Here is a 62,500-nt window from a genome sequence, read left to right as displayed (position 1 = left end):
GTCGCACATTTTCCACTTTACACGTTTTTTACCCCTTTCTGCACATCGTATCCAGAAAATAAAGGTTTTCTGAAATGCTCTCAGATGTTTGACATTTTAACGTAGAATAAAATCTATCCAACGAGTTGAAAAAAACGTTTAAATCGCTTCTCTCCTGAGCCGGTTCCATGATATTATGCATTAGAAGATGCAATTCAACATTTGACCAGTAGGGGAATCAGTAATGTTATCTCTACGGGCGCAACTCTTGCGAAATGTCTTAAAAACATGTAACCGGATGAGGAGTCGAATTAAATACTTTTTTCAACTCGTTGGATAGCTTTTATTGTGCGCTAGAACTTAAAACATCTGAGAGCATTTCAGAAAAGCTTTACTTTTTGGATACGATGTGCAGAAAGGGGTAAGAAACGTGTAAAGTGGAAAATGTGCGACAATGTCCTGCTAAAACGGCACCGACAAACGAGGAACCTCATCTCTGAGCTATACAGCGGTGGGAGAGGTTGCGTAGGGGCTAGTATGAGCCAAGAATTTCCATATCGGTGCATCCCTAATTGTCACGTGCACGTATTTCTACGGGCCAGGGGGGGCGGAGCCTATCAGTAGGGAGTGTCGGTCGGGAGGAGTATGGGACAAAGGCGCTCGACATCCTCCCGTTGGGGGCTCCTCACGTGGAAATGTGTGGGGAGGAGATAATTGGCGTAATGACTAACTTGGGGAGAAAAAGGGGTAAAAAAAAAAACGGTGAAAATAGTACATCTACAAGCTCACAGGATCGGCTATATTCACTCCTTTTGTGCGACCGAAGTAGGGCATTAATTTACGAAAACAAAAAAAACGATTGAAACATAGAGATACAAGTTTTTTCTACCCGACAACAACCATATCCATTCCCTCCTGTGGCTGCTTGTTATTTGTGTTCCTGCTCCGTGATGTATTTTCTGGGAGTGCAGAATCGATGCTATGCATTAACCCATTAAGACCGGGAACACATCCATGTCATTTTAAGATGTCTTTGACTATTAAAAAAAAAAATAGCAGATATACAAGCTCATAGCGTGGCACTCGAGCTTGTAGATCTGCTATTTTTGAATAGCCAAAGACATCTTAAAGTGACACACAGATGCGTTCCCGGTCTCAATAGGTTAAGCTGTGTTGATGTATACGTTTTTTCTGGACGTATCGGATTTACAAAGTTAGCTCAGCGCCGTCTGAGCAATTATCCTCACAGCCTGTGATGGATAGATTATATATGGTGGAAAACCTTGTATGTCTACAGCTGATACTTTTCAGGTTCTTGTGAGAGAGAGAGAGAGAGCGATATGGACTATTTACGTGTGTGTTCATACAAGTGTCATGAGCAACCTCGGAAAACCGACACAATTTTGTGGAGTGTCGACCCACACACACGTATAACATATGTGTGTGTGGGGGAATCGATATTATGTATTTACACACACATGCACACACATGCGCGTGCACGCACACACACACACACACACACACACACACACACACACACACACACACACACACACACACACACACACAAACAAACACGGATATAAATCTGTGTGGGTGGGAATTGATGTTATGTATTTACACGCACGCACACGCGCGCGCACACACACACACACACACACACACACACACACACACACACACACACACACACACACACACACACACACACACACACACACACACACACACACACACACACACACACACACACACACACACACGTGTACAGCATGCTCACTCAGTGTGTGTGTTATTCATGTTTAGCCTGCATGGCGACTGGTCGATGGCAGTGTTGCCATGTCTGCTTGTTATAAGTAGACTGAAAGAACGAGCCCAATCGATGGTCTTGAAGGGCGGAGCCAAACCCAGGCGCTGGATTCCAGCGCCTGGGTTTGGAGCACTCTGATCGGTTAGGAGATAACAAGGTCCTAAGACCAGCGTTCCTGCAAGGTTCTCCCAGGCTTTTTTTCTTTTGAAACAAAAAAAAGGCATGGGTTTCCGAGGCTAGTTATAAGTGACTCTGGGCTTCACTTGTAAATATGGGTAGTTGCTGTTTTTCCCTTTTTTTTTTAGCTTGTTTTTAAAGTGTAGTTAAGGACCCCCCAAATTCATATGTATCTGTCCACGGACCCCCCCCCCCCGCCCTCATTTGAAAATAGTTTGTGCCAGGGGACCCCCCCTACCAGATTTGAGTTTGTGTTCTATTTTTTCACGATCTCTTTGAAAATAGCAGATCTACAAGCTCACAACTCGAGGGAGGGAGGGGTGTATAGTGGGTTGTGAGGGGGTGTGTTGGGGGGGGGGGGGGGTACAGAGGTCACTACAGAGGTTGTGGTATTGAGCTGTGTTTCCGTTTTAACGCTAATTGTTTGATTACACCCCCAGGACCTCTGTCTGCATGCAAGGTGTGTGTGTGTGTGTGTGTGTGTGTGTGTGCATATATATATATGTGTGTGTGTGTGTGTGTGTGTGTGTGTGTGTGTGTGTGTAGTGCAGATGAAACGTGCCGAGAGAGAGCAGATGAAAAGGTTAGGAGAAAGCTAGAAGGGAGAGAGAAAAGGAGAGGAGAGGGGGATAAGTGAGGGCTTCAGTTACGGATGGGAGGATGAAATGGAGGAGAGGTGAGGAGGTGTGGAGTCATCCTATATACGCTTTGTGTGTGTGTTCATACAAGTGGCACGAGCAGCCTCGGAAAACTGAAAAACACACACATACACACACACACACACACACACACACACGTATAACGTGTGTGTGTGTGTGTGGGAATCGATTTTATGTATTTACATGCACGTGCACAGACACACACACACACACACACACACACACACACACACACACACACACACACACACACACACACACACACACACACACAGACACACACGTATAACATATGTGTGTGTTGGTGGGAATCGATATTGTGTATTTACACACACACACACACACACACACACACACACACACACACACACACACACACACACACACACACACGTGTCAGCATGCACTGAGCGTGTGTGTAATTGGTAATTCATGTTTAGCCTGCATGGCGACCGGTTGATGGCAGTGTTGCCATGTCTGCTTGTTATAAGTGACTTTGGCATTGTGACACGTTGTGAGCTTGTAGATCTGCTACATTCAAAAGACTTTTACACATTTTAGACGGGAAATTCTGCATAACTAGTACTCTTACTTTTGGTACTTTAAGTATATGTCGACGCCAATACTTTTGTAATTTTACTCAAGTACAATTTGATTACCTGACTTCAATTTGTAACAGAGTAGTTCTGCATTGCAGTATTGATACTTTTACTTAAAGGACGACTTCACCGCTTTTCAACCTATCTTCATATAATTGGTCCTCACTAATACTCATGATAAAATAGTACCATTTTTGTCTACTCGGTCTGTGTCTCAGACGAGGGCTGTGGACAGTTCAGAGTCCCGTCTACCAGTGACATCATCAATGGGGAATCCAAGCTAATAGAAACTGCAGGCTTTCTATTCCTGGAAAGTTGCAATGCAATAAAAGAAGCCATTGTTCTCGTGTTAATAAAAATCTAAATAAAAAATGTGAAATCTTGTTGGAAAAAAAAATCATGCCTAACGATGATGTCACTGGTAGACAGGTTTCTGGACTGTCCACAGCCCTCCTATGAGACACAGGCCGAGTAGAAAAAAATGGTACCATTTTATCATGAGTATTAGTGAGGACCAATTATATGAAGATAAGTTGAAAAGCGGTGAAGTCGTCCTTTAAGTAAACAATTTGAGTGCTTTTTCCACCTCTCTCTCTCTCTCTCTCTCTCTCTCTCTCTCTCTCTCTCTCTCTCTCTCTCTCTCTCTCTCTCTGTCTAACTCTCTCTCTCGTTCACTCTCATCTCAGCATCCCATATTCAGTCAGATTATTTTTTGAATCCATCAGAAACCTGGTAGCTGTCTCAGCAGTAGAGTGCATGTGTGCGTGTACATGTGTGTGTATATGTGTGTGCACGTGTGTGTGTGTGTGTGTGTGTGTGTGTGTGTGTGTGTGTGTGTGTGTGTGTGTGTGTGTGTGTGTGTGTGTGTGTGTGTGTGTGTGTGTGTGTGTGCGTGTGTGTCATTCAGACACATCATAGATGCAGTGTCACAGTACTCCTCATAGCAGCTGTCATGTCACAGTGTCTCCAGTCCTCCCCTGTCACTCCACTGTCACAGCTAATCTCCTACACTGTAGTAGATTAGCTGTGACATCTGCCAATTCACTGTTTTTGAGCTACTTTCAACACGGTGTCCCTATTTCGGGCGTGTTATTATAGGTGGAAAGTTTCACACAGTTTCAAAAAAAGTTGCCAATCTGCAAACTCACAACAACCTACAGTAACGCATTAAAACCAGGGATGCATCTGTCAACTTAGATTTTAGATCTGCCATACAGCGTCATGACGTTGAGAAAGAGAGAGCGTCGAGCGAGAGACCGCTGTTACTGGTCGAGCGAGCATGGGTTTCAGCTAGAGAGAAACCGTCACTTTGGAATGGAGCGCTCGAGGATAAATTGTCATTTTGTATCTTCATTGTACAGAGAGAGAGAGAGGCAGAAAAATACTTATATCCATAAATGACTTCATCTATAACTACTACATTACCCAAAATGCATTTGGTGTCAGGTCACCTGACATGCCTGTCAGATAGAGCAAAATTAGGCTTTCTCTGTTTCTCTAATTACAATCACAGGCTGCGGCGATGCGTTTTTTTCTCTCAATCGAACCCAGTTCGATGTGTGCGTCTTTTCGCATGCGGTAAAAACTGATTGACTAATCGCACCCTGTCTGCAAAGGCCTTTAGTGTGTGAATCCGTGTGGGTTATTTTTAGACCTTTGTCGTCCCGTTGTTTTATGACTTCTAACACCCAGTTAGTGCCCTGCATTTACCTGACACGAACACACATGCACACACACACACACGATGTTCATTGCTCTACACCGTGTGTGTGTGTGTGTGTGTGTGTGTGTGTGTGTGTGTGTGTGTGTGTGTGTGTGTGTGTGTGTGTGTGTGTGTGTGTGTGTGTGTGTGTGTGTGTGTGTGTGTGTGTGTGTGTGTGTGTGTGTGTGTGTGTGTGTGTGTGTGTGTGATATGGAAGTAACATAACTGGCAAACACAGCAAGCCGGAAATGCTTTGTGCATAGAACAGCCATTCCATCTCTGTCGGGCAGAAACCTCATATCTCCACGTTCTAAAGTTGCGTTTTTTGTCGTAAATGAACGCCCTACTTGGTCATACCACAGCGTCACACAAAAGCATCAAAAGTAGCAGACCTACAAGCTCTAAACGCGGCGCGAAGCGACGCGTTTAGAGCTTGTAGGTCTGCTGCTTTTGATGCTTTTGAATTTGAATCCTGAAAAGTAACGGTTTTGGACTCATGAGGTTTCCATCTCTGACAGAGACGATTTGATGCTGCAATATGCCTGCTAATGTGCTTTCCTGTGTGTGTGTGTGTGTGTGTGTGTGTGTGTGTGTGTGTGTGTGTGTGTGTGTGTGTGTGTGTGTGTGTGTGTGTGTGTGTGTGTGTGTGTGTGTGTGTGTGTGTGTGTGTGTGTGTGTCACGCACGCACGCACACACACACGGATGTGCACATTGTTCACACATTTGTTTAGCGTGGGTGTTACTGTATAGCCGCTGTCTGTGCAATGCAAGCGTAATTGCGCGCCTCTGTTTTTGTTACAGCATGTTTGCTTGTGTGTGTGTGTGCGTGCGTGCAAATAAAAATGGCAAAATAAATGGCATTCAGAACATCCACCGGCCTATAATGACGATGTCCTTGCGAGTATAGTAATACAAAGGCGCGCGTGTGTGTGTGTGTGTGTGTGTGTGTGTTTTTTTTATTTATTTAACCTTTATTTCACCAGAGAAATCACATTGAGACTAGTGTCTCTTTTACAAGTGTGCCCTGGCCAAGAGAAGAGGCAAATAAAATGTTACACAGCTCTGCCAGTAACGACAATACAGGACATAACAAAACAAAGACAAACATGACATCCGTAATACCAAAGACCTACTACCAATAGCACCAATACAGACTATTTAAAATACTAATAACAACAATACATCATAAAACTAATAAACTAATATAAGACTAAGATCACAGCAATTGCTACTTGTCAAAGCAGGAGCAATGGTTGGAGAATGTGCCCATGGCAATCCTCTTAAAAGACACTAGAGGGATCAATGAAGCCAATTTTAATCTGGTCTGTAGATCGTTCCATGACCAAGGCCCAAAAAACGCAAGTTTTTTTTTCCCTGCCTCAGATTTAGTAGTGGGTACGACATAGCGCATCCAGGCATTCGATCTGAGGTTAAGCGAATATGTGTGTGTGTGTGTGTGTGTGTGTGTGTGTGTGTGTGTGTGTGTGTGTGTGTGTGTGTGTGTGTGTGTGTGTGTGTGTGTGTGTGTGTGTGTGTGTGTGTGTGTGTGTGTGTGTGTGTGTGTGTGTGTGTGCGTGTGTGTGTGTGGGCGTTTGCGTGCTGTGGAGTTTAACCTTGAGCTCAGCGGTAGCAGCAGGTTCAGAGACAGATGAACAGCAGGTACAGTCAGCCTCTCTCGTGTGTCAACAGCTCACACACACACACACACACACACACACACACACACACACACACACAATCTTACACACAATCTTTTTTTTTTGCATTACGTCAACATAAGAACATTCATTTTTTATTGCCTTTTTCAACCATGAGCCGAAAGAAATAGAAGATCTACAAGCTCAGAGACACAATATAGAGCTTTTGACAACAACACAATATCACTTCCTGTACCCTACTTTTACATTGTGAATGTCCGCACTGCTTGTTTGTACTTACATGTCCCTAGGGATACTTTATGAACATTTAGTCGACGATGAAATCCAAGCACGTTGCAGAGTCAAATACATAGTGGCTTTGTATTGATCAGAGACTGGAAAGTGCAACAGTCATCAAGACCGCTCATTAGATGTGAAATACCTCCATCAGCAAAGACTTCAAGACCAGCAAACATTACATTCTATGCATCACAGATGTGAGGAAAGCTTTGTATCTAACAGACTCCTGATGTCTTTGGCCTTATTCCTGTGCCCTGGGGTTCAGTAGTAGACAAAGTACTCAACTCCAGTAAAGATACTCCTGGTCAAATATAAGTGAAAGTTGCTCTGTCATTTTTTTTTACTGGAGTACGTTTCTGTCTGTCTGTCTGTCTGTCTCTCTCTCGCGCTCTCGCTCTCTCTCTCTCTGCAATATTTAAGGGTGTACACCGGCTGCACAGGGGCGAGGGAAGAGCTACATTACAGTTCTCTCTCTCTCTCTCTCTCTCTCTCTCTCTCTCTCTCTCTCTCTCTCTCTCTCTCTCTCTCTCTCTCTCTCTCTCTCTCTCTCTCTCTCTCTCTCTCTCTCTCTCTCTCTCTCTCTCTCTCTCTCTCTCGGCATCACTCCTTCAAGCGCCAAGTATTGAACATGTACTGAAGCATAATTGCATTCAAGACTACACACACACACACACTGTATATCGCACATATCGTTTTCATGTCAAGGACCCGCATCTGACCCCTAACTGTAAATGTGTTGTGCCAGGGGACCCCTTTACAAGATTTGTGTTGTTAAAAGATCGTTTGAGATTCTCTGAAATTAGCCCAAGTTGTGAGCTTGTAGATCGGCAGATTTTCAATTATCCCCTGACCCCACTTTGAGCACTGCTGTTATAAGGAAGTCGTTCTCAACCTGTGTATCGGGACCCCCTTGTTAGAGGGGACTGGAATATTTCTGTTGCAGAGGTTATCTGCTATCACCTATAACCAATGGTGTAAAGTAACTAAGTACATTTACTCAAGTACTGTACTTAAGTACAATAAATCTCACAATGCGTTGCATCGCACCGCATTTTGAGATTGTAGATCTGCTATTTTCAAAAGATTTTCAAAAGAACTTGGGTCATTCTGCATTCTGCAAGTCAATTTTGAATTCCAGACTTTTATTTGTAACTTCTACATTGCAGTATTGATACTTTTACTTAAAGACGGGGTGCCGTGATTTTCAGTGATTTTTCGATGATAATGAGGGGGAGGGTATATTTTTACTATGTCACTAAAGCGCTGTTTTTCCATTGGCACGTTTGACCCTCAAGGTTTCAGCCTCCTGGTAGAAACTCAAAATAGTCAGAGAAGACATAAAACACCATAAAAACACCGCCTTAGGGGGCTTAATGAAGTTCTGTCAACCTCATAGACACATGAAAAACAGAAAAATAGCAAAACCATGGCACCACCTCTTTAAGTATAAAATGTGAGCACTTTTTCCACCACTGTCTGGTATCACCTAATAACACTCTCTCTCTCTCTCTCTCTCTCTCTCTGTGTGTCTCTCTCTCCAGCGGAGCCTCTACCCCTCATGGACCTGTGTAGGCGCGCCGCCCGCGTGGCGTTGGGTCGGGAGCGCCTCCAGGAGATCCAGCGTCTGCCTCTGCCCCAGTCCCTCAAGAACTACCTGCAGTACCAATGACCCTGATGGCCTGCACCGGACACCATGCAACCACACTGCTGGAGACAAGTACGCACATCTTTTTTTGACTTAATTAGGCTACTTTAACCCTTTAAGACCTGGAACGCATCTGTGTCACTTTTTTTGATTTGAGCTAAAAAAGCATTATTTTACACTTTGGCTATTCAAAAATAGCAGATATACAAGCTCATAGCGCGGCACCGAGTGCCGCGCTATGAGCTTGTGGATCTGCTATTTTTGAAAAATCGTGAAAATGTGTGCAAATCTTTGAATGTATATATTATTTTAAAGCGCACATTTTTAACTCAAATCTTTGCTTCTCGGGGTCCCTGGAACAACACATTTTGAGATGGGGGTCCGCGGCCAAATACATATCATATTAGGGGTCCTTGACATGAAAAAGTTTGAGCACCGCTGATACAGAAACATACGTTTCTCAGAATACTGTTGGGATTTAGAAGACATTACATTTTGTAGAATCGGCTTCAGGTCTTAATGGGTTGAAACTACCTGCAGTACCAATGACGCTGACGTCCCCACCAGCCACCATGCAACCACACTGCTAGAACAAGTATGCAGACTTTTAAGTGGTGTTGTCAATTACTTCTACGAGCTCTTGTTTTATTCGACCCTGTTTAGTCGATACAGTTATTTGTCCTAGCTCTTGCTCGTTTGACTTTCCTATTTGTCTCATCTGTTTATGAAAGTAGGTAGCTGATATATTGCACTCTTACCTTAGCGCTAGGTATGCTCTTAGTTGCTTGTTTGTTTTAGAAGAGAATGCACTTAAGACTTCTGGTGAATAGTAGTTTCCTTCCCTACCTATGTTGAATGTAAGTCGCTTTGGATAAAAGCGTCTGCTAAATCAGTGGTTCTCAACCTGGGGGTCGCGACCCCCAGGGGGGTCGCCAAATAATTTGGGGGGGTCGCCAGATTTTTTGGGTGAATTTGAAAAAAAAAAAAAAAAAAAGTTTTTTTTTTTTTTTTTTTTTACAAAACATTTTTTTACGTTATCATTAATTCATGTTTTATCAGTTAATTTACTCAATGTACCCACTTTTTGCAAAAATGTTTTGATAATAAACAATTATCAAATAACCTATTATAATTAAATAACCTTCGCGCGCGCGAACGGGACCGCTCGCACGCGCGAACGGGACCGCACGCGTGCATGCAGGGGTCGCGGGAAATAATATCATTATTTTGGGGGTCACGGCCTGAAAAGGTTGAGAACCCCTGTGCTAAATGACTGTAATGTAATGTAATGTGTCAGACGCTTCTATGTCTGACTTTGCGTGTTTGCGTGCGCTACCTTTCCGCCTTATCCTTTTTGCCTAAACTCTTTAGGCCTTTTTTACTATTTAGAAACATTGTGAAAATAGCCGATTTACATCAACACGTTGTGAGCTTGTAGGTCGGCTATTTGAACAATTTTTAAAAGTTTTTCAAAATAGTAAAACATGCCTAAAAAGTTTAGGCGTAAGGGGTAAGGTCCCTTACCTCTTAGGCCCTTAAGTCTGTCTGTACCAGCCACCACTCAAGTATGCAGAGTTTTTACTTAAAATGTTTACCTAATATAATATTTCACTGTGAGATAGTAGAGTAGAAGTATAAAGCGTCCAAAAAAATGTACGTACTATGTAAGTAAAAGCACCTCAAAACTGTACTCAAGTACAACAGTTGGTAAATGTATTTACTTGGTTTACTTCTCCACCTTTACAGATGCACCTGGGACCAGGCGGACCCACCGAGAGCGACCGGCGAATGAAAGGTTTCGAGGAATGCAGAGGGAGGGGGGAGGTCAGCCAATGGGAAGCCGGCGTCTTTTTTTGGGGGCGTGGAGATGGCGGCACGCCAACCGACGCACCACTGGCTAAAAAAAAGGAAAGGAACGCCGGACACGAAAACGGTGGATGAAAATAAACTGAACCCTTTGGTCCATGTTTTCAAAACGCAGGCTATTAAAGGCATACTTGAGTTTTTGTTTTTTAGAGGGGTTGCTTTTTGGTGACCCATTTTCAGACTTTTTTGTGGATAAATTATTGAAAACGGCGACAGTGTTACTGTAAAGCTCACTCGACCCGAGAGAGAGAGGGCCAGTCTTCTCTTAATGGAGTGCTTCCATCAGAGGGAGAGTGAGTGGTAGTATTAGAAGACTAACGACCCCACCTGCTGATGGGAAAGAGAACTGCTGCGAGAAAAAGCACACCAGACGCCTTTTTTGTGTTTGCTTGAGAGGGGGTTCAAAATGGACCCTTTTGGGTCAGTAACTCTGAGAGCGTACAAATGGAACCATATGGACCCATAAGGGTCCATATGGTTCCATTTGTACTCTCTCAGAGTTACGGGGGGGGGGGGGGGGTCTTCGAAATTAAAGGACGACTTCACCCATTTCCCACCTATCTTCATATAATTGGTCCTCACTAGTGGTCATCATAATAGCATTTTCGTCTACTCTGTCTGTGTGTCAGAAGGAGGGCTGTGGACAAGTTCAGAAACCCTGCCTACCAGTGACATCATCGATGGGGTATCCAAGCTAATAGAAACTGCTGCAGGCTTTCTTTTCCTGGAAAGTTTGCATGCCGTAATAGAGCCAGTTGGTGTAAAGTAACTAAGTACATTTACTCAAGTACTGTACTTAAGTGCAACTTTTGCTTTACTGGAGTATTTCCAATTGCCTCTACTTTTATTTCTACTCCACTACGTCTCAGAGGCAAATATTGTACTTTTGCTCCACTACAATTATTTGAAAACTTTAGTTACTAGTTACTTTGCTGATATAAATTATTACATTTTAAAACACACATTAACCACTTTAGCCCTATTTTATACCTAGGCTATTTGACAATAGCCGATCTACAAGCTCAGAATGTGTCGCATCACGATGTGTTGTGAGCTTGTAGATCTGCAATTTTCAAACATTTTAGTACTTTTACTTTTGGTACTTTACGTGCATTTCGATACCAATACTTTTGTACTTTTTACTTGTAACAGAGTGCTTCTACATTGCTGTATTGATACTTTTACTTAAGTAAAATTTGGAGTACTTTTCCCACCACTGAATAGAACACATTTTTCTAGCATTAATAAAAGAAAAATAGGTTTGAAATGACCAAACCTACCAATGATGTCACTGGTAGGCGGGTGTCTGAACTGTCCACTCACAGCCCTCCTCTGAGACACAGACCGAGTAGACCTAAAATGATACCATATTATCATGAGTGTTTAAGTGAGTACCAAATTACACAAAGATAGGTTGAAGATGGTCGAAGTTAAAAAAAAGGTTTGAGAGCTACTGCGGTGGAGGTAAGAGGTGGTCCGAGGAGTAGCATTAGAAGACCAACACCCACCCACCCCCTGCTGGCGGGAAAAGAGAACTGCTGGGAGAAAAGCACACCGATCCTTATACCCGGGGAGGCCTTTGTGACATAAATAACCATATCACTGCTAAAGGACACACTATTCTCTGTACTCCATATGTCTCCTCTGGTGCAGGCGGCTTAAGCCTGTTTCCAAGACACTTTTTTTTGTAATGCTAATAATGTTGAATGAGCCCATGTTTCCATGTTTAACCAAATGGCAGATATACAATTCACAATTTACAATGTAGGCATTTAGCAGATGTAGCAGAGTATTCATTAACATGTGTTGTAAGGGGGACGATGTCAAACACACAATATGGTGTTGCCACCCAACCAAAAGCTCACCCCGCATACGCCAGTGGCACAACGTCTTCAAAAATCACTTTATATGCAAAAGTATTATACTTTCCAAAACAAATTACAAGTTAAACCTCCAGCTGCATGCCACAGTCAAGTCCCTGTTTTTTTTATGTACGTTTTCTAGTTAGGAAATGAACAGGATATACAGTACATGTAACACATAATTCAATACCATAATAATTATAGTTGGGGGTGTACACTGACAGTACACAGGATGATGTATGCATGTTGGTGTCAATTAGGAAGCAACGGTTCAGTTAACCTTTGTTTTTGGGGTCACGGTTCCGGTTCGGTTTACAGTTTATGAATATAAAATAAATATTTCCAAAATTCCAAAACGTTATTATATTCAGACACATTGCAGTATGCCGATTCTATTGTCAGCCTTTCATTATGTTCAAGGTGGGGAAAACAAACCTTACTGTATATCACAGTCTTCACCATGCGAGGGGGAGGTACCGTCGCTAAGACAAAAACACAATTTCACGGCAATAAAGCGCCGGTTGTTTTAATGTGTGTATAAGGATTTTAATCACTTGAACCCAAGCATCCATATTCTAGGAATGCAACGCTACAAACATTGCATTTCTAGTGTCAGTCACATAACCTACTAGACTATGCCCAACTGTACATACCAACATGTACAGTATGCAGCGTTATAAGCGAGTCCGCTCATCGATGTTGTGTTCTGCTTCGTGTGCGGTGTGAGCTATCGGTGGCGTAAACACGCTAATAATGCTAACGTTAGCTAATGCTGTTTTGGGGGTTCGGGACTTGGAGTCTGTCTTGCTGTAGCAACAATACTGTACCTCTCTGGAAAGACCACACCATCACAACAATGTTTCTACAGTGTCTAGGAATATTATTAATGTCATAATGGCAGATATGTTCAGAATAAAGAAACAAAGTCAATGCAAAGGCGCGACTTGGCGCGATGCTGTATGGAGCGGTGCGACCGGGGCAGGGTGAACGGAGCGACTAGAAAGATATTTTATCTTTCAGTGGGAACGCACCTTCACGTTTACACTTAGGGTGTCGTGCTGAAAATAGCTTGATCACACTGAGTCACGCTGTGATCTTGCACATCTGCTATTTTCCACTCATAAGTCCAGCCTACGGTATGGAGCACTGTTTTAGGCCAGTGGTTCTCAACCTTTTTCCGGATCAGGGCTGGCTGCCCCGTGTTAAGTGGTCAGATGGGTGGGCTGCGTTCGTTCTCAGAGCATAGTTTGTTTTAATGAGCAATCAAATCGCTTGATCAATCAATCAATTGATTGTGTTCTGGCTTGGATCAATAGAACTAACATAGTAAAGTTCCTATGTTTAAAGGTTTTACAGAAACAAGAGAGTCCATGACATTATTATTTTTTATGTTTTTTCTTATTTATTAAAGCCTCACTATGTAACTTTTTTTAATGGATACAATGTAATTTCATCCAATCTGTATGGTAGAGTACAATAATACAATGATCTGACACAAATTTTGACCTGACGGTCAAGATTCAATTTATCCCCTGAGCAAGCAGGCCGGCTCTATTAGCTCAATGGTAAAAATGTCAGCAGCACTTGCGCAGGAAACCGGGTTCAAATCTGGGGTAGAAGAGGAAAGTTACATAGTGTAGTGCAGCTTTAATTTGACGTTATCATTAAAATCTTAGTGTTTTGCCAATTATTTGGGGGCCCACTTGCAATACCCTCACGGCCCACGAGGGGGCCCCGGCCCACAGGTTGAGAACCACTGTTACAGACACACACACACACACACACACACACACACACACACACACACACACACACACACACACACACACACACACACACACACACACACACACACACACACACACACCACCTATCTATTCCGTTTAAAATGCTTGAGTCACCTTTGTTTTCATTTGTATACTTTATTATTTTATTGTGTGCCGTCTGATACAGACGGTGATGATGACGAGGACGATGTTACCAAGATGAAGAAATGTGTTTCTTGTTTACCCACTTAAACCCTTAAAGCATCCTTATTGCGGGGAAAGCTTTGGCAGAAAACAGCCGATCGACGAGCTCACAACACGTCGCAGTGCGACGCGTTGTGAGCTTGTCGATCGGCTGTTTTCAGCCAAAGCTTTCCCCACAATAACGGAAAAACCATAGGGGGGTTTAAGTGGTCAATCTGGTTTGTTTATGTTTATTTTATATTGATGAAGGTTACATTCAGGTAAAGTTATACTGAGGTGATGATGATGATTGTGACGATCATGATTATGATGATGGGAGATATGACTTTTTTGTAGGGGGAAAAATTGAGAGAAAATGCTGCTTTTGTTTTTATTATTATTATTATTATTATTATTATTATTATTATTATGTTGATATATATTTGTGTTGAGACGAGGAGAGATTCAGAGTTGAATGTACAGACAGACAGACAGACAGACAGACAGACAGACAGACACCTGTCAGCAAGGCCTGAAATGTGAATTAAAAAAGTTAAGTTAATTAAAAAAAACGTGTTGAGATGTATTTATTGCCTCCATTATGTGACTCTCTCCCTCTCCATCACTTTCTGCTGTCATTTTTTGTCTCACTTGCATTTCGTCCCTCGGTCTGCCTGTCACTTGCTGTCCCCAGCCAAATGAGGGACAGTTGAGATACATTTTATTTTATGTCTATTCAAAAATGTGTTGATCTACGATATCTATCAATACAATTACTATTGATTATTGTTGTTTAGTTACTTTTAAGATTTTGATTATTATTACAAAACAAAAACATACCGTAACCACTTCAGCCCTACAGTATACATTTGGACCATTTGAAAATAGCCGATCTACAAGCTCGCATTGTGAGCTTGTAGATCTGCTATTTTCAAAAGATATTTATACATTTGAATTCATGGATTCATGGAAAAATGCACAAGACCATTAATCCACGCATTTGCATTGACAAACCATTGGCAGATTGCGCCCTAGAGGTAAAATAAAAGTGTGAAAAAAAGTGCGCGTTGTGAGCTTAGATCAACTATTTTCAAATAGCCTAGGTATAAAATAGGGCTAAAGTGGTTAATGTATGTTTCATAATAATGTAATAATTTATATCTGCAAAGTAACTATAGTAACTAAAGTTTTCAAATAATTGCAGTGGAGTAAAATACAATATTTGCCTCTGAGATGTAGTGGAGTAGAAGTAAAAGTATAGACAATTCTAAATACTTCAGTATAGTAAAAAAAAATACCTCAAAATTGTGACTTAAGTACAGTACTTGAGTAAATGTACTTAGTTACTTTACACCACTGATGGTCAGGGACGTGAGAAGGAGAATTATTGGGGAGGCGTCATTGGCTTGAATGACACCTGGAAGCAGTGGTTCAGGAGGTAAGAGTGGCCTCTTGGGAAACGGCGGGTTCCTAGTTTAATCCCCGGCTCCTCCTGGGTTATAGTGTCAAAGTGTCCTTGAGCAAGACACTGAACCCCTAACTGCTCCTGTACTGTATTGACATTAATTAAATGTAAGGCAGCATGTTAGAAAAGGGGGAAAGAAAGAAAAGAAGCCAAAAGGATAATCACAAAAAAAAGCCATAAACAGTCAAACATCTAGACAAACAACAGTACGTTATGGTACACAATATGCAGTTCCAACTATACTCATGATTATGATTCATGATGATCTCGTGTGTGTGTGTGTGTGTGTGTGTGTGTGTGTGTGTGTGTGTGTGTGTGCGTGTGCGTGTGCGTGTGCGCGTGCGCGTGCGCGTGCGCGTGCGTGTGTGTAAAGTGGTTAAGAGAAAGGTGCTTGTAGTTGTACCATTGTATTTACCAGCAGAGGGTGGCAGAGATCTGTTTTCCCTTGTCTCAGTCAATTTCATCTTGGATCAATCACCCTCCTGTTAGTTTGATGTCTTTTAACCATTCACCAGACTTACATGTATTTGTGAAAGAAGAGAGAACATTAGATCACAATTTCCTACACAGTAAATGGGCCAACGAACTGGCTTATTAATCCAATAACATAAGAACATAAAAAACTAGAAAACAATTGTCTGTATAAACATGACACACCACAGGCATGCGTTTTCATGCGCTTAATTTGACCATAAATATATCATTTTCAAACTGTTGTTTGTCATGATACATTCACACAGACTAAATAATATGTTGCACAACGATGAAGCAACACAAAATGTATTCGGAAAAAGGTTTCAAAAAATATATAATAATAATAATTGGCTCCCCACTGAGTTTGTTAATTAATTCCCTACTTCGTCCTACAAGAGTAGAGTGACATGCAAAAGAAGCAAAAATAGCCAATCTACAAGCTCACAAGGTGTCCCATCGTGACGCATTGTGCGCAATGATACCAATAAAAGAAAAACCTGCTCAACACTGTCCCGTTTAGACAGGTACTCAGTTATTGTTTGAGTGTTTTTATTGGCTTGGTGTTGGCCTGTTAAGTTTGACTCATTTCTTATGACTATATTATTGATATGCTTGTATGTTTTTTAAACCTGCTGAAGCACTTTGTGACTGTTACGGTCTGTGAAAGGCAGTGGTGTAAAGTAACTAAGTACATTTACTCAAGTACTGTACTTAAGTACAATGTTGAGGTATTTTTACTTTACTGGAGTATTCCCACATTTCAGTACTTTTACTTTTACTCCATTACATCTCAGAGGCAAATATTGTGCTTTTACTCCACTACAACTATTTGAAAACTTTAGTTACTAGTTACTTTGCAGATATACATTATTACATTATAAAACATACATTAACCACTTCAGCCCTATATACATTTCAGCCATTTGATAATAGCCGATCTACAAGCTCACAATGCGTCGCGATGCGACGCATTGTGAGCTTGTAGATCGGCTATTATCAAAGGATTTTTATACATTTGAAAACTTGTGAAAAATTACACATTCTACATAGTGAGTAGCCTACTTTCTACTTTTGATACTTTAATTATTTTGATACCAATACGTTTGTAATTTTACCCCAATCAATTTTGAATTCCGGACTTTTACTTGTAACAGAGTATTTCTACATTGCGGCGTTGATACTTTTACTCAAGTCAAATATGTGAGTACTTTTCCCACCACTGGTGAAAGGTGCTCTATAAACTTGACACAAAGGCTGTTCAGGGGTCTGCCATGACAATAGTCACACCAGGGGCCACTAGTGATGTGCCGATACCACATTTCTTCAATTCGATACCGATATTTTTGTGGCCGGAAACGGAACCGGAAATCCCATTAAACCGGAAACGGAAGTACCGGAAACGGAAACGGCAATGACCGTAAACCGGAAACGGGAGCACAAAAACGGAACCAGAAATGTTCGTAAACCGGAAACGTAAGTATATTAAAAAGTATCGATATTGTTTTTTAAGTATCGATACTCAAGCGATACTCAGACAATCGATCGATATATCGATACCAGTATCGATACGCACATCACTAGGGGCCACGTCAGGGTCCCCTGGGGGCCTCAGGCACACGATTGCTCCAATCCTCACTAAACTAGGTACAAATGCTGTTCAAGGGTCTGCCATGACAATTTTCACACCAAGAAACCTAAATTGCACACATATGGGGCACGACATCAGTGTTACAGCAGCGTCTAACATTTCAGATGGCCATAACTCGGTGACCGTTGCTCTGATCAGCGCAATATAGGACTGGAAAAAATTAGCAAATCAAATGTACTTACTTAACTTCTTGTTTTGTTGTTCTTATATTTGTGTATATTATTCTTTAAATTAAAGCCCTACTAAGTCATCATACTACAGTGTCAAACAAAAGTAGCAAGAATAGCAGATCCACAAGCTCACAACGCGTCGCAAAGTGACACGTTGTGAGCTTGTAGATCGCCTATTCTCGCTATTTCAAAGCAAACTTTTTAAAGTGAAATCTGAGTATCTGTTATAAATATTGAACCAATGACAAGTATTAACAAGAGCTTGTGACTAAATAATAACTACATGGATCCATTGGAACACAGGTTTTTTTAATTTATTTATATTCCATGAAAAGTAATGGTTTTGGACATTTGAGTTTTCTACCTGACAGCTACAATATATCATTGCTGTTGGATGGAAACCTTGTATTTCAAAAAAGATTCCTTTGATATCTATACATTTTAAAACAGTGAAAATGGCCAATCTACAAGCTTGTAGATCTGCTATTTTCCCTTTTTTATTTGTGTGACACTCGTGGAGTTTGGCGTTGAAACACACAAACTAATTGAAACATGGAGATACAAGGTTTCTGCCTGGCATCATTAAATAGCATAACAGTGTCCCAGTCCACTTGAAACAATGACAACAATAAAGAATGTAATACAGAAGGTTAAAGTACAGTCATCATTAAACACAATACACATACTGTCATACACATCCTTTAATTTTAAAAAGGTCAATCATTTGTAATGTTTACTCAGATATTTGTTTAATTTAACATAAAAAAAAAAGAAAATCAATGTCCTTTTTGGATCCCAAAGTCTGATTTACTTGAGGTCGCACAACTCAGCAGTGTGTCCAATACCCCAAATCTCAAATCCAGCATAGAGGGGTTGGGTGAATGTGGTGTGGACTCTGTGGAGGAGAGTCATGGTGTCAGAGACTCTGTAGAAGGACAGAGTACCTGCACTGTGATCCAGATACACTCCTACTCTGGAGGACACAGGACCTGGGATCTCGGTTTTAATGCCTCTGTGTGTAAAAACATAACATCCTGGCTGACACCATAAAGACCAAGATTTATTATTGTCCCCGAAAGTATCATTATTATAACCTTTATATGAGACTGCTATCCTAACATACTCTCCCCTCCGCTCTACTTCCCAGTAACAGCGTCCAGTCAGACCCGTTCTACTCAGAACCTGAAATTGTACAATGGGATGAGGATATAATCGTTCTCTGTCCATCAATGTTACTTTTCTGTTCCCTTTAGACAGAGACAGGTGTTGATGTGCTGTGTTTGGATCCAGTGTGATTCGACATGAATATTGTAAGAACTCAGCTCTGGTCTTGGGTTCTGCTGGTGACAGTAAAACATCCACTCTATTCGTTGTCTCTGAGACATTTGTCCCTTCCTCTTTAAGAATGTCCTCTAGTTTGTCCCTCATCTTTGACACAGCCACGGTCACATCTTCAAAGTATCTCAGAGGACGGACATTGCTGCTGACTGGGTGTGTAGATTCACTGATCCTTGAGAGGGAGGTGTAACTATGTAGAAAATGGATGTGATCCTCTGTGTGTGAGATCTGCTCCAGCTCAGCATGTCTCCTCCTCAGTTCAGTAACCTCCTGCTCCACACGCTTCCTCAGTTCTTCAGCACGACTCACTTCACGTTTCTGCTGGTCTCTGATCAGCTCCACTGCTCTATCGGCAGATTGATTGATGGACTTCACCTCCTGGTGAAGCACCTTCACGTCTTTCTCTCTCTCCTGGATTCTCTGCTTTATGTTTTGCTGACTCGTATCAAGCTTTTTCTGTCTCTCAGTCCTTTCTGCTGCAGCTGAGACCATATTGTGACCTTTGTGTTCTTCCATGGAGCACAGAGAACAGATACACTGCTGATCAGTACGACAGAAAAGCTTCCTCACCTCGTCGTGACGAGAGCAGATGTTCTCCTGAAGCTCGCTGCTCTCCTGAAGCTCGCTGCAGGCTTTGACCAGCTTGTGTTTCTTAAAGGCAGGATATTGATAGTGAGGCTGGAGGTGAGTGTCACAGTAAGAGACCAGACACTGAAGACAAGTCTTCACAGCTTTCAGTTTTCTCCCAGTGCAGGAATCACAGGCCACATCTCCAGGTCCAGCATAGCAGTGATCAGGAGGAACATCTTGGAGTCCTGTCTTCTTCAGTATATCCATCATGTCAGCCAACATGGTGTTTTTCTTCAGAACAGGTCTTGGGATGAACGTGTGTCTGCACTGTGGACAGCTGAATGTCCCTCTTTGATCATCCTGACTCCAGTATCCCTCAATACACCTACTGCAGTAGTTGTGTCCACAGGGTACAGTCACTGGATCCTTCAGTAGATCCAGACAGATAGAACAGCAGAACTGATCCTGATCCAGTTGAACTGCTTGTTTCGCCATGTTACAGCCGACTGTCTGATGAACAGATAGACTTTAGTTTGGTTTCTCATTCCCAGAAATCACATGACGTGGGGGAGGTTCTTATTGGTGTGTGTGTGTGTGTGTGTGTGTGTGTGTGTGTGTGTGTGTGTGTGTGTGTGTGTGTGTGTGTGTGTGTGTGTGTGTGTGTGTGTGTGTGTGTGTGTGTGTGTGTGTGTTTAAAGAGGCAGACTCTAGTTCACTGTGATTCATCGGTAGAACTATTCACCCTGTTAAAACATGACTCAGCAGTTTTCCTCTTGTGTTGAATTAGCCGTGAAAACCTGTGAGACAAGAGACTCTCATTCTCTCTCTGTCACTACCTCTCTGTCTGTCTCTGTGTGTGTGTGTGTGTGTGTGTGTGTGTGTGTGTGTGTGTGTGTGTGTGTGTGTGTGTGTGTGTGTGTGTGTGTCTCTCTCTCTCTCTCTCTCTCTCTCTCTCTCTCCCTCTCCCCCTCCCCCTCCCTCTCCCTCTCCCCCTCCCCCTCCCTCTCCCTCTCCCTCTCCTCTCTCTCTCTCTCTCTCTCTCTCTCTCTCTCTCTCTCTCTCTCTCTCTCTCACTTAAAAGCTTGCTCACTTGAAGTCTGTGAGAGCTTAGGGACTTCCCCGCTGTCAGATCATGACGTCAGTGAGGGTTCTGGCAGAGCCCAGTATGCTCTCTTTCTGTAAGTCACAACACATCTCACTAAGACACGTTGTCTACTTCAAACTCCATTGTAACCATGTTAGACTCATTGAAAACACACAACCTTGGTTCAGGTGACTGATATTGTCCTTCCAATGTTTGAGGGGGCCATGTTTTTTCAATTCCTTTTTTCATTTATTTTCTCTCTATCTGTGAGAGAGAGACCCCCCAAAAGAATCATATTTGAACTGGGGACCCCCCACCCTTACAAGCACTTTGAATTGTAGGCATTACATTTAGTTTGACTCCGTTCCACAGTGAAAATAGCCGATCTGCAAGCTCAGTTATTTTCACAATGTTTGCCTCTTTCTTACGTAATATTTGACAATTTGGCCAATTTGGTATTAAAAAGGTCTTAGAAGTCATTAAATTGTCACTTTGCATAATGTGCAGATACCCTGCATACACTTATACTGTATGTTGGTTTGTTTACTGTTAATGTTGCACATTAAGCTAATCATCCTAATTTGGGGAGTCCCTGGGAGTCACGAACCGCAAGTTTGGGAAGGACTGGAATGACCTGCTTGCTCTTTATATATATATATATATATATATATATATATATATATATATATATATATATATATATATATATATATAGTTACCACTTATTCTCTCCACATATACTGTAGAATAATAATCTGTAAACACATGTGTATTGTTTCACTTTAACCACATTAAGCCTGATATATTTAATTGTATGACGAATAGTGAAAACAGCTAGTGACTACTTTAGTTTTGAACATTTTAAAGGTATAACATGTAACTTTGCCGTGTGTTTACCATAACAAAACAATAAATATGTTTTAACCATGCTCTATAGCAGCAGTGATCAGTTACTGGAGTACTGTGGTGGCATTTACCAGCAGAAACACACTGGAGTAGTGTGGTGGAGTTTACCAGCAGAAACACACTGGAGTAGTGTGGTGGCATTTACCAGCAGAAACACACTGGAGTAGTGTGGTGGAGTTTACCAGCAGAAACACACTGGAGTAGTGTGGTGGAGTGTACCTGCAGAAACACACTGGAGTAGTGTGGTGGAGTTTACCAGCAGAAACACACTGGAGTAGTGTGGTGGAGTTTACCTGCAGAAACACACTGGAGTAGTGTGGTGGAGTTTACCTGCAGAAACACACTTTAGTTTAGTTTAGTTTAGTTTATTTCAGTCAGTCAATTTGTGGTAACATTACAGTAATAGGTAAAAATAAAATAAATATTGTCAAGAAAAAGATACCCACATTTCTGACCAAAAAGGTATAGGCTAAAGCATTGCTTATTACGCCTACCCTTTTACAAAACAAAGGAAAAATTAAAGTCAAAATGGAGAGACTTTCCTGTTTACCTGAAGAAACACACTGGAGTAGTGTGATGGAGTTTACCTGCAGAAACACACTGAAGTAGTGTGGTGGTGTTTACCTGCAGAAACACACTGTAGTAGTGTGGTGGTGTTTACCTGCAGAAACACACTGGAGTAGTGTGGTGGTGTTTACCTGCAGAAACACACTGGAGTAGTGTGGTGGTGTTTACCTGCAGAAACACACTGGAGTAGTGTGGTGGTGTTTACCTGCAAAAACACACTGGAGTAGTGTGGTGGTGTTTACCTGCAGAAACACACTGGAGTAGTGTGGTGGTGTTTACCTGCAGAAACACACTGGAGTAGTGTGGTGGAGTTTACCTGCAGAAACACACTGGAGTAGTGTGGTGGTGTTTACCTGCAGAAACACACTGGAGTAGTGTGGTGGTGTTTACCTGCAGAAACACACTGGAGTAGTGTGGTGGAGTTTACCTGCAGAAACACACTGGAGTAGTGTGGTGGTGTTTACCTGCAGAAACACACTGGAGTAGTGTGGTGGTGTTTACCTGCAGAAACACACTGGAGTAGTGTGGTGGAGTTTACCTGCAGAAACACACTGGAGTAGTGTGGTGGTGTTTACCTGCAGAAACACACTGGAGTAGTGTGGTGGAGTTTGCCTGCAGAAACACACTGGAGTAGTGTGGTGGTGTTTACATGCAGAAACACACTGGAGTAGTGTGGTGGTGTTTACCTGCAGAAACACACTGGAGTAGTGTGGTGGTGTTTACCTGCAGAAACACACTGGAGTAGTGTGGTGGTGTTTACATGCAGAAACACACTGGAGTAGTGTGGTGGTGTTTACATGCAGAAACACACTGGAGTAGTGTGGTGGAGTTTACATGCAGAACAACACTGCCCTCTGGCTGTATTTGAGTGTTTTCACTGTTTGTTTTTAGTAGAGCAAAAGGGGAGAGAGACAGGAAATGCAGAGAGAGAAGGGAAATGACATACCGGGCCATAACTTGTGCATCGCCTTACCCCTTATGCATAAACTTTTAGGCATATTTTACGATTTTGAAAAACATTTAAAAATAGTAAAAATTGCCGATCTCACAACGTGTTGATGTAGATTGGCTATTTTCACTATTTAAATAGTTTTTTTCAAAATAGAAAAAAATACCTAAAGAGTTTAGGCACAAGGGGTAAGGCCCACAGTGCCGCCCCACTGGGAATCGAACCAGGGACTCGCTGATCAGTGATCACACACAGCTCTTTGCAGCAATGTGTGTCAGGTCCCCCAAATGTTGAACATAAAAATGTATTGTAGATAGCATGTTATGTAGACAGATGCCAGGTTCATTTGTTGATCATCCTATAGCGTGGTTTAAATGTACAGATTATTGTTTTGTTTTTTACATTATACTGTTTAGACTGATGATAGGTTCTTGGTTTACCTATGATCCCAGATTACTATTTCTATGCATTTGATGTATTACCTCGTGTTTACCTTGTTTACTGTTAATCACTCTGGATTAAGAGCGTCTGCTAAATGCCTCAATTGTAGATTGTAATTTGTTGATGTGAAATTTCACCAAGAATATTTTTGTTTTTTTATACAGAAAGTATAAGTGATGGAAGAAAGACAGGTTGTGGATAAATGATGCATTTATATAGCACTTTTATCCAAAGCGCTTTACATAGATTGTGCATTACATTCACCCATTCACACACACACACACACACACACACACACACACACACACACACACACACACACACACACACACACACACACACACACACACACACACACACTGATGGAGGAGGAAACCATGCAAGGCACTAACCTGCTCATCGGGAGCAATCAGGGGTTCAGCGTCTTGCTCGGGGACACTTTGACATTAACTCTAGGGGACCCCGGGATCGAATTGGGATCGAATTGGGAACCTCACGGTTTCTATCCGGCCGCTCTACCCCTGAGCCACTGCCGCCACTGAATGCTGTTGAAGTTGTAATATGGATGTATTCTATTAGGCCCATAATAACATGGCTTGGTACTGCTTAATAGATATTACATGCAGTCACTTTTATGAAGCTGTTGTCATTATTTGTCCCTATATCTGCTATGGGGTGATTGTTCACATCCATTGTTAGAGCCATATTTACGTTTTCTGTTGTTTTACTTTTTTGATGACGTCACTGCGTCTGCGGGGCGCGGTCAAGGCCAAGGCCAAGGGTTGTCATGGTATTTAACACGTTCTGTAATCAAGCGCAGGTGTTGCTTGTGGCAGAGGCACACAGTTTTATACTGTGCTCTTGAGAGCCATGTTTGAGAGGACTGTTTGGCGTATATTTCCTTGCATTTAAGTTACATTTATGCTTTGTATGCTGACAGTGACGGAGAATAAATTACCCCCTTTGTTAAACTCAACAGTACGGTTTGGAATTCAGTTTCTTACAGAGCGCATGTCTGAACTTAATACCTGACCACAGGCATCCATGTAGTGGCTAAAAAGTATAGGACTTTCTGACGCTACATTTAGGTATAAAACTGCCTCAGTTCGGGGTGATTTGTTTATTGGGAGCAAATCACATCAGCAAGGCTCGTTAGGAACGCGCACGGACAGGCCGTGCCGTGTGTGTTTGTGTGGACGGAGGCGACCAGCGACGGAGCCACGGCGGAGACGGGGACCCACGGAGGACGATCAGCGGACAGCGGGCCATCAGCGGGCGGTCAGCTGCGCCGTACTGTGAGGGATCGCCACCCGGAGCTACAGGAGCGAACCGGGGACATCCGACAGACGACACCGCACGCCAGCAACAGCCAGCCCAGCGGTGAGCGCGACTGGACCGGACCGCACGTCGGGTGCGCACCATCTCCGACCTACACCACCTTCTCGTACGCTGACGGACGTCAGTGATTTGGTTAGTGGTAGCCTACGATTAGCGGCGCAGCGCCGATAAGACAATAAAACAATGGCCATTGTAAACATGTGTGCACACTAACATAAACAAATCCAATGCATTGGTAACAAGCGCCTTAAAAAGACTTTTGCGCGTTAAGGCGTATTGTTTGGACTAGACTGTATTGCGGGTGGAGCACGGAGCATTGACTTTATTTATTTATTATGGAGAAAGAGGAGGCGCAAACTTGCGCTCATGAAGAGGTGGAACTTGACGTTGGTGGGGATGGGGCTTTGGGAAAACGCATGGTAAAAATGACACCTAAAGCATTGTTGGAGAAAATTGATGGTTTGGAGAAGGAGCGAAAGGCTAAACTGAATAAACTTTTGAAAATTAAGGAAGACATCATTGCCTTGTTTAAGGAGCAAAATGCAAATGAGGCAAATGGTACATTTCGCACATCATTTATGGGGTTATATGGTGAAGCCAAAAAGGTTCAAGGTACTTTAATGGGTTTGCTGCCTGAGGCTGAAGCAAAGAAACACCAAACATGGTATAATGCAAAAATGTTGAATTTTGATGGGTTTATCGAGGCGGTGAATGAAGGCAGGTTTACATGCAAGGTACAAGGTTCCCCTGGTGATTTTGATGATGATGATGATGGTGATTTTGATGATGATGATGATGACAATGGTGAGGTTGACAATGAGGGTTTTGTTGCCGCCGGCAAAGGTAAAAATGCAAATGAGTGTTTTGTTGCCACCAATGATGGTGGAAATGTTGATGAGGTTACTATTGAGCCCCATGACAGCATTTCAAATGTTACGTCCAAAGTTTATTCAAAACACCATAAATCCACCGCTTCAAGGTCGAGCCAAAGATCATCCACCTCATCTGCACGCATAAAAGCGGAGACGGAAAGGGCCGCACTAGTGGCTCGTGCTGCTGCGTTAAAGGAGGTGCATGCAGTGGAGGAAGAGACTGAGGCTCTGAGGAGGAAAAAGGAGCAGCTGGAGCTAAACGCTCAAATAGCAGCCTCCGATGCTAAAATAACAGTCTTCCGGGAGGCCAGTAGCAGTGTTACTGGCAGGAAATCTGATGGCATGGAGTCCTACTTTAGGAAGGGTGCTAAACCTAAAACAGTGCCTACTCTTGGCCTACAGCAGTCCTCACAACAGCTTCAGCCACCACTAATCCGAGCATCACAAAGATAAGGATCGTTTCAACCCTCGACAAAATAAACCACTGTTTCGCACATCTACTTGGGGGCCTGTGGAAAGGAAAACAAGGCAAAAATCACCCCATGCAACTCTATCATCATCTCCAAACTACAACCAACCATCAGGAGATCTCTTTTCAAAAACAAAATGAAATGATGGCACTCCTTGTGCAAGCTCAAGCCTCTCACTTCCTACCACGCAGGCAAATTCCAGAGTTTGATGGGGATCCCTTAAAGTTTCGTTCATTCATAAAGGCCTTTGAGCATTGTGTGGAGGCTAAAACCAGTGACCAGGGTGACTGTTTGTATTACCTTGAGCAGTTTACTAAGGGACAGTCAAGGGACCTGGTACGCAGGGGTGCAGTACGTTAGTCCGACAGCGCATTCCTCCGACAGCGCAGCGCTCCGACGTTTCCAATACTAAACCCGAACCAAACCCGCACCCTAACCCTAACCGCACGCGGATGCCACATAGTCGGAGAAAAGGTCTGTCGGATTAACGCATGCCTCCCGGTACGCAGTTGCCTTCATATGCCCCCTGCGAGAGGTTACGTTCTGGCCAAAGACCTACTCGAGGAGCACTTTGGAGATCCAATAAAAGTAACAGCAGCTTACATGGACAAAATCATGGCTCGGCCAAATGTCAAGGCAGAGGATGCGAAAGGTCTTAAAGCCTACGCACTGTACTTGCGTCAATGTTCTAATGCCATGGGGGAGCTACAGTATTTGGAGGAGCTAAACGTGCCGGCTAACATGAAAGCTCTCATACAGAAACTCCCATACAAACTCAGGGAGCAGTGGAGAGGCAAAGCATATGACATTATTGACAAGCAAAGACGAAGAGCTTGTTTCAGAGACATTGTCAAGTTTATTGAACTACAGGTCAAAATTACTTCCGATCCGGTCTTTGGTGACATCCAAGACACACCTCTGGTTAAAGGAGAAACTAAACCCAAAACCCAACCTCAAATAAAGTCACAGTACAAAAACAGTTTTGCAACTCATGTGGCAGTTACTGACGAATCTAAAACAGAGCCACAGAGTAAGTTTCCTAGCAACTGTCTGTATTGCACAGGTGGGCATATATTGGACCAATGCCCACAACTGGGGAAGAAGGCCCATCAGGAAAAGGTGGACTTTTTAAGAGAAAACGGCCTGTGTTTCGGTTGCCTGTGTACAGGGCACATGAGCAGGTATTGCGACACGCGCATTACTTGCTCACACTGCAACAAAACACACCCCAGTGTGCTACATATGGAGAGAAGGGAGGTGGAGAGCAGCCTTGAAGATACCGAAGTGCCAACAATAATATCAGATTGTTGCATTACAACATCCACTTGTGGCCATACAGGGGCTGGCAACATCGGCATACTTCCCATCTTGCCTGTACAAGTGAAATGCTCAAAGGGCAGCAAAATTGTCAAGACGTATGCTTTTCTGGATCCAGGAAGCACAGGTACTTTCTGTTCGGAACAGCTGGCGAACAAATTGAACATGGAAGGCAAAAGAACAAAAATCAATTTGCACACCGTGGGTCATAGTGAGAAGGTACCTAGCTACATGGTTAATGGCCCGCAAGTATCTGCTTTTACTGGCAGGCTATTCTTTGAACTTCCTGACGTATTCACCCAAAAGGAAATGCCTGTGTCTACTGACAACCTGATCAGTGAAGAGGAGCTGGATAAGTGGCCTTACCTCCAAGGTATCCAGATTCCTCGAATAGCAGCTAATGTGGACCTGTTAATCGGTACCAATACCTCCAAGTTAATGGAACCGAGGGAGGTGGTTAACAGCCATGGGGAGGGACCCTATGCTGTCAGAACCCTACTGGGGTGGATAATCAATGGTCCTTTACAGGGTAAGGACCTGCATAGTGGGAGTGGTTGCCCCACAGTTACTGTTAATTGCACAGTCAGTAGCCAGTACAATGAACCATCAGTAGACTCAACTATCACGAAAAAGAAGAAGAAACGGAGGACAGCGGCTGTCAGTGAGGTCAAAGATCAAGGCGATACAAATGACCCACCAGCTGGTGAAGTGCTCTCTTCCTCTGGGAAAAAAGGCCAGAAGGAAGAATCGGCTATGGGGAAGAAGCCCGAGCTGAACAGGGTGGTGCAAGAGCCACTCAACGCAGAAGAGCACAAAATAACCGACATGGCTAAAAAGCCAAAGAAGGCCAAGAAGCCTGCCGCCAAGAAGGCATCAGCTAAAAGGCAAAGAAGGAGGAACAAAGGACGATGGCAGAGCTCAAGAAAAAAGGCTCAAAACGGATAATAAAAATGGGTTGAAAAGTGACTCAAACTAAAATCTGCCGGTACAGATTTAAACCATTTTTGAGTTTGGGTTTTGCAATTGTGACTATTGCCTGTGTTTATAACCTGAAAGGTTTTTTGTGTTTTGTTTTATGGCTCTTTGTGAATTTTTGTTTTTTGATTGCTCTGTTTTCTCCACCAGTAGCAATTGGGGGCTGGTGTGTTAGAGCCATATTTACGTTTTCTGTTGTTTTACTTTTTTGATGACGTCACTGCGTCTGCGGGGCGCGGTCAAGGCCAAGGCCAAGGGTTGTCATGGTATTTAACACGTTCTGTAATCAAGCGCAGGTGTTGCTTGTGGCAGAGGCACACAGTTTTATACTGTGCTCTTGAGAGAGGACTGTTTGGCGTATATTTCCTTGCATTTAAGTTACATTTATGCATTGTATGCTGACAGTGACGGAGAATAAATTACCCCCTTTGTTAAACTCAACAGTACGGTTTGGAATTCAGTTTCTTACAGAGCGCACGTCTGAACTTAATACCTGACCACAGGCATCCATGTAGTGGCTAAAAAGTATAGGACTTTCTGACACTACATCCATAATATTGTTATTGTAATTCTAATGGTTTCCAATTCCTTCCACTGGTCATTACTATAGTGTCTTGTAGTAACTGGACAAAGTGGATTTGTTGGACTTTTAGAAATGTTAAAGCAGCACTATGTAACTTTCCTCTTCTACCCCGGATTTGAACCCAGTTTCCTGTGCAAGTGCTGACATTTGTACCACTGAGGTAATAGAGCCTGCCTGCTTGCTTTGGGGATACATTGACTCTTGACCATTGGGTCAAAATTCATGTCAGATCCTGTGTCTAGGTGAGACATGACCTTTGACACCATCTAAATGTCTCAATAGAAGAGCAGGGACACAAAATACAACCACCCCAATTGTATAAGTTATATTATATTAACATACTCTACCATACAGATTGTATAAGTTATATTGTATTAACATACTCTACCATACAGATTGTATAAGTTATATTGTATTAACATACTCTACCATACAGATTGTATAAGTTATATTGTATTAACATACTCTACCATACAGATTGTATAAGTTATATTGTATTAACATACTCTACCATACAGATTGTATAAGTTATATTATATTAACATACTCTACCATACAGATTGTATAAGTTATGCAAGGGATAATGCATGGGGAGGTAGTCATTATTGAAATTTAAAGCCCGACAGGGCGATTAAGGCAACCGTACACAGGCAACCGAAACACAGGCCGTTTTCTCTTAAAAAGTCCACCTTTTCCTGATGGGCCTTCTTCCCCAGTTGTGGGCATTGGTCCAATATATGCCCACCTGTGCAATACAGACAGTTGCTAGGAAACTTACTACCTCCCCATGCATTATCCCGCTTATTACACGGCTACTTTTTTTTTTTATGATTTGTATTTTATTTTCTTTTGTGGACAAACAAACAGATACATTTCTTTTAACAGATGATGCAAACATTTTTTTTTGACAAGACATACAATAGACATTACAAGGACATTCTTAAATCAATAGCTTAGCTACATTACTTACGATTATAACAAGACAAGACATACCATACACAACATATGAATGGACAGGACAGACAAAATACAAGACAAAAAAAATAAATAAATTACTAAGACAACAACAAAGGAAACAACAACAATAAAAATAAAAATACAGTGCACAGAGGCCTACTGCCAACAGTCAACCCCAGTCCTACCCCAGACAAAACTAACCCAAGTCCCTAAAAAGTAGTTGAAGCTCACATAACGAGCCGGAAACGTCACCCAAGACCTGAAGCGTGTAAATGATAATATCCCCATTTTAAATCATATTTATCCATCCTGTTGAGCAATCTATAAGACAATCTTTCATATGCGGCCAGTTGACCCAAGGAAGTAGACCACAGAGAAGGAGCCGGTGCCGAAGGGTCCTTCCATGCCCTGACTACCAATCTCCTGCCTAACATAAGGGCAGTTTGAACCCACTCAGCTAAGAACTGTATAACTAAGATACAGTTCGTAAAATAGAGGGGTCACCCAGAACAAAAAGCCTGGGAGAGAAGGGGATCATCAGCCCTGTCATCTTCTCTAGCTTCACATGTATAGCAGCCCAATAGTCCTGTATTTTTGGACAGCTCCATAGTATATGCATTAAGGTTCCATCTCTATCCTGACATCTCCAACATTCTGGGCTCTCGGTCAGGCCCACCCTAAATAGTCTTGACGGGGTCCAGTATATTCTATTTATAATTTTAAATTGAATCAGTCTCGTACGCAGTTCTCTAGACATTGTCTTGCCATTCCTGAGAATTTTAGCCCATTCCTCGTCCGAAATTAAAACTCCAAGGTCCCTTTCCCAAGTGTCTTAGACACCATCGTATTAGAGTCGGAGGCCTCCAGGAGCATGGCATAGTATATGGAAGCCTCATGTCCCTGTCCGAATATTTTAAGGATCATCTCCACCTGTTCAATTTTGGGGGGGCCTACAGTGAGGGATCCAAAGGTCTTGACCAGTAGATGCCGTAGTTGCAGATATTGCCAAAAGTGGCCATTGGGCAGGTCAAACTCTGTCTTAAGGACTTCAAAGGATTTTAAAGTGTTTTCCTGGTATAAGTCTCCTAATATTGTAATTCCCCGTTGAGACCATGCTTCCCAATGAAAAGGGTCTTTTCCTATACAGAGTTTAGGATTGTGCCATATTCCAGCCGCCGAGTGGAGAAACGGATCGAATTTAAACATGCGGGCTATTGTCTTTCAGACCCAGTGAATATGAGATACAATTGGATGTGATCTGCTAATTGAGTCTAATTTGGTTGAAAGACAATCGATAGGTCTGACAGGCGAGCAGAGTGCGTTCTCAAGACTAAACCATGGGGGGGCCCTTTCCGGCGGGAGGGACCACTGTACCATGTGTCTCATGGTAAATGCGTAGTGATAGAGTAGGAGATTAGGAACCCCCAAACCACCTTTATCCACTGGTCTCTGTAGTTTTTTCAGTTTCATTCTGGGACGTTTGTTGTTCCACAGGAATTTATTACAAATTTGATCAAATTGTTTGAAATATTGTAGTGGAATTTTAACCGTAAGGGCCTGTAGCAAATAATTGAGTCTAGGAACGCAGTTCATTTTAATGATGTTCGCCTTTCCCCACATTGATAGAAACAAAGGAGACCATCTCTCAACATCGGTACGTATTTTATCCAGAAGTGGGTCAAAGTTCGTCTTTACTAGATCGGCCAATTTAGGAGGGAAGGTTATGCCCAAATACTTTATGCCTTTTTTGGGCCATTCAAAGGAGCCGGTCTGAAATAGTGTTTTAGGACAGTACGACGTGAGTGGTAGGGCCTCTGACTTTGACCAGTTCACCTTGTACCCTGATATGGACGAGAAAGTGTCTATGATATTAAACAAAGCGGGGAGGGAGCGTTCCGGGTCAGAGACAAACAAAAGTATATCGTCGGCATACAACATTAATTTATGACACTTATCGCCAAGTGTGATGCCTGGGAAAGCCCGGTCTTTGCGAATCGCAGCTGCCAGGGGCTCTAGGGCGACGGCGAAGAGCAATGGCGATGCCGGGTCTCCCTGCCTTGTCCCCCTTCCCAACCGAAACGGTGCGGATATGAGACCATTGGTCATTACTGATGCAGTGGGATGAGCATAAATAAGTCCGATCCACTTAATAAAGTTCTCACTGAAACCAAAACTTTCCATGGTAGAGAGCAGGTACTGCCACTCCACCCTGTCGAATGCTTTTTCTGCGTCTAAAGAAATGGCCGCCAAAGGGGCGGAGTCATCCTGAGTGGCCCACATAATATCAACCAACCGTCTGACATTATCTGACGAGGAGCGAGATCGTATAAAGCCCACCTGATCTGGATGAATCAATGATGTAATGACCTTATCCAACCGGTTAGCTAGTATCTTTGATTTTTTTTTACTGTCACATGAGGTTAAGCTAATTGGCCTATAGTTCTTACATTCTAAGGGATCCCGCCCTGCCTTTGGGATGAGTGTGATAACCGCTTCAGTTAAGGAGGGAGGGAGATGGCCTTTTTCCAAAGCCTCGTTATAAGTTCTTAATAATAGCGGTGCTAGTTCCTCTGCGTATGCCTTATAAAATTCTGATGTAAAACCATCCAAGCCTGGGGCCTTACTCGTGGGTAGCAGTCTAATAACTTCCATTATCTCTCCTTCAGAAATGGGTAGATCAAGACCCTCGGCCTGATCCTCAGACAGCCTCGGCAGGTCAAGGGTGGACAGAAAGGCGGTAATCTCCTCCCTCGGACTCGGACGTATATAGATGGTTATAAAACTCCCGAAACTCTGAGTTAATCTCCCTCGGATCAGCTACAAGACGACCATCACCTCCCCTAATGACGGGGATTGCACTCATTGCTTCCCTTTGTTTTATGTATCTAGCGAGTAATCTCCCGGCCTTGTCCCCCTCTTCAAAATATTTCTGTCTCGCCCGGAATAGGGAGAATTCTGCCCTCTGGGTCATAATTAAATTATAGTCGTATTTTAGCTTGGTTAGGATTGTTAAGTTTTCTGAGGACATGCTACTTTTGAGTTTCTCCTCCGCAATGCCAATTTTCTTTTCTAAGTCCTGTAGTTTAGCTACATTTTGTTTTTTCTTAAACGAAGCATGTTGGATTATATGGCCTCTCAAAAAACATTTCAAAGCTTCCCATGCTATTCCTGCCGACGGGGCTGTAGGCACATTGGTGTCAATATACAAATTGATTTGAGTTCTCAGTGACTCCTTAAAGGTCTCTTCCAGAAGTAGGCTAGAGTTGAGTCTCCACCTAGATGTTCTCTCTGGCTTACGAAATGCAGTAACACTCAAATAAATTGGACTATGGTCCGAGATGATTCTATTGCCGATTTCAGCTGACAGGACAGAGGACACCAATGACTGTGAGACCAGAAAGTAGTCGATTCTACTAAAGGAGCCATGGGGAGAGCTAAAGAAGGTGTAGTCTCTAGTTGTAGGGTTCTGTATGCGCCAAATATCTACCAGGCCCAAGTCCTTTGTCATGTCTACCAATGCGCCCTGAGCCCTGGATGAACGGACCAGTGTAGAGCTACGATCCGTGGCCTTGTCCATAACCTCGTTTAAATCAGAACCCAAGAGAATCGGATGATCCCCCATCGAACTCAGCAACCCTTCAAGGACGCCAAAAAATGAGGTGCTTTCTTTAAGACACTTAAATTGCAGATGCTTACTAATCAAAGTCACCACTCCTCTGCTCTTACTATTACCACAGGCGGCTCCCACAAACCCCACCCAGTCTTTACAAAGCTTCTTAGTTTCCTGTACAACCAAGTGGGTCTCCTGCATAAACACTATGTCACATTTTTTAGCTTTAATGAAGGCCAAAACCTTCTTCCTCTTGACTACATCATTAAGACCTCTGACGTTCCAGCTCATAAGCTTCAACCCTGCGTTAGTACCTGACATGATGTCTGTTGGATAACACCCAGGTCGAACTGCAGCTTTCCTACTCTGTGCACACAAAACAAAAACATAAAAGCATCACTGTGAAACATATATTCCCCACAACGAAAAACATAAAAGACACGAAGAACAAAAAAACGCCTGAAAAAACAGGCGCTTACCCAACCCTTAGCTTGGTCCGTGATCCTCTAACTAACGGCTGCAGAAACCCGAGCTCGCCCACACCCACCCCCCCATCCACTACCCCAATCCAGTATGCCGGAGTGGGGACAAAATATCCCCAACTCCGTTATATAAGTATACAATATAGCAAGGAACTTCTAGTAAACAGTGCAGTAAGCACAGCAGCCGTGGTATTGACAGGGACCAAGTGGTATTAACAGTACCAATAAAAACATCAAAAACCTAGTTCTAAGTTATTCAAGTCTGTCCTTCGAGCAAAACCAAAAAATGGAAAAAGTGCAATGACATGGGATCATATATGAAGATAAAATAAAAATAAAACAGTTGAAATGCCCTCAAGCCCCCTCAGTCACCCCATTGCCCCCCCCCTCCTCTGACTACACAACCTGATGATAAGATATACACATCCATCCATAACGAAAATAAATTGAATAAACAGTATTGAAATAATTAAATACAGAAATGTATAAAAACATTCGTTAGAAACAAAAAACGTTTTATCATTTAACATTAAGCTCTCCATTCATTCACACAACACACAAAATACAAAGAGGAATTTTAAGACTATAAGGAAAAGGAAAACAAAAACAAAAGCATCCACAGTAAAATAAAAACTTTCTAAAATGAAAACATCAGGTATCTAACAGTTTTTAATTACCCTGTGCCTACATGTCCATTCACACACAGACCCTGAGACTATAGTATTCATCCATCTTCTATCCAATCATACTAACAAAACCGCACTCACACATCCACACATTTATCACACACAAGGCCCCCCCCGCCCCCCCCCCCCCCCCCACTCGCATTCACAGTTTAAGCAGACATGTCAGAACAGCGCATGTCGTCACAGCTTACTCCCGTCAGAGCAGCACGGGAGAGGAAAGAGAGAGAGAAAAAGAAAAGCAAAAAAAGAAAAAGAAAAGGGAGAGGCGTTTTTTAATTACCCTGTGCAAACATACCCATTCACACACATACCCAGAAACTCTAGTATGCATTTATCTCCCTTTCATACAATCACACTAACAAACTCCACTAACACATCCACACTTTTTCACCCATAACGCCCCCCCCCCCCCCCCCCGCCCCCCCCCCCCCATTCGCATTCACAGTTTAAGCAGACCTGTCCGACAGTATCCCCCCCCCCCCCCCCCCCCCCCCACCACACACACACACACACACACACACACACACACACACACACACAAAACAGCGCATGACGTCACAGCTTACTCCGGTCAGAGCAGCACGTCAGAGGAAAGAGAGAGGAAAAAGAGAGGAGGAAAAAAGAAAAAAGAAGAGGCGACGGTTGATTCTTATGAGTCTCACTCCACAGCGAGGGTTAAAAAAAGAATAATCCTACGTCCTAGACATCGATAAAGTAAACTGCCCAATGAGCAGAGCTCCTCCATACTGATTGACCCTCTTACTTCTTATACATCGGTACATAAAACAAATCACTCGCCTTACCACAAGCTTTTTCTTAAAAAACAAAAACTGGCTTCGTTACGGCAACTTTCTGGTTTCGCCATGAAATAAGTACAAATGACTACCTTATAAATAAAAAACTCAATTATTTAAATAAACCGTAACCTAGTTATTTTGGCCACAGTGAAGTAAGCTTAAAACAGAACAGACTCAGTCCAGGTTTAGGAGCAAAAAACATAAAGTAAAATACAAACACCCCAAGTACTACATAACCTAGTTACTTTGAGTACCATGAAGCATAAACTGAAACAAAACTAACAAACTCAGTCCAGGTTTTAAGAATAATACACTTACATAGATACAAAAATAGTAATTTAAAATAAAACGTAACCTAGTTACTTTGGGTACTACGGAGCAAAATTAAATCAGAACCGATTCAGTCCAGGCTTAAGAGCGTGACAACAAATTAAACTAGAAAAAGTGCTCCTCGGAGCACAACTCTCCGCCAGAAGACTTGTGTTGGTTCGAAGGTCGCGAAGGTCGCTATCCCTCTTGTATATGTAAGTGTCCTATCCATCCTGTCTGGGTAAGTGTCCTCTTCCGTCCTGTCTGTGTAAGTGTCCTATCCCTCCTGTCCTATCCGTCCTGTCTATGTAAGTGTCATATCCCTCCTGTCTATATAAGTGTCCTATCTGTCCAATAAGACAGATAGGAACAATTGGACCGCGACTACCTGACTACTTCCGGTTCGAAGGTCTGGGAGTGAGCTAGTGGCCGGATTTTCGGTATTGGAATCTGGCTTATCACAGTGACACATGTATTTATAGGTCGCTATCCCTCTTGTATATGTAAGTGTCCTATCCAACCTGTCTGGGTAAGTGTCCTCTTCCGTTCTGTCTGTGTGAGTGTCCTATCCCTCCTGTCTGTATAAGTGTCCTATGTCATATCCCTCCTGTCTATATAAATGTCCTATCTGTCCTATCTGCCAATTATGTATCAGCCATGCAGCAGCCATGCAGCCATTTCATGGTTCCCGTCTTACCTCACTCTGACAGTGGCGGAGACACTGTCAGAGTGATGCCATGTATATATAGGCCCGGTGGCGTCACTAGCCAATCAGATCACAGTATTTCACGTGTCACGTGAGGCTTGACCAATCGGTGTGTCATGTTTAGAAAGTGAAAACGCAGTGATAACAATACTCTCCTGGCGGAGAGTAATAAAATACAAGCTCTTCAAATAACCCCTAACCTAGTTGCTTGAGTACAAATGAGGCAAAAACTGAAACAAAGCAGACTCAGTCCAGGTTTTAAGAGTAACAAAAAATGAAAGTAGAATACACACGGCTAACCTTAATCAAGTGAAGTGAAGGTACAACATTACCCGAGAGATTGTACGTAGGCCAAGGCGGCTGTGGCGTCTTCGAACCGGCGTTCGCCCTCCGTCGAGCGAACGACCAGAACCGCGGGGTAATTCAGGGAAAAGCGAATGTTTTTCTCGTGCAGAACCCGCTTGCATTCTTTAAACTGCCCACGCCGTTCGTTGACCATCTTCGAGTAGTCGGCAAAGACCATTATGCGGTGGCCCTCCCAAGTGACGTTCCCCATCTTGCGCGCTGCTTCGGCGACCCGGTTCCGGTCCTGGAACCTCAGGAATCTGGCGATGATGGTTCTCGACGACGTGGCCTGTTCGGAACCAGCCCCTCCACGCAGTTTTCCAAGTCGATGGGCCCTCTGGAACTCCAAGCCGGACGGGAAGTCTATCTTCAGAACCCTCGGTAGAATGTCGCACAGGAACGCAATGGTGTCATCTCCCTCACATTGTTCTGGAAAGCCCACGAACCTTAAATTCTCTCTCCTTCCGTAATTGTCAAGTTCGTCAATTCTTAGCCTCAAAGCTTCAACCTCCGCAACAGCAGCGATGGGAACCGCACGCATCTCACCAATCGCCTCGTCCAAAAAGTCCACTCGGTTCTCAACCTGTGATATGCGATTAGCCATGTCCGCCATCTTGCTGTCTGTGGCCCGTGTTGTTACTCCTATCTCCTCCAGTTTCTTATCATGAGCCTCGGATTTGGCCAGAATTAAAGCAGTGAGTTTGGCGAATTCCCTAGCCACCTCACCAAAGAGAGAGCCAGAGCCGGGTTCCCCGTGGTCGCGAGACGCCGGATTACTCTGAGCGTGGCCGGCGTTAGCATTAGCATCGTCGCTAGCCGGCGCTCCGCCACCACGTGTGCTGGTTGAGCCTGGTTTCGGCGTATAAGTAGTATTTCTGGTATTTTTTGACATTGCTGTGCCCCACTGCACCTTTTTTTTCAAGAAAGTTTAGTCGAATTCGAGTTCCCTACTATGAAATATAGCGGATAGTGACTAGATGCGAGAGCCGGTCCTCTTTACGCAGCCATCTTGTTTGAACAAAACGAAGTATTTCCTTGCTTACGGCAATGAAAGTATTCCATAAGTATTGGGCTGGGCGGACAAGTTCGCCTCGCAAAAACAAATGATGAAATGGAAAAAAACTCGCCCCAAAACACACTCGCCCCCCATTCTATTTACTGCCGATTTGCCTGTAATACCGCCGGATTTGCCCCGGGGCGACTATGTTTTTGGGCGAGCGTTTTGGTATTCCCCCGTTGTTGTGCCACGATAAACAAGGAAATGCAGTGGATCAAATAGAATGACTTTTCGGTTATTGCATCGTCTATTTCTCACTTCAAATGTTTTCAAAAACATTCTTGAGAGCAACGTTTAGTTGTAAATGACATTGGTTGTTTGTTTACATGGCTGTCATGTTGGATAAAGCATAAAATCAAGCAGCGCAGGTTGATATGAGCAGGTGTTCTGAGTCTCTGATTACACAGTTTCCTCGTCAGTCTCACCGGTCATTATCATCGGTCATTATCCAGAAATATTGACTGATGACTGACCAATCAGAATCGAGCATTCAACCAAGCCGTGTAATAAATTGTATTAACATACTCTACCATACAGATTGAACACAATCATCAATCAAATTGTTCAGTGCCTTATAGCACTGTTTCCCAAACAGTGGGTTGGGGCCTATGTTCGGGTCGTGTACCAATTTGTATGGGTCACACAAGTAAATATTCCCCTTTTTTTTGTTTTCTACATAAAAAAGGAACAATTCTAAAGATTTAAAACAAGTTTAAACAAGTTTTTATCAATAAAAAAAAAACCCGACATTTTTCAAAAGTATGGAATGATGAAAATGTAAAAATTGAATAATTTCGAAGCGACGCAACGTGAACTTGTCTGTCTATCTGCTATTTCACTAGTTTGGGTCCCGAGTAAAATGTCTTCTCGTTCGGATCTTGAGCTAAACAGTTTGGGAAGCATTGCCTTATAGGTTGTGAGAAGTGGATTTTGAAGTGGATTCTTTGTTTGACAGCTAGGACTGGTGTAATAATATGGTCTCTGGAACGGGTACTGGTGAGCAGGCGGGCAGCTGAGTTCTGGACATATATTAGACTTTATTGAGGATCAGGACAATGCTTAGCAGAACACCTTTCACACTTGTAAAGTAGGCCATACTGTAATGATAATAAGCTAGGCTATTTATGGAATGATTTGTGTGGCCCACCCATTTATATTCAGGCCCACCCAGAATTGTGTCTCTGTCTAGGCCACTGCTGTAGAGCTCCAGACCCAGATGCTGGACAGCAGGGTGTGGAGGGCAGCTATTGAGGAGTCCTGAGTTGGTGTTGGCTAGACCACACTCTGGCATCACATCACAATCTAAAGTACATGAGTTTGAAGTATCCAGCAATACACAAATACTCAAGTAAAGTACAGTACTTGAGTAAATGTATTTCATTACTGTCTATCACTGCCAGGCAGTATCACATGACATCACATGTTGTGAAGTGTATTAAACACATACAGATGATGTGTATGTTTATACAGATGAGAGTGAATCACCAACAAACACATACAGGTCACATGTTACATATCGTTGTTGTCGGGCAGAAACCTCATATCTCCATATTTACACTTTTTAGTTATTTTTCTTAAATGAATGCCCTACTTAGTCATACTACAGTGTGAAACAGAAATAGCAAAAATAACAGATCTACAAGCTCACAACACATTGCAATGTGACAAGTTTTGAGCTTGTAGATCTGCTATTCTTGCTATTTCAATTTTAAAGTGAAATCAAAGTGTTTAAGTGTGTCTGTGGGTTTTATAAATATTGAACCAATGAAAAGTATAACAAGAGCTTGTGACTAAATAATAACTACATGGATCCATTAGAACATATGCTCTTTCTTTTTTTTAAAAAACATTTTCTGAAAAGTAATAGTTTTGGACATAAGAGGTTTCTACCCGACAGCTACATATTGTTGCTGTCAGTGGAAATCTTGTATGTCCAAAACCGTTCCATTTTATTATTATTTTAAAAACATATTAAAACAGGAGATACACTCTGCCCGACAGCAGTTCACCAGTCCATTGAAACAATGACAACAATAAAGAATGTAAGACAGCAGGTTAAAGTACCGTCATAAAATAATGAAACACTATACACATACATTTATTATCATGTTGGTTAAAATTTATTACATTCAATTGAATAGAATTATTTAATTTCAAAAGGTCTGTATGAAGGACTTCATATCAACGACTCAAAATGGAAACAAAATTACGCAGACATAAATTGTATAATATGAGAGATGATTAACACATTATACATGATAGTCCAGTTCTATATGTGATTTCGTTCAAATTTCAGGGGGATTAGGAAAACTATACATTTTTGGAAACTTCAGAGTATAACAAATCAGAAAATCCATGATTCCATTTGCGCAGAAGCCAATATGGTGGCCATCTTGGATTTTGCAAAATGGCGACCTTTGAATATTCGTTTTTCAATATCTCGACTTCTAGATTACGTAGGATCTGGATTCTAGTGGCTACATCTACATTTTTAGGGTCAGGAAATCCAATGGTGCTAATTAAAATATGTACAAATGATCAATGGCACAGATTTGGTCATAATTCTTGATTTTGGGGGGAAAAATGTAATATTCGTTTTTCCACTATTTTGACTTCTAGGATTCAAGTGGTTAAATCTACATTTTTCAGGAAATCCAATGGTGCTAATTAAAATCCGTGATCAATAGCACATATTTACATAACAATCTAGAATTGTAATATATGATTATCTGAAGAGACAGAGACAGATGATTTCTCTCATTGACACAAGGTTGCGTCATTTATTTACACAAAAACAAACTAGACCAGTCTATACATCATCCTCACTATCATCATTGCTGTCACTAGCCAATGTATCTTGACAGTCTTCACCATTTTGGCAGTCAGCAGTACACTGACATAGCTCCGTACAGGGGAGCTCTGCACGAACATCTAAGTGAAGAACAGTCTGCTTAGTGACATCTGACCATCTCAATGATTGCCTCTGGTGCTGGGAGGGACTCAGTTGTAACTGGTTTCAGCTGGCCGTCCTTGTCCTTGTAGTAGCCATTGTTGAGTGGGTCAAGGAACTTGTCCCTTCTACCTTGTGTTTGCAGAATATCACTCACTATCATCATTGCTGTCACTATAGCCAATGTATCTTGACAGTCTTCATCATTTTGGCAGTCAGCAGTACACTGACATCTGACATCTGGGATTTTGGAAGTGGCACCAATATGGAAAATTATGGGTGCAGACCGAGCCAAAGCTTTGCCTGCATTTCATGCCTTTACAGGAGCAGACAACACTGGGAGATTTTCTAGGATAGGCAAACCTACCTGGTGGAACAGCTACAGTACCTCAAAGCTGGTGATGATGTCCTCGAGGCTCTGAAGATGCTTTCTCAAACCAGTGATGTGACAGAGGATCTACTAACTATAGTAGCTAAGTTTGTATGCACTGCATACTTACCAAAGGGGATCAAAATCGAAAACATCCCTGAGCTGAGATGGCATCTATTCTGTAAACACATGGCAGAAGGGGACAAGCTTCCACCCACCCTTGGTGCTCTCAAGCAGCATGTCCTAAGAGTCCATATCCAGGCCAGAGTGTGGAGTCAGGCACACATTGCTCAGCAGGAGTTCCTTGACCCACTCAACAATGGCTACTACAAGGACAAGGACTGCCAGCTGAAACCAGTTACAACTGAGTCCCTCCCAGCACCAGAGGCAATCATTGAGATGGTCAGATGTCACTGTAAAGCAGACTGTTCTTCACTTAGATGTTCATGCAGATCAGTGGGGCTACCCTGTACGGAGCTATGTCAGTGTACTGCTAGCCTCGGAAACCCATGCCTTTTTTTTTGTTTCAAAAGAAAAAAAGCCTGGGAGAACCTTGCAGGAACGCTGGTCTTAGGACCTTGTTATCTCCTAACCAATCAGAGTGCTCCAAACCCAGGCGCTGGAATCCAGCGCCTGGGTTTGGCTCCGCCCTTCAAGACCATCGATTGGGCTCGTTCTTTCAGTCTAGTGTACTGCTGACTGCCAAAATGATGAAGACTGTCAAGTTACATTGGCTAGTGACAGCAATGATGATAGTGACGATGATGTATAGACTGGTCTAGTTTGTGCTTGTGTAGATAAATGACGCAACCTTTTAGATTGTTATGTAAATATGTGCTATTGATCACTGAGTTTAATTAGCACCATTGGATTTCCTGAAAAATGTAGATTTAACCACTTGAATCATGATCATATGTAATCTAGAAGTCAAAATAGTGGAAAAACGAATATTACATTTTTCCCCCCCAAAATCAAGGATTATGACCAAATCTGTGCCATTGATCATTTGTACTTATTTTTAATTAGCACCATTGGATTTCCTGACCCTAAAAAAATGTAGATTTGGCCACTAGAATCCAGATCCTACGTAATCTAGAAGTCGAGATATTGAAAAACGAATATTCAAAGGTCGCCATTTTGCAAAATCCAAGATGGCCACCATATTGGCTTCTGCGCAAATGAAATCATGGATTTTCGGATTTGTTATACTCTGAAGTTTCCAAAAATGTATAGTTTTTCTAATCCCCCAAAAATTTGAACGAACCTTCTTTTTTGGACATATAGAACTGGACTATGAGATTAACTATAAACAAATGAATAACAAAATTAACAAATAAAATAAACATGATTTGAATGAATTTTTATTTTTATTTTTTTACTTTTTATTTTATTTTTTACATCTAATCTAATTATAAATTATTGTGGAGTCATGAGAGACAAACACAAAGTCTGATCTACTTGAGGTCACAGACCTCAGCAGTGGATCCATAATTCCAAACCTCAAATCCAGCATAGAGGGGTTGGGTGAATGTGGTGTGGACTCTGTGGAGGAGAGTCATGGGCTCCTATTCTGCAGCCCGCTAAACCCCTAAACGTTACCCTAAACCTGTTAAATACGGATAATGGAGCTGCGCTGCCTTCTAGCACCTGCGCTCCCCGTCCCCCATTATGCCGACGCCGTTAGTTGCGCGTGGGGGTGTGGCCGTGGGCGTGTTGTTGCTATATCCCCCACATTGCCATTCTGCAGACACACATGGGTACGGCTTTGGGGGGGGGGATAGTGCATTCTAAAAGCACCCGCCCGTTTCTGAAACCACCCGCCAAGTGCACACAGACACTGCAATGGCTTTGTGCCCGTGGACTATTAGCCGTGTTGCCATGCATGCAGCATGTGAGAAATAAGCAACCGCAGGTCTATGAAAACAAAAAGAAGCACCTATAAGGCCACATGAGCACTTCAAACTACTAACTAGAGCTTTCATATCCCCTAAATATTTTAGCCCGGCTCGACTAATAATTGACAAATTAGACCCAGCCCAGCCCGTCAGTCATTTTTCTAAAGAAGCTTAATTGCTGCATTAAATCTTGGTAATTCGTTCAGAACAGGAGTCATTCCACCCTCAACAGTCTATATTTTTTCGTTAAAAAACAGCTTGGAGCAAATAGGGCTATATATACACTGCCCCATAACCATTTTAAGAATGATATTCGGTTATTATAAGAAATATACTTTTAATTGAGATATTTTCGTTTTTTCCATATTGCTCTGTCATGTCTTAATAAAATGCTCTGTCATGTCTTAATAAAATTCTTCTTTCAGCAAGCAGTAGCCTACAAAACAGTTCGGATTGCCAGCGCAGTGACAGAAAACAGCTGGCTGATTGATTGATTTGACCTACTTTTGCGCTATGGTGATTATTAGCTGCTTAGAAGCTGTGTAAGAAGAATAGTATTTTAAGAAACGTCGACCCGGCCCAGCCGGTGCCGACGGGCCGGGTCTGGTCCCGTTGGGTTTGGGCTAAAATCTTAAGCACTTACATTTTTTATAAGATGATCGATCTGCGGATCATCTAGTGTGATTTTCATTTTGGCTGCTGTGTCGTTAAACCCATGCTGCGGGTGAATATTATATTATATATTATATTATTATTATATTCCCCACGTAAACGCTATACGTTCATGTTTACTGTTAAAGGTTCTCAATCTTTTCAGGCCATCGACCCCCCAAAATAACCATATTTGAACTGGGGACCCCCCCCCCCATTTTGTTTGACTCGGTCCCACAGATAAATATTGTGAAAATAGCAGATCTACAAGCTCACCAGGCGTTGGGTGCTCCATTGTGGTGTCGACCCACAGGTTGAGAACCACTGCATTAAAAGGTCCAAGCAAGGCTACTCCGTGGCGCGCGCGCGCCTCATTGTTATACGCTGTCCAAAATAACAGATCTGTAAGCTGTTGACACGACATGACGCAGCGTGTTGATAGCTTGTATGTCTGTTATTTTGGGTAGGTAGAAATGCGCGGATGGCCTCTCACGTCATCCGAATCCAAATGTACAAATTAATTATCCGCCCGTTATCCAACCGCAATAATTATATTATCCAATTTAAAAATCCGCATCCGCACTAACCGTTTTTCACGTATGTCAAAATATTATTATTTTCTGGTATTCCCCGTTAGTATTAGTTGTGCGATGCGAGCACAAAATGCATTGATTTCACCTATGGAAATGTCAGTGCGTCTTTTTTCTTTTTTTTTAACCGGCGCTGCGCTGAACGTTCTGTGCGGCATCGAACATACAGGCATCCAACCAGTGGTGGAAAGTAACTAAGTACATTTAATTAAGTACTGTACTTAAGTACAATTTTGAGGTATTTGTACTTTACTTGAGTATTTCCAATTTCCAATACTTTTACTTCTAGGCCTACTCCACTACATCTCAGAGGCAAATATTGTACTTTTACTTCACTACATTTATTTGAAAACTTTAGTTACTAGTTACTTTTCAAATATAAATGATTATATTATGAAACATACATTAACCACTTTAGCCCTATTTTATACATAGGCTATTTGAAAATAGCCGATCTACAAGCTCTCAACGGTGGCATCGCAACGAGTTGAGAGCTTGTAGATCTGCTATTTTCAAATATTTTAGTACTTTTACTTTTGATACTTTAAGTACATTTTGATGCCAATACTTTTGTACTTTTACTCAAGTAAATTTTGAATTCTGGACTTTTACTTGTAACAGAGTATTTCTATATTGCAGTATTGGTACTTTTACTTAAGTAAAGAATTTGAGTTTTTTTTCCACCACTGCATCCAACATACATGCGGCATCCAACCGGTTTTAAAAAAAGACGCATTTTGTCGTCGCATCGCACACTGCTCTACACACTCACACAGACACAAGCACGCAGAGATTTGGCTATTTTATGGATAGATATAGGCTATTAGATGTCATTAATTTATTTACCGCAATATTTCACCCGCGGTTTATCCGATATTAATTAATAATTATATTTGATTGACTCGAACCCACCCAAACCGCGGTTCGCAGCAATGTGTCTGGGTTTGAGAGGATATGATTGATGTAAACTTAAAGTGTAGCTCTGTTCTGGATTAATGAACAAAGGTGGATGATGAAAGATAACGGGGACAATATGGATGTATAAGTTAACTTTAACTGCGTCACTTCAGAGGAAACTATGGAGCAACTTCACACCCCTGTTTACACACCCCTGGAATCCATTAGAATGGTGGAAATAGAACAATAACAGCCAAAGTGAGTACATATAGACCTTTCCTAAAACTGTCCCATTTATTATACCCATGTGCTACTGTATGTCAGTGTACCACCGCCCAGCCCTGTGGTCGACCAGCTGGAGGTCCATGGGTGCCTGTAGGAGCGTTGTGGCAACATGATGTAATTAATTATTTGGGAGCAGCCGGTGTGTACCAATAGTATAAATATTTTAAATGGCTTTAAGTTTCATAATACTATTCCGGATCTGACTAATATGACACGCTTATTGTTAACACAATAGGCTACACATTAATATAAAAATGTATTTGGATAAATAAAATAAAAAAGAAGGAAAACAAGCCCAATGTGGCTTATAATAATCAGACCAGGCAACAGTGCAGACGGGGAGATAGGCTAGAGCATATATTGGATCGGGGATGACGGGGATGACGGCTAGCGCAGTCTTCTCTTAAAGGCAATGGCTTCTGGCACGGTGATTGGTTTTATCATTGTAACGCCCAAACCACACCTATGCATAATGTAACGGGGAGCGCAGGTGTTTTGCGGGGCGGGGGAGTACCACAGAATACCAAATTTTGCGGGGCAACGCCTCTTGCCTAGTGCGCACTCCGAAACTAGCGGTTTGCTCAAAGTGCACGCTGAATAGGAGCCATGGTGTCAGAGACTCTGTAGAAGGACAGAGTACCTGCACTGTGATCTAGATACACTCCTACTCTGGAGGACACAGGACCTGGGATTTTAGTATCAATGCCTCTGTGTCTGAAATAATAACATCCTGTCTGGCACCGTAAATACCAAGATTTATCATAGGATCCAAATCCACTTTCATTATAACTACCTGTCCTGATATCTTTATATGAGACTGCTATATTAACATAGCCTCCACTCCACTCTACCTCCCAGTAACAGTGTCCAGTCAGACCCTCTCTACTGAGAACCTGACACTCTCCTGTGAATCTCTCTGGGTGATGAGGATATGATTGTTGTTCTTTCATGCATGTTACTTTTCTGTTCCCTTTAGACAGAGAGAGGCGTTGATGTGCTGTGTTTGGATCCAGTGTGATCGGACATGAATATTGTAAGAACTCAGCTCTGGTCTTGGGTTCTGCTGGTGTTGACAGTGAAACATCCACTCTATTCACTGTCTCTGAGACGTTTGTCCCTTCCTCTTTAAGAATGTCCTCTAGTTTGTCCCTCATCTTTGACACAGCCACGGTCACATCTTCAAAGTATCTCAGAGGACGGACATTGCTGCTGACTGGGTGTGTAGATTCACTGATCCTTGAGAGGGAGGTGTAACTGTGTAGAAAATGGACGTGATCCTCTGTGTGTGAGATCTGCTCCAGCTCAGCATGTCTCCTCCTCAGGTCAGTAACCTCCTGCTCCACACGCTTCCTCAGTTCTTCAGCACGACTCACTTCACGTTTCTGCTGGTCTCTGATCAGCTTCACTGCTCTATCGGCAGAGTGATTGATGGACTTCACCTCCTGGTGAAGCACATTCACGTCTTTCTCTCTCTCCTGGATTCTCTGCTTTATGTTTTGTTGACTCGTATCAAGCTCTTTCTGTCTCTCAATCCTTTCTGCTGCAGCTGAGACCATATTGTGACCTTTGTGTTCTTCCATGGAGCACAGATAACAGATACACTGTTGATCAGTACGACAGAAAAGCTTCCTCACCTCGTCGTGACGAGAGCAGATGTTTTCCTGAAGCTTGCTGGAGGCTTTGACCAGCTTGTGTTTCTTAAAGGCAGGATATTGATAGTGAGGCTGGAGGTGAGTGTCACAGTAAGAGACCAGACACTGAAGACAAGTCTTCACAGCTTTCAGCTTCCTCCCAGAGCATAAATCACAGGCCACATCTCCAGGTCCAGCATAGCAGTGAGCAGGAGCAACATCTTGGAGTCCTGTCTTCTTCAGTATATCCATCATGTCAGCCAACATGTTGTTTTTCTTCAGAACAGGTCTTGGGATGAACGTGTGTCTGCACTGTGGACAGCTGAATGTCCCTCTTTGATCATCCTGACTCCAGTACCCCTCAATACACCTACTGCAGTAGTTGTGTCCACAGGGAACAGTCACTGGATCCTTCAGTAGCTCCAGACAGATAGAACAGCAGAACTGATCCCGATCCAGTTGAACTGCTTGGTGTGCCATTTTACAGCCGACTGATGAACACACTGAGTTTAATTGGGTTTTACCTTCCCAGAAATCACGTGACATGGGAGGTGTGTGTGTGTGTGTGTGTGTGTGTGTGTGTGTGTGTGTGTGTGTGTGTGTGTGTGTGTGTGTGTGTGTGTGTGTGTGTGTCTGTGCGCATGTATGTGCGCGCGTGTTTGTGTTTTTGTGCGTGCGTGCCTCATATAACAATAAAAACCCTGAACCTTAAACCTTGCTCCACACAGTGACGTGTACCGTAGGAGGCCATTACAACCCTGTTATCTGCTGTGTGTTGGAGACTCAGAGATGATTAACATACTTTATATGAAAGAGAAAGATGATATGTAATCCATACAATCATAAAGAATGTTTCCCAAAAGCTGTCAATGATTTCTTAAAGTCAGGCAGACACTTGATGACAATGATATTGCATTCTGATATTTAGATCCCCCACACCCCAATAGCCTATTATTTAATATTAATATAGCCTAAATAAAATACAAATAACGAGGACATTGTGTAAAATACAAAAGCCAAATTGAAAACAAAACTATTATATATGAATATGAATGAATTTTCATTGGGCGTTATCTAAGTAGATAGCATGGTGTTTTATTCTCAATCAGAGTAATCTCCTGTCATGCACGCACACAGAGAGAGAGGGGGAGAGAGAGAGAGAGAGAGAGAGAGAGAGAGAGAAAGAGAACAGGAGGCAATCAACTGGAGTTAAAAGACCTCTGAGTTAGCTTATTTCAAAGAAATGTAACTTAGGGCGGATTCAGACTGGGTCCGATTGATTTGAACCGTTTCCGAGTACGATTGGCCTCTCCTAGCTGGTCAGCATTCACATTGGCCAATATTCTTCCGTACCCGAGAACAGATCATAAACAGTAATGGTAAATATGTGCCTCATGGGGGCGCTGTTGACTATGGGGCTTTGGGAGATAGAGAATGTCATTCACAGAAGAAGAGTCACTTGTCAGAGTTTAGAATGAATAATAAAGTTTGAAAGTGTTCCTGACGTTGTCTTGAGTGATAATAATAACTGAACAACAATACACAACCAAAGCAGTGTGTGTGCGTTGGTCTTCGAAACCTCAAAATGTAACGTCGTCTCTGTTATTATCAATATGATAGTGACGTCACTGACGCGTTATTATGAATCCCACGCCGCGTCCTGGCAAACCCGCTGAGCGGGCGCTGTGATTGGTCAGTAGTCGCTGTGATTGACAGTTCTCGTTTTTGCTACTATGCCTATACCTAACCTTAACCCTAACCCTAACCTCAGTAAAACTATGCCTAAACCTAACCTTAACCCTAACCCTAACCTCAGTAAAACTATGCCTGCCAGGGAGCCAATCAGACACGTAAGGCGGGTCTAAATCCTGGAGCGTTGGTGGAATCCATAATCAGGCGTCACTGACGCATTTTAGCATTGACGTCACAGACTAATCCTTGGTATATTCATCCTAGTGGCAGCGCTACGCTACATATGTGTTTTTTGTCTCCGCCAGGCCGAAGGCATGGTGGAGAGTATGTTTTACCCTCCGTCCGTCCGTCCGTGTGTGTGTCTGTCCGTCTGTGAACACCTAATCTCCGGCACCATATTTGTCTAAGCTTCGCAGGACGAATTGTGATTGTGAATATAAAACGTATATTGTTACAAACACAACACAACCTCTATTACAACGTCCTGAACTGGCGGAGACCTGTGCTCCGAGGAGCACATTTTCTAGTTGTTTATGTTTTTTCACGGCTCGTGCTACTCAAACACTAGCGGGATTATTATTTCTTGTCAACATTCAAGTAGAACTATGAGAAGGTATAACCCAGCTAAAATAATGTGTCATTATAAACATATATAAAGCCTATATTATTAGAAGTCCACTTCCTTCTGTTGATAAGGATGGCTTCACATTGCATCGTTCCGTACCCGAGTACGCATGATCCGGATCCGAGACTACCTCCGGAGGCGGTCTCGGGTACGGTACGGTGATCCGTTCCGGGGAACGATACGCAACGTTCACACCACCCAAGTGGTCCGGGGTGCGCACTCGGGACCATAGTCTGAATCCGCCCTTATGTGCTGTGCTAACAGTATTGTGCACGTCGTTGCCATTCACAGCATCAAACTCAGTTTTTCCAATTCAACCTTATACATCAAATATGTGAAAATAGCCGATGCAACGCATTGGAGCTTGTAGATCTGCTATTTTCGAATCTTGTATGGGGGTACCTGGAACAAAATGTTCTCAGATGGGGTTTGCGGACAAATACTGGGGGTCCTTGACATGAACAATCTTGGGAACCACTATAAACAATATTTAGGAATCAAGCCCAAATAAGCAACTACACTTTAGAAACAGGCCCAAATAAACAACTACACTTTAGAAACAGGCCCAAATAAACAACTACACTTTAGAAACAGGCCCAAATAAGCAACTACACTTTAGAAACAGGCCCAAATAAGAAACTATACTTTAGAAACAGGCCCAAATAAGAAACTATACTTTAGAAACAGGCCCAAATAACCAACTATACTTTAGAAACAGGCCCAAATAAGCAACTATACTTTAGAAACAGGCCCAAATAAGCAACTATACTTTAGAAACAGGCCCAAATAAGAAACTACACTTTAGAAACAGGCCCAAATAAGAAACTATACTTTAGAAACAGGCCCAAATAAGCAACTATACTTTAGAAACAGGCCCAAATAAGAAACTACACTTTAGAAACAGGCCCAAATAAGAAACTATACTTTAGAAACAGGCCCAAATAAGCAACTACACTTTAGAAACAGGCCCAAATAAGAAACTGCACTTTAGAAACAGGCCCAAATAAGAAACTATACTTTAGAAACAGGCCCAAATAAGCAACTACACTTTAGAAACTAGCCCAAATAAGCAACTCATCATCATGCTTGTAGCCAGGGAGCTGTTGAATGGTCCGTGATCTGAGTTATTAAATGGGTGGAGAGTTCTTTGGTCTCGGGTCCTGCATGTAATGGGTTGGTAGTGCTTGGGGAATGCAGTCCTTACATTTGATAGGTTAAAGTGGAATAAAACAAAATCACCAAATCTGCCAGAAGAGTGGTTTCCTGTCCGCTAATACAGTGTTTCCTATAAACTGGGTCGGGGCCATGCTTTGGCCATGGGTCAATTTTTATGGGTCACGAGTAAATATCCCTTTCGTTAACTAAAATGTGTTATTATTTTCAAATATTTTCAAAAATTGAAGAAATAAATCATTTTCAGAAATTGCAAAGTTTGTTCAAACATTTACAAAAACATCTAAGAAATCCCATGAATCAAAAGAAATAATATTTAAGATGTAGTGAAAATAGCTGATCTACAAGCTCAATACATGTTGCATCGTGAGCTTGTAGATCAGCTATTTTCACCCGTTTGTGTCCCTGGGAGACATCACATTTCTCTTTTGGGTGTCAAGCTAAAACGTTAGGCAACCACTGCACTAAGCTACTGCAATGACATTGAAGCTATTAATGGAATGAATTGGCCGAGGTAAAGCCACGAGGTAAAGCCAAGCTACGAGCGCCCCAGGGCGCTCGTAGCTTGTAACAAACTGCTGCGTAACAAACTGCTGCGTAGGACAGCACTCAGGGCTACGCCTCTCCCAGGAGTAGGCGGGGAATATGCTACGTGCATGCTGTTTCCCGAATGTAGTTTTAGCACACACGTAACTCTGTGCACTTGAGAACCTACGACGATGGTGTCTCCCGAAGCCAGTTTAGATGGCACGCAGGGCACAACCACCTGCTACTAATGAGGGTAGAGCGTAGGTTTCGCCGAGTCCCAGCTGTGTAGGAGGCTCTTACGCAAGCTGCGTAGGCCACGCATGACCTGAAATCTACGTGCCTGCTAAGGTACTGCGCAGCCTGTGAGGACACATGTAAGACCCGTCGTAGGACCTGCGCAGGGATGCACCCCGCTACTCCGAAGCCTCGCTACTCCGACAGCCAGAAAAACAGCCGTCAGACTCGGACCGGGGACCCCCGGGGACCCCCGGCGAGGCCTCGACCCGGCCCAGGGAGCCCCGAGGCTGGGTACTGGCTCCACTCCGGGGACCCCGGGGGTCCCTGGCTCCAGAGGCTCCAGCCTGGCCGCTCGGCTCAGGCGCTCTCCGGCCGGGGACCCCCAGGGACCCCCGGCGAGGCCTCGACCCGGCCCGGGAAGCCCCGAGGCTGGGTACTGGCTCCGGTCCGGGGGACCCCCGCCTCCGGGGGACACCCGGCTCTCCAGGACGTCCCGTGGACCCACTCTTAAGCACCCCTCGGCGGGCGTTAAGTGGACTGACAGGCCGCGGCCAAAGCTCCGCGTGGACCTGGTGGTACAAACGCCGACGCGCGCCCATGGGACTATTATGGACTTAGCGCGTCGGACCCGGCTCACCGGCCGGTCCCGCGGACCCACTCTTAAGCACCCCTCGGCGGGCGATAAGTCGGGGGGTCCCGCGGCCTACGGACCGCAGGTACCTGGTGGTACAAGCGCTGCTGCCGCAATAGTTATAATGCCCGTTAGCAGGGTCTTGGTTCCTCGCTGAGGACTGTCTTCTTCCCTCTATGGTCTGAGCCACGGTTATCGCTTGGCTATCTGGTTTCGCTAGGTAGGGGACAATGGGAATCTCGTTCGTTTGGCCTCTGGCGCCCCCACGGCATACGGATCTCCTCGCCGACGGCGAGGCCGACCGCGGGGAGCCCTCGGGCTGTCCGTTGCAAGACAGTGGGAATCTCGTTCGATTGACCCAGGCGCAGCCACTGCTGAGTTGCAGGACAGCCGGGGCGCCGGGCTCGACTCACATAGATACGCAGCTGCTCGCAGGTTCATGTCAAGTTCCCCCGCCCCCAACCCCAGCAAGGTAACTTGCCTTGCGGGCGTACTATCGGGAGCTCTGGTTTACCCAACTCCTGCGTGCGCCACCTATGTGTTCTACACCCATATAAGGTACTGTCCCGGCGTGGGCACTTGGCAGTGCCTGCACGCCCAACTCAGACAGGTCTGCAGCGCCCTTTAAGACAAGCATATGCTACTGGCAGGATCAACCAGGTAGGCCTCCTGTTCCGCCGCGGCGCCGCGCCCAGCTGAGGCAGCGCGCCGTGGGGTTGCCGGTCCGCGGAGCTTCCGCCCGAGGCCCCCCGCGAGAGGGGCGGGCGGTTGTCCCCCGGAGGCGTGCACTGCGACGGTCACCGCGGTCCGCCTTTACCACCCAGCCGGTCGAAAGCGTGTTACGGTGGATCGGCGGTCCATGGCCCGGTACGCAGCTGTTTGGTCGGTCGCCGGAGTACGCGACGCGGGCAGGGTTTGAGAAACGGAGTCTCCGGAGCGCGCCTTCGCGCCCCCGCTGCATACGGATCTCCTCGCCGAGCCCCGGTGAGGGGGCTCGAGGCCAGGCCGACAGCGGGGGCCCTCGGGCGGTCCGTGGCAGGACAACTAGGGCAGACGGGGCGTCTCGGTCTCGTTAGGACGGGGTCGGCCGCGGAGGAGTGCGGAGGATAGGCCACCGAGGCCTCTCCGCACGTGGTTCCTCCGCGCCTATTCGGGCCCGCAGGCTGCAAGCAGCATCCGCCGAAGCACACGAGGTGCCGGCGGGGCCCTTGCAAGAGGCGGGCTTCGTTTGCCAGTCGGTCAGTGGGTCCCGCGGTGGTGGTTCCACCACGGTTCCCGGGGGTCGCCGTGCCTAGCAACCCCCGTTAGGCCCGCCGTGCGGGGCGGCCTGCCTACGTTCCGTCCCCAGCGTCCGCACGCTGGTCCATAAACTCGTTCTGGGAAAAGTTGCCGAGACTACCGGGAGAGAATTTCAAAGGAGGGGGCCATGGCGGAGCCCAGGACCTCCTGGGCTCGAGAGACCTCCAGGGCGCCCGGCCGAGGCGGCGCGCCCGACCCGAGGCCTCTCTCTCGGCCCGGCCTCGGCGCCCGGACGCCGCTTCCATACACTCGAGCTGGCACGAGTTGCCGGTCTGCCCGGGAGAGAATTTCAAAGGAGGGGGCCACGGAATAGCCCATCTTCTCCCGGGCTCGCGGAGGAGCTCCAGGGCGCACGGCCGCCCGGCCGTGCCCGACCGGAGGCCCGACCGGAGGCCTCTCTCTTCCCAGGAAATTGGAGGCCACGCAGTGATGGCCAGCGTGGCCTCCAATTTCCTGGTTCTTTCCCCCCAATCGGGGAGGGGGAAAGGGACCCATGGCCACCACCACCGGCGCCCGGCTCGGCCCGCCCGGGCGGCCCCGAGACGGAGCCTCGCCGTCGGCCCCAGCCTCGGCGTCCGCACGCCGGTTCCATACACTCGTTCTGGGATAAGTTGCCGAGACTCCCGGGAGAGAATTTCAAAGGAGGGGGCCACGGAGAAGCCCAGCTTCTGCCAGGCCCGCGGAGGAGCTCCAGGGCGCACGACCGCCCGGCCGTGCCCGACCGGAGGCCTCTCTCTTCCCATACACCCGATGGCCAGCGTGGCCTCCAATTTCCTGGTTCTTTCCCCCCTATCGGGGAGGGGGAAAGGGACCCATGGCCACCACCACCGGCGCCCGGCCCGGCCCGCCCGGGCGGCCCCGGGACGGAGCCTCGTGCCGGGCCTCGCCGCGGCCGAGCTCCATAGGGACCCTCTGGAGCGAGTGGCCGTCTCTACCGAGAGACATTTTCAAAGGAGGGAGGCAAGGGCGAGCCGGGCGCCTCCAGGGCCCCGGGGTGGGGACGGGGAGGTACCACGCGGAGATCCAGGACAAAGGGGCGCCTCGCGGCGCCCACACTGCCCCGGGACCATGCCCCGTTCTCGGGCAGGGTCCCTAGCTATCCGCTGGCAAAAGTGGCCGAGACTCCCGGGAGAGAATTTCAAAGGAGGGAGCCATGGCGGAGCCCAGAGCTTCTTGGGAGCTCTGGACTCTGAAGAAATCCCGGCTTTTTTCCCAAAGCTCCCGGATTCGGGGCGTCTCGCCGCCCCGCCGCCACCCCAGGAGGGTGCCCCTTCGTGGGGCATGGTCCCTAGCTATCCGCTGGCACCAGTGGCCGGGAATCCCGGGAGAGAATTTCAAAGGAGGGGGCCGTGGCGGAGCCCAGAGCTTCTTGGGAGCTCTGGACTCTGAAGAAATCCCGGCTTTTTTCCGAAAGCTCCAGGATTCGGGGCGTCTCGCCGCCCCGCCGCCACCCCAGGAGGGTGCCCCTTCGTGGGGCATGGTCCCTAGCTGTCCGCTGGCACCAGTGGCCGGGACTCCCGGGAGAGAATTTCAAAGGAGGGAGCCGTGGCGGAGCCCAGAGCTTCTTGGGAGCTCTGGAGAGTGCGATTTCCGCCCTCTTTCCCGGGGTTTTTCGGCCGCCACCTGCCCGGGCGACCACCCCGGGGGCCGGGGCGGGCACCGCCGCGTGCGCAGCCCTGGCCCGGATCCAACGAGCCCTCCGCCGGCCGCGGGCGCCCCACGGTCTGGGAGCTACCACCACTTTTGGCCCCAAAAAGAGCCGATCGACAAGCTCGGGGCGCCCGAAAAAGGTTGAGGTTTTCGGCCGGGGGTCCTCCAGGGGGTCCCCGGGGACCCCTGGAGCCCATGCCAGCACTCGGCGCGATTTTTCAATTTTTTGGAGAAACATGACTCGGGGCCCCTCCGGACCCGTCGCCTGCCCAGGACCCATGCCTCTGTCCTGGGCTACAACTACCCGATGGCACCGGTCGGCCTTCCGGGCCCCTGGAGGAAAAATGACGGAGGCAGGAAGGCTCATCCTGGCCTCCTCTAGGGCCCTGGGCACTTAGAAGAATTTTCGATTTTTTTTTGAGAACCATGATTTTGGGCCCCTCGTGGCCCACGCTCTGCCCCAGGATGGAGCCTCATCCCGGGCATGGTCCCTAGCTACCCGATGGCACCAGTCGGCGGTTCTCCCTGCCTTCCCCGCTCACACAGGGGAAGGGCCAGGGAGCCCAGTGCCTCGCGGCACACTGCCGGGTGAGCGCCCGCCCACTCTACCCGCCCCGGGAGCCACCGTCCCTGGGCACGGAGGTGGTCCATGGACCCCCGATGGGGACCAGGCACCGGGGGTGGCGCCGCCTTGTGGACGCCGGCGGTATTGCGCCCCACGGCCACCACAGGCCTACGCAGCCTTGTCGATCTGCTCTTTTTCGACGGCAGCACTTGGTTCTCTTCCACACTCACCACCAGGGACCCCTTCCGGCGGTCCCTGGGAGATTCCGGCTGTCGGAACTCCGGGGTGTTGGAGTAGCGAGGTGCATCCCCTGCGCAGCATCTCTACGCAGCATCTCTTTGGGAAACGCGGCCAATGTTGTTATGTTGATCTTTTGTTTTTTCCCCCTGACGGATCTGGGTTTACACAGACCGGGCCATGGCCTCGTTGGCCCCAATGACCGTACGCCCTTGGTTGGCTAGACCACACTCTGGCATCACATCACAGTCTAAAGCACATGATTTGTCTTTGAAACGTAGTGGAGGGAAAGTGTGTAGTATTCAGCAATACAAATACTCAAGTAAAGTACAGTACTCGAGTACATGTACTTCATTACTGTCCATCACTGCCAGGTAGTATCACATGACATCACATGTTGTGAAGTGTATTAAACACAGATGATGTGTATGTTTATACAGATGAGAGTGAATCACCAACAAACACATACAGGTCACATGTTACATATCGTTGCTGTCGGGCAGAAACCTCATTTCAGTCAGACAACTCTTTGATTGGATTAGAATATATATTTATTGAGCATGCTTGAGCATAGAGGGAAGCATATATGAAGCATAGTCTGGCGTCAGGGCACTGAATCCATTCACTCCCTGTAAGCATAACATTTTGATACATGTTACATGCCAAATAGCATTTACAGGGAATGAATAAAGACCCCCACGGCCACGGGGATCTAGAAACAGAGCCTACAGGTGGATGCCGGGGAGGCGGTGGGATGAGACTATTCATGGTCATCAGCATACGCCGGCAAGCGAAGGCAGCAGATGCAGCAGGAGATTTCGTCAGCAGAGCAGCAGCGTCGGCACGTCAGCGCAGCAGGACAGAGCAGCCAGAATGAACAGGTAGAGCAGTACTTATAACCCACCGACCAGGAGAAGAGTGCATGTGACTAGTCACCTGATCGGTTAGCACAATCCCTTGAGTTGCCTGGCCTGAACTAGCTCCGCAAGCTGCGCCTCATATCTCCATATTTACACTTTTTGTCTCCGCCAGGCCGATAGGCATGGCGAGAGATTATGTTTTACCTCCTGTCCGTCCGTCCGTCCGTCCGTTAGCAGCTAATCTCTTGCACCGTTGGCCCGGCCGCTGCAAAACTGTGCATGCACACCCCCTGGATGCCAATTCAGAACATCTGTCCCAAATGTTTCAGATTGGCCTGTTATAGCGCCACCAGGAGGCCGATATGTGCAAAACACATTTATTGATACTACTCCTACAGATTTTGTCCAAACATCACACAAATCGGTACACAGTATCTCTATAGTCATGTGATCAACACGGATTTATCCGATTTCCCATATTCCATCCTGATTGCCTAAGATTGGCTTCCAAATTTTGCAGGATTGGTCCGTTTTGAACAAAATGCCTCAAATCATGAACGCAGCTTGCAATTTCCGTGAAATTTCACACGCACATTTCTATTAGGCCGAGGAAGAATTGCCACCCTTTTCACATTGGCCTGTTGTAGCGCCACCAGCAGGTCTAATTTTGCAAAACACATTTTTGGAACAAAATGCCTCAAATATATATGCAGACATATACAGTGTCCGATTGCAGTGAAAAGCCCTCGAACAAATGTCACCCTTTTCACATTGGCCTATTATTGCGCCACCAGGAGGCCACAATAACGTACTTGACCTGGCGGAGACCTGTGCTCCGAAGAGCACTTTTTCTAGTTAGTTATTTTTCTTAAATGAATGCCCTACTACTAACCTGACGCTACCAGATCCAAGAAGCTTGCTCCACACATTTGTTTCACAGCTTATTTGGATCTGGGATCTCGGGAGCCAATTCGATGACGGGGCTGTTCCTTTTTTTCAAGATACTTGGTAGATGATTGGATGGGACCGTCTGTCTATCACCGTGTGGGCGTGCAAACACAACCAATCATATCGATGTGTCTACGTGACGTATGGTAGGAGCGACACCAGGAAATCACCATCGTAGTCCAGTATTTCACCACAACAACAAGAACTCTCAAGAAGTTGCTAAAAAAAAGTTATCATGGAGGTCGGAGATTTTTGCCGATTTTGTAACACGAATCTGCGCATAAAAGGTATTTTAACGGGTACAAGGAAGATATTTGATAAGCCTCAGCCTGCAAACGAAACAAGTATTAACGAACGCCTGATAGCGTTCGGTTTAACACTGTTTAAAGACCCCTCCGTATCGTGTCGCATGTTTTGTCATGTCTTCGCCTGCTTCAAAGAATGGAAGACGATTTTTCCATTTTAAGGCGATGGGAAAAAGAGGACAAAGACAGAAGACCTCCAGAAACGGCTACCGCTACAGCAGAAACACCGACGTCACCTGAGGCATCCTGCCTGTGGTCACCAAACTCTCCTCTCAGCGTTAAAGCGTTTTACTCTTGAGTCTGAGTCAGTCAATAATATAGCCTTACAGTCTTTCAACATGTCCACGATACACTTTAGATAACGTAAATCTCATTGTGCTATAAAAGTCTGTGCAATAACTCCTGCCAAGTAGTCAAAAATGTTGCAATAATTCACTGTTGCTGTTCATCAATGACTGGACCAAGTGCATCTTTATTTTTCTCATTACTTTCACACACAGAAAATATGTATCTCGAATTTGCACTGTTTAACAAAGGGTACTTGAAAGGGATATGAGAGTGTACATAGTTAGGACCCTATTGAATATAGGCTACGCATGTTGTATTGTTTTTATAATCCTGTTATATATATATTGTTGTGATTTTCCCCTACCTGAGTATGCGCAACTATAGCATTTAGTTGTTTTTTTATAAATAAATATTTTAATTTGCCTCACTTGTTCATGTTTACTTTCTAAAACAACATCATAACATGTTTGTACAGTATCAAAGTTGGATCCCATGTGTAAAATGGCAAACTGATCAATGCCTCTATAGCCTAATGATTTGAAACAATCAATTTTAACATGGGGGAGAAAAGCAGGGATTAAGAGTCATCATGCATAGTGAAAAGGGTGACATACAGTATCAGGACAGATGTAAAACAATGATGTACTTATTTTGTGATAAAAGGTTATCAATCTAAAAGTGATATATTTGCATACCTGGAAAAGAAACAACACCAGATTTTTTGCAGCGACAAACTTTTAATCACTTGCTTATGTTCAAATTACATACAAAACCATTTTAATCATGAGCATTCAGTCAACTAAATATTCCACAGCTTTAATTGACAACCAATGTGAGTCTTATAAGAGCCTTTAATGGCCAACTGCTTATTCGTCAGACGATTCTGAGCTGCTGTGCTGTGTTCCAATCTCAAAGTCCTCATCATCTTCATCAAAATACCCTGTATAATCGATGTCTGGCTCAGTGAAGCTATCCTCTTGAGAAGAAGGCTCTACATCCTCAATGTCACCAAAGACTTCATTGATGATTAGCAGAATTTCTCTTGCATGTTTTTTTCTGAATACGGGAAGGTTTCTAAGAATGTAAGACAAGTCAAATATGTGTGTGCAGCGTTCTACTACTGCATCAATGAGCTCAGCACTGAAACCAGTACATGCTGACTTGCTAGTGTAGACATGTGCTGTGTCTTTTTCTAAACAACTCATATACTCCTCTAACATTTCCCCGATAAGAGATTTGTCCTCTTGTGTTACCACTCTACATTTCCCTTGCATGCCAGCATCTTGTTCTATTACCTCATGTTTGGGGCTAGGCTCGTCACAATCTTCACCTGCACATGAACATACAGAGTGGCAATAGCTGCAGCAGACATGCCCTGGCTCTACACTTGTTGGCTGGTTTTCAAAATGGCCGTACAGTGCTTTTCTAAAGCAGCTCTTAGTGCCAGTGTGTATCAGTTCTTTCACTTCTGGACCAGCACTTACAGTTTTTTTTATAGCATACAAAATTGCATGTGACTGTAACCCATTTCTGCCAGCCCTTCCAACTTTTTGAACAATGTCTTCAACATCCTCTGGCAAACCATACATTACAACATGAGAAACATTAGGGAAATTCAAGCCCATCCCAAGAGCTGTTGTTGCAACAACCACTCGGCAGCTCCCCTCTCCCTCTCCACTAAAGGAGGCCAAAACTCTGTCTTTGTACTTTGACAGTGTGTTGCTGTGGAAAATTCCTATAAGGTGGTTCTCAGCCTTCTGATCCTGGTCTCTGTTAACCCAAGCATCTTCTCCCAATTCTGCTTTAAGATAGGTGAACACTCTCCCAACTAACTTCAGTGTTCTGCAATAGATTATGATGGGAGACATTGATAGACCCTTATCTTTGACCTCCTTTACTACCCAGTCCATACAGTTCAAGTTATCAGCAGGAACCCGACTCAGTCCCAGCCGGATGTTTCTCCTGTTTGGGCTAACAGTCACAAGAGTTGCCTCCTCCATATTCAGCATCCTGGTCACACGGCCTCTGTTCTTGTTATCAGCAGATGCTGTCAACGCTAAAACAGGTAAACCTGAAAGACAATAAGTGCACATATATCAGCAAAGAAGCATTAATGAAGAACTGCTGTAGGCTACACTTTCTATAGTGTTATAAAGGGGAAATAATTAGGTTATTTATGTTATCGGGTAGCTTCAGGTAAAGACTGACATTTCCACATATACTGTATTTTCTTTACATGACAAATAACTACACTTGGACAGCACCAACTTCTATGATCTGCTCCTGTACCTGTAGTGTAAACACCCCTCCCCCCCTCCCCCACACACAACCCCCCCCCCCCCCCCCAACATTAACCCCCTCAGGTAGCAGCACAATGCAGACCCCTTTTATGGATTGATATTAATTAATCATGTATTTAATCATGTAGCATTACTGTGTTTCAAAACTCACCTTCTTTGACTATGGATCTTAGTTCATTCAGCCTGGAAAAGGCTTCTCTGAAGGCTGGCTTTCCGTTTGCTCCCAGTCCCCTGGTTGAAAGAAAAAGAAATCCTACATTGAGTCTAGGTAGCAGCAATAGTAACGTGCATAGTTGCATTACAACAATACAGTTAGAGTAAGATCTGTGTTTAACATTTGGTCTGTTTGTGTGTGTTAGCTTATTGTTTATAATATAATGTTTGACCTAAATAAAACATAAATGTTACAAACACTTCGTCTTTGAACTACTGTAACCGTAACACGCTGCTCTGTTTTGTTTTACAGTTTAACATTACAGTGTATGTGTAGTGTAACAATTACACTATACAGCCATTTAACAGCGTTTAGCTTACCATTTGTATGCGACGTGAACTTCATCGACGACAATGCCCAGTAGGTTTTCACGATACACTTGTGAGGAAAGCATATCACGCCATTTATCTTCCAGTAACCACGTCTCCGGGCTACCAAAGACCAGCTGACATCGGCCGTCGAGGATGTCGGTGTGTGCTGCATTATCTACGAGTTGCGCAGCATAGAGTCCCAGATTTGTAGCCTCTTTGATTTGATCTGCTACGAGGGCAGTCAAAGGAGATACGACGATCAATATAGGCTTCGGCTTCGTCCCCAGTTCTTTCGCTACCAGTGGAGCTAGTTGGTAAATTAAACTCTTGCCGAAGCCAGTCGGGAGGAGAGCAAAAACATCTTTTCCACGCAGAAAAGCCTTCAGTGCCAAACTTTGCTCTTCTTTCAAAGAAGAAATATTGTCCAGTTGAGAAATAACTAATGTTATTGCAGCATCTATCGTCATATCGGTGTTGCTCATGGTAGCGGCCATGTTGACTAGTGAAGAAACTACAAAACAACAGACGCATCTATATGGCGTCACATCCGTTTTTGCCCAGATCACGCCCTTAGCTCACGCTGATTGGTCCGTACCGGGAGCGGTACGGTGTTAGCTCAACCCCTTGAGCGATCTCAGATGTAGCTGTCTTGAGGAACCTGGTTACTCAATACCGCCACCTCTGGCAGGGTCAGGTTACCCTACTACAGAAATAGCGAAAATAGCAGATCTAAAAGCTCACAACACATTGCAATGTGACAAGCCGTGAGCTTATAGATCTGCTATTCTTGCTATTTCAATTTGAAAGTGAAATCAAAGTGTTTAAGTGTGTCTGTGGGTTTTATAAATATTGAACCAATGAAAAGTATAGCAAGAGCTTGTGACTAAATAATAACTAAATGGATCCATTAGAACACACGCTATTTCTCTTTTTTTTTTTTACATTTTCTGAAAAGTAATAGTTCTGGACTTGGACTAGTTCTGATGACAGGTTTCTACCTGACAGCTACAATATATTGTTGCTGTCGGGTGTAAACCTTGTATGTACAAAACCGTTCAATTTTATT

The 62,500-nt window shown here is 44.3% G+C and overlaps 3 protein-coding genes across 4 annotated transcripts in view; 1 reads left to right on the top strand and 2 right to left on the bottom strand.

Moving 5' to 3' along the window:
• The window catches only part of LOC311046131 (SPRY domain-containing SOCS box protein 4-like), a gene marked incomplete at its 5' end in the record, with an annotated part of 35,959 nt that extends 27,418 nt beyond the window's left edge, over positions 1 to 8,541 (top strand). For both annotated transcript variants that reach the window (XM_084058281.1, XM_084058280.1), the window contains one exon: positions 8,406 to 8,541. In XM_084058281.1, the coding sequence (XP_083914407.1) occupies positions 8,406 to 8,533 (128 nt within the window). In that variant the 3' untranslated portion in view covers positions 8,534 to 8,541. The remainder of the gene's footprint in view (positions 1 to 8,405) is intronic.
• Positions 8,542 to 18,745: 10,204 nt separating this feature from the next.
• Positions 18,746 to 48,051, bottom strand: LOC311046319 (E3 ubiquitin/ISG15 ligase TRIM25-like; the record flags this gene model as incomplete). The annotated part of the gene is made up of 2 exons (XM_084058551.1): positions 18,746 to 18,887; positions 46,581 to 48,051. The coding sequence occupies 2 exons, from the start codon at positions 48,049 to 48,051 to the stop codon at positions 18,751 to 18,753; spliced, it is 1,608 nt and encodes a 535-aa protein (XP_083914677.1). The 3' UTR covers positions 18,746 to 18,750.
• Positions 48,052 to 59,475: 11,424 nt separating this feature from the next.
• On the bottom strand, positions 59,476 to 61,577 carry LOC311046013 (putative ATP-dependent DNA helicase Q1; the record flags this gene model as incomplete). The annotated part of the gene is made up of 3 exons (XM_084058084.1): positions 61,444 to 61,577; positions 61,061 to 61,140; positions 59,476 to 60,680 (listed from the first exon to the last, which is right to left on the bottom strand). Exons 1-3 carry the CDS (start codon positions 61,515 to 61,517, stop codon positions 59,476 to 59,478), a joined length of 1,359 nt encoding a protein of 452 aa, XP_083914210.1. The 5' UTR covers positions 61,518 to 61,577.
• Positions 61,578 to 62,500: the final 923 nt, after the last annotated feature.

Source organism: Gymnoscopelus microlampas (genome assembly GCF_963454915.1).
Source record: "Gymnoscopelus microlampas genome assembly, chromosome: 5".
NCBI classification, from domain to species: Eukaryota; Metazoa; Chordata; class Actinopteri; order Myctophiformes; family Myctophidae; genus Gymnoscopelus; species Gymnoscopelus microlampas.
Note: the sequence above shows the minus strand (reverse complement) of the source record. Positions and strands in the feature narration are given on the sequence as shown.